Genomic DNA, 70,457 nt, shown 5'->3' with positions numbered 1-70,457 from the left:
GTTTGGCTGTATTTTAATGACGAAAAACATAAATTTTAGTATCAATGAATTTCATTTGACAAGACAAGTTTTATAGAGGTTTTTTAAACATTCAATTTTCCTGAAAATATAGATTAGGGTGAAAAGAGTTTTTTGGTTTGATTTTGTGTTTTTTATCTATTCAGGGGTGTTTAAGTAGGGAGATTAGTTTATTGAGATGCTAAAAATGTTTACTAAGTACTTTTAAATTAAAATATGTTGTACTTGATTTTTAAGACTCAAAACCCCCAATTATAATTTTCTAGCCACTTTTACGGTGGTTGAAATCTTGTCAATCAGATGATGCGTCATCTACTTCTATTTCTTTAAAAAAAAAAAAGATGTTGCCCTACTCTTATAAAAGAATAAAAAAAAGGTCATCTATATAGAGCTAGCCTTACAAACCCACGCATGTCCGATCTTTTGTCTATTAAGTTGAGAGCTAGGCTTTGCCCCTTTTTTTTTCATTTTTTTAATTTTTTTTTTGGGGGTGGGGGTTAGATGTAAATGCACTATAAAAAAAATTAACATTGTATTTCAATTATTATTCAATTTTTTTATATGTTCCAAATAATATTATAGGTTTTTATAGGAATGTTAACATTTATTTTTCAATTATTATGTGTCTAATATGAAAAAAAAAACTCATGAATATTCAATTAATATAAAACTAATGTTTTTTGAGATGTTTTATGAATTCTTATATAATTTTATCACATTTATCAATTTTTTATCTTTAATCATACACAAAATCTTGAGACTTTGTTTTAATGTTAATTATAATTTTTTTTAATACTATAAAGGATCTTTGTTTAGAAAACAATGCTTGAAATTTACAAAACAACCCAAAATTGGGTGGGTACTTGTTTTTATAAATGTATTTTTTTATCATATTATTAAATACAACTATACAAGATTATTTTAAAAAAAACATATAGTTATTAAAGCTAGTTAAGTCTATAACCCTGGTTCAAAATTTGGTGAGTTAACCGGAGTTTTTATTTATTTATTTCTTAAACCTCAAACATAAGATTGATTATGAATTAAATTTCATAATTTGTTTTAGTTCGTTTATTATAGAGTTATCATGACTACAAACAAGCATCTTGATATTGGGTTGATACTTGATTTTAAGAGCATCTATTTCTATCATATAATTAAATAAAAATAGTTTAAAAAAATAATATGTTAATTTTTTTGGGTTAAGCTAAATCGACCTGAGTTGATCCAATATATAAACTCCAGCCAAAGAACTAAAGTTAGGAAGATCTTGAAATTTTAAAATGGTGGGATTGAACATAGATATAATATCCCAAATCGGCGGGTGAGGACTTAGGAAAAAACCTTATATGAGCATACTCACCTTGACTAGTAAGATGTATTTGGGAGCCATGTGTGGCTGCTAAGAACAAATTCATGAGACCCGAGAGCCAACGCCAATAATATCTTGCTAGTGGAATGAGGTTTTATATTTTGGTATCAAAACCCGGCTCACTAGCTGTTCGATGGTACCGACAGGGTCGTTAGGCTCCTTAAATGAGGTGGATTGTGATATCTCATATCGATAGGTGAGGACCTGGGGGAGAATCTATATAAGCATGTTGACCTTGACTAGTAAGATGTATTTTGGAGCCATGCATGGCTGCCAAGAATAAATTCGTGAGGCCTGTGGGCCAAAACGGACAATATCTTGCTAGTGAGGTGAGATGTTACAATAGGTAAAAGATTGAATTGATATTACATGATTTAGAAGAAAAACATTATGGGGACTAAGTAAGAAACCGATTGACCAATTCATTTAACAACCTAAATGGATGACCAGTTCATCCTAAATAAATGAGGGGTCAAATTTTAAATAGTTGAAAATTGATTGTAAATGTCTTATTAGGCAATGAAACTAATAGAATAGTCTTAGAAAAAAAAAAAGGAGTTATGGTTTTTTTCTCTTCCTTTTACTTTCTTGAGAATTTGTTTTTTAAAAAAAAAGTAATTAAAAAAATAGTAAAGATAAAAGGGGTTAGAGGGATTGTAAAGTGAGTAATGAAGGTATTTTGATGAATTTAAAGGGTTTTTTTAGAAATTCAAAAAGTTAAAGAGATTGTTAAAGTGGGGAGAGAAAGGTGAGAGAGGAGAGGTAAATAGAACCTTGACTTCTTTTGCATCTTTCTTTTGTTTCAATATCCATTTGAGGTAAGAAACCCAATTTAAATGATTAAAGTGAATGGTTTTGAATTATATTAATTGTTAAATGTATTAGTGTTGATTTGAATATGAAATTATGAATAATTAATTGTTGTTGTGTTGATTTATGATGGGGAAATGATTATTGTCATGAGAAATAATTGGGTAAGGGTTAGATATCGAGAAATTGGAAGGAACTATACCTCACCCTTAATAATAGAATTGGTCAAGATAGGAAAAGAAAAACAAAAATTTAATTTGGATGAGTAATTGACATGTAATGGATTTGAGATTATGTTGAATTAACCTTTCGAATGATAAGAAATATATTAGATTTAACATAATTAAGAGAAAACATATTCTTCCTCTTAACACTACAATTAGTTAAAAACTTGAAAATGATATAATTGCCTTTATTGTTATGGTTGTGGAAGAATGTATTTAATGAGTGTTATTGGATATTTATTTATTGATGATTGAACTGTCATTAAGGATTGAATAAGAAAGATATGATGTTTAATAGCATAAGAGATTAGTTCGAATATACATACATACATACATACATACATATATACATACATAGAATAAAAATGAATCTAAATAAAATGAGAATATAATTGATAATGATGGTGCATGTGAGGCTGAGGGGCTATATGAACAATACGGATTATTGTTCATCAATATACTTTAGGTAGGTGTTTTATACCCTAATCTCTTTATTTATATATTGATTCATTATTAACTATAATTTATTTAAATATACAATTGCATGATGATAATTGAGAGAATAAGTATGTTTGTACGATATGCGAATAAATGAAATATTTGTTAGTTCTCAAATGGGAATGCCAAGTTAATTGGTATCTAGTTGGGATTATTGAATTATTGGCTTTTGAATGGGAATATCAAATTGATAGCATCCAATTAGGATTGCCATATTAATTGATATCTAATTTGATTACCAGATTATTGGCTTCTGAATTAGAATGATGGATTGATAGGCATCTAAATAGAGTTGCTAGAATGATTGGTATCCTATATGAATTATTGAATTATTGGCTTTCAAATGGAAACCCATATTGATAGACATTCAAATGGGATTTTTAGGTTGATTGGTATCCTGTTTTCATTACCGGATTTTAATAGCACGTAATGGTGAAAGATTGGTGTTTTGTCATCGGTGGTTATTTTTTCCACTACTTTTCTCTCTTTTATTCGAAAAGTACACATAGGGATAAGCAAAAAAACTATAAAACTGATTAAACCAAGAAAATCAAACTGTAAAAAAAAAATGATTAGAAATTTTTTAAAAAATTTGGTTCAATTCGGTATCGGTTTCAAAGGTTGAAACCGAATCAAATGAATAAGTTGAAACCAAACTAAAAAAAAGTTTTTTTAAAAAATGAATAAGTTGAAACCAAACTAAAAAACGTTTTTTTTTTAAAATAGGGTTATAAATACTAAAGTTTCTTTTTTTCTCACCCTAATATCTTCCTCACTCTCCCAATCTCTTTGTATCTCAATCTTTATCTTTCAATCTCCCAATCTTATTTTTTTTCTCTTTTGTTTCCTTATCTTTATCAAGCATGCATCTCAAAGACAAAACATCTCATATTCTTCTTCCATTACTTTTAGCCAATATTATCATTTCATGTTTCTAAAAAACACTTTTAACTTATCAAACTAATCAATCATACTATGAGTGTGAAGAGTTTTATTAAATAAAATATTGCATCAATAATTGTTGAGTGCTCCACTCACTTTTTGAATATAATCAAGATCTATATACAACTTTAAAGCAAGAGAAGCACCTAACAATAATAATATGTGTTTTTGGATTTATCAACAATAACCAATAATATTATTGATAGATCCAACCCATATGCTCACAATCTTCACCCTAGATCTATTAATAATATGTGTTTTTTTTTTTTTTTTTGCTTGTCTTAAAGGTTAGAGATTGGATTTTTATGCTTCGTTTATATGGCTTTTGTGAAAATCAAGAAAAAAGATGATGATGCTATCAACTACAAGATTATTTCCAATGCAAGATCATATTTGTGTTATTTTGATTTTTTTTTTTGAACAACATACATCAAACTAGACCAAATCAAAATTGGTTGATTTGAACCTATTTCAATTCGATTTTGGTTTGAATTAAAAACAATAACTTTGGTTTGGTTATTGTTTTTTATTCAAAATCAAACCAAACCGAAAATGTTCACCCATAAGTACATGCTTGTCCTCTTTGTTTTTTGTGTTTCAATCCTTATTCTTTTGATTTCTCATTTTTGTTCTTGATTCTTTTATAAAAGTTTTGTTTGTTTTCAATTACAATTTGTTATATTTTTTTTTATTGGGTTCTTATTATTTTGATTTTTATTTTTTTTTTATTCTTTTTGTTAAAGTTTATTAGTTTTCAATTTCATCATTCAATAAAAGTTTATGTTATGTTATTTGTTTCAATTTGGCCCTCATTTTTTTTTGTTAAAGTTATTTTTCTTTTAAATTTAACTCTCTAATTGAAAATTTATTGTTACTCTCTAATTTATTTTTTCTTTTAATTATCACCCTCATTCTCTTAATTATAATTTTTTGTTTTATATCCTTTTGTGCTAATGATTTTTTTTTCCAGTTTCATCTTTTGGTGTTTGATTTGTTGGAGATTGAGCTTCGTGATTTCTCTATTTACGATGCTTCTGATTTAATGACTTAAGTCATGAATTTGAAAAGCTAATGTGATTTGTCATTATTTTTTTTATTTTTTTATTTAATCATTCTACATTATTTAAAAATAATAATATTGATTTTGTAGTTATCTTCAGTTTCTTTACTATCGGTTTATCATGATCCCATGACCAAAACTAGTTTTGCAGACTTTTTTGAATAGAGGCTTTCTTAAAAATTGTTTTATTTTTATTTAATTTTGAAGATATTATTTTAATTCATTTATATTTTTTTATACAGATGAATTTTATTTTTTAAAATAAAAAAATATTTAATTTTAGATAATATTTCTAATATGTTTGGTCCTGTATAATTTTTTTTTCTTTTATTTTATTCAAAAAGTTTTATATGTTTTTTATTTATAATATATTTTATTGATTTTAATAAAAAAAAATACTCAATAAAAACAATAGGATAAATGTCAGGATAAAATGTTTTGATTTATATTTATCTCTCATTTTTTCTAGTTTCTCTTTTAATTATTGTTAATAATTTATTTATTTATTTATATAAATAATTATTTATTTATTTAATGATATATTTTTATAAACTTGTTAATTTATTTCTTGAATTTTCTCATGTAAAAAAACACATCAAAATAACCCTTGACACACACACACACACACACACACACACACACACACACACACACACACACACACACACACACACACACACACACACACACACACACACACACAACGCACACAACATGCGGCTGAGCACGGAAGAAATAACTAGGACAAGAGTATAGAAGGAAGCGACAAGCGAGAGCTGGAAAGCACCTAAAACAGTATTATTGAATTTTATACCGTTGAAGGGACAACTGTTTTTCAAATTGATTATGTTTATATTTTAATATTCTAGAGTGACTTGACTGGGTGACCCATGTTTTAACCCCATACTTTGATTAAATGAAAATTATATATCAAAACCCACCTCTTAATATTTTATCTTCTTCATCTATGTAAATGGCACCTGGATACTAGTTTCCTTAAAATAGGTTAATTAATTAATTAATTAATGTTTTTGCATAGAAAGAGAACTTATGACATGCACTTGATTTATGGGAACAATAATTAGTGGATGTCTATTGAGATTCTTATTGTTGCATAAAAGAATTACACACCAAAGATTCAAATTTTAAGTTGTAAATTGTAGAATTTTTATAATTTTTTTGTATGAACATTGATAAAATATCTTTGATCATAAACATGTTATGTTTTATTTTTCTAATGATTAAAGAAAAAGTTTCACGTTGAGAGATTTATTTAGAAACATAATTGAAATAATATTTTTAAAAATTTTAAATTTTTTATTTAAATTTAATTTTTTATGTTTTTTTATTTTTTAATAATTTTGAAAAAAAATTTAAAAAAAGTATTTCAATATATTTTAAAATAAAAAAAATATTTTAAAAAATACTTTAACCTAGACATTCCTTGATGTAAAGTAGACGGTAGTTGTTTCTCGAGTCTCATTGAGCTAGAGAACATCTCAAAACAGCAAAGGTATGAATTGAATGTATTTCTGCAAATAGATTATAAACCAAGGGCCATAAAGAAACCAAAATCCTCTTTCCACTACACAACCTCTCACTTTTCACTTACAAACAACCGTACACGCTTTCTTACATGGCGGGCACACCCTCAACAAAGCTCCCTTCACTTTCTCTGTCCCTCCCCAAAATGTCACCACCTCCACCACCCCTCCTCCTTCCTCTCCTCCTCCTCTTCCTCATCTCCGCCACCACCACTGAAGCTGCCTCTGCCTCTCCCATTGCCCCAAAACTCCCTCCCCCACCTCCTCTCCTGCTGCACCCACCACCAAAACTCCCTCCCCCACCTCCTCTCCTCCACCGACCACCAAAACCCCCTTTCCCTCCACTAACTCCACTTTAAACCCCAAACAACTTAGAGCCCTCCAATCTCTAGACATTCCTACAGCTAAAGATCCTTGCATACAACCTTCTCCTCACAACGCCACCATTTGTGACTCTTCTTCCCCCTTTCGCCAGTTAGTCTCGCTTCACCTGTCCAACTGCTCCTCTGACCTCTCTCTTTCTTACACTGCCCTTAAATCCCTCTCCACTCTTCAATCTCTCTCTTTCACCAACTGCCCTGTTACCCCTATTAGATTCCCTTTAGATCTTGCCATCTCTCTTCATTCTTTCACTTGCATTCACTCTCTTAAACACCTCACTGGTATCGGGCTCTCTCGCTTTGTCAATCTCACTGATCTCACTGTAAGTAATGTGCCAGTCAATACTAGTGGTCTTTATGCGGTTCTTGGTAATATGCGTAAGCTTAGGTCTGTTACCATCTCAAATGCTAATGTCACTGGCTACATACCAAAACATCTGCTTTTCAATCTTACCCATGTTGATTTTTCAGGTAATAGGCTTAAAGGAAAGATACCCAGTTCCATTACACTTCTTGAAAATCTTGAAAGTCTCAATCTTTACTCAAATGCACTTACTGGGGAAATCCCTGATAATCTTGGTGACTTGATTTCACTAAAGAATGTGTCTTTAGGGTCTAACTCTTTATCTGGGGGGATCCCGGATTCAATGTCAGCAATTCCTGATTTAGCTTATGTTGATCTGAGTTCAAATCAGTTGAATGGGACAGTACCAAAGTTTTTTGCGGAAATGAAGAAATTGAGGTACTTGAATCTTGAGGACAATGAGTTTCATGGTGTTTTGCCTTTCAATCTTACTTTTATGAAGAGCTTAGCTGTGTTTAAAGTTGGTGGAAACAGCAATTTGTGTTACAATCATACAATTTTGTCATCAAAATTGAAGCTTGGAATTGCTCCTTGTGATAAGCATGGATTGCCATTGTCACCACCACCTGCAAAGGATAATTCATCAGGAGGTGATAGTGAGAGTGATTCATCAGATTATAATGATGAAGGTGATGATTCTAACAGCAATAAAGAGGGTCATCAAGGACCTAATAAGGTTGTTCTTGGTGTGGCAATTGCGCTTTCCTCTATAGTCTTCCTAATTGTCTTCCTTATTCTTCTCTCCAAAAGATGTGGTTAATTAGAAGGTAATGTTATTTGTTCAGAATTCAGAGTAGGGAAAAACTGGTTACTAGAAATCATTTGATTGTTTAATTGGTTATACACTTGAGTATGAAGAAGAGTAGTCGTAGAAGGGGAAAAGGAAAAAGGCGAGGGTGGAAATCATTATTTAGGTGTGTTATTTATTTGCTGCTTTGATAATTGGATGGAGAAAAGAGCAGTGATTTATATTTTATATATGTATATATATAATTTATTATGAATTCGGTTACCGTGGATGCATTATTTGGATTCTGTAGAGGGGAAAAAGTGGTTGATATCAATGTTGTATTATGAAATATGTATCTTGAACCCCAGGAATTATTTGATCACACTTTCATTTATTCGGCCTCTATGTTTGATCCTGTGTGTTTCCATTATGTTATGTGAATTTGGCCTTTCTGCTCGTCCTTTATGATTTGGTTGAGTTTGGTTTGCAATTCGGTTCAGATTATTTATTGCATTAAGAAGGAGCCACACTGGAGACCTGTCTTTGCTGTATGATAACACAGCAAAATTCAAGCCCACAATGTTCTTTCTTCGGTGTGTTAAAGTGATTAATACAATATACGTTGATATTTCCAGTGAATGACGAGAGTGAAAATAAATGGGACAAGTGCACGGACCTTCTTGCCACTTGCTATCTAGCAGTTCACAGTACAACTTTGAAGTTGTGAGGTCCCATATTGTTTTGCGTGCAATGTCATGTGGATGAGTTGCAATGGCAGTGTAATATACTCAAGTAGATTTAAGCAAGCCTTTTCTTCTACAGACAAGAATTTTAGGACCAAGCACCTTTTAGGACCAAGCACCTGCTGCTTGGGACACTTACCATTCCTAGTATAGAAAATCTTAGCAAATATACAAGGTGGCATAATTTCTTAACCTAGGAAGCAGCCTTTGTTTAGAAAAAAGATGTCATAATAGAGAACTGATAAACTAACTAGGACTGGTGCTTGAACTAAACTACAGTGGACACAGATCAGCTCGAAGAAGAAATGAAAATTCTACCTTTAGAACCGTGATCTTAAAGGAAAATAAAAGGAGGAGGCCTAAGGTAATACTGGTAAAAAAAGTGTAGATAAATGATTGTCATCTCCATGTCTCTCTGAGTGCCTCGGTGGACTCATTCCTATTCCCTACCACAACAATGATAACTATCATAGCTCCATATGACTCCAGAGATGGTTTGTTCATCATGAGTCATGACAGAGGAAAACAAATGAGAAATTCACACATAAAAGACTCTGAATTGGATTACTGCAAATGGCATTCTTCATTTCTGCATAATATTTTTTTGGAAATGGCCTCAGTTGGAACACAGACAAGATTTCCCTTTTAGCATTGTGATCTAAATGTATTCTTGAAATTTTTTTATCTTCAAGTTATTTTTTTGTGTTTTTTAATTATTTTAATGCACTAATATCAAAAATATTATTTTTGTATGTTTTCAAGTTAAAATACTTTTAAAATTATTGTTCTTAAACATATTTGTAATTTAGGCATGTAAGAACTTAAATTTTAGGTCCAAGGAAGGTACCTAAATTCTATAATTTAGACATGTAAAAACTTAAATTTTAGGTCCAAGAAAGGTACTTAAACTATAGAGTTTCTTGAAGCATATAAACACAAGAAAAACATGTTAAAAAAAAATTAGGGGTGTTAACCATTTTTATATACAATTTAGGAACCTTTAAGTTTAAAGCAAAAATAACATGAAGATCTATTTTTTTTTTTTTGTGTTCATTGTTAGGTTATTATAAGTCACGTGTCATCATCACATCGGAAATATTCTAAAACCTTTTTATATTAAAGTAACTGTTATGCCTTAAGTGATGTGTCTTTCATGTCTTAGTGTTGCTTATTCTTTTCTTTATTTTTATCTACTAGATTCAAATGGATATAAAAAAATATATGACATAACATTTTATTTATAGAAAAAACATGACAACTCTATTAATGAAAAAATATCATTTTATCTCCTGAAAAAGTTACATGTATTATTTCATGATAATTTTGAATAATTATGCAATCATATCCCAACTAGGTTTTTCTAAATTTAGAATTGTAACTCCTAATATAAATTACATTCTTGCCTTTAATTTTTTAAACTTTTTTACAATCAAGTCTCATTTAATTAATCATCTCAGTTTAACTTATTACTACTTGTTCTTATTGTTTGTAATCCATTAGATTCCTAATATATTGGTCTAAATATAAATCATAATTCTAAAATAAAAAAGAATTAAACAATTTAATAATTTAATTTATTATCAATTCAACAATTAATTTATTTATATTTGAAGATCAAGTGTATTGTCTAGTAATATATCATTATCTTTCGAATATTAAGAAAGTCATATTTTATCTAAATTAACTTTTCAGTAACTATGTTCTTTGTATAATTATTATTTATTCATCAAGAATGTTTTGCTTTAAATATTAGAGCATGGACTATGTTCTATCAAATCATATTTATTTTTAACATCACAATCATTGATTATTTGAATAAGATTTAAAATATTTTTCAAATCACATTCCATCTTATACAGGGATTTCATAATCAATGCTATATGAGAACAGGTTAATTTTTTTTTAATTCACTTAGAATAAAAAAATCATCTCTTGATCAATCAAATATCTTTATACAGTTCATGTTTATTTGTTACCCTTAATTAAAACGTGTAATTAGACCAAAGCATAGGATTTCATTTATAAAACAACTTAGTGATCTCAAGTTTAAGAATCACTTATACAACTATCTTGTGAGTTTTTCTGTAAACACAAGTGCTCTCCATATAAAATTCACATGTAGGTCAATTTAGCATAAATATTATTAGACAAATATGTAGTTATATATATTTCATATACCTCAAGTTATAAGAACTATTATCTTCTTTCACAAAAGAAATAACATAATATGTATTTATTTTAACAGCTTCAATTAATGTCATGTATTAATAGAACATTGAACAATAACATTTAAAAATAATACTTTAATGCAATTGAAATACTTATAATTATAACCATTTTATATAGTATTTTTGTTTCAATGACTATATCTTTACTATTAATCAAATATAAAAAAATTATTTTTTAATAATAAATATAAATTTACATGAATAAAGTTTGTGCACTTGTAACTAACTAATTTGCTATATAGAATACTAGATAAGTGACCTGCACCACATCATAGGTCTATTTGTTTTTTTCATCATTGAAAAGATATTAATGTGGTCAAACATTTTCAAAAAAAAAGAAAAAATTTAAGATTTTGGTCATTGACCCAAATAAGTTTAATAAACTTGAAAAAAAATTAAGAAAAAAAATGTAGATTTGAAAAAAATAAGAATCAAATTTGATACAAAAGGAAAATCAAATCAAATCTTAAGGATGAAATAAAAAAAAATTTAATTAAGAAAAGAATAAGAAAATAACAATTAAAAGAATAAAGATCAAATTTAATATAAAAATCAAATGTCAAGAGATGAAATTAAGAAAATCAATAAAAAAATTACCAAATACATTGCAATTAAAAGAATGAGAACCAAGTCAGATATAAAAACTAATATAAAAATCAAATGTTAAAGGATGAAATTGAAAAAAAATTAACTCAATAAATAATTAAAGATCAAATATATTGCAATCAAAAGAATAATGACTTAATTTGACTAAACAAACAAATAACAAAACTTTTTTTTTTCATTGGCCAACATGTTGTTTTTCTATAAAAGGAGAGAGAAAAGAGAAAAGGAAGAAAAAACATGTGGCCAAAGTATAATCATCCATATTTTAATAGCACATATCTCATTATTATGATGGGGATGGTGAGGTGCATTAAATGTTATCTCGGATGATGGCATTTTGAGTTGTTTTTATGTTGTACGTGTTACTTGAAAGGTACTAATAATGCTCAGCACGAGCTAACCACTTTTAAATTTAAATTATAGCTAAAGTTTCTTCATTCAAACCTAAGAAAAATTGTTTTTTTTTTAAGTACTCTCGGATGATGGCATTTTGAGTTGTTTTTGTATTGTACGTGTTACTTGAAGGGTACTAATAATGCTCAGCACGAGTTAACCATTTTTAAATTTAAATTATAACTAAAGTTTCTTCATCCAAACCTAAGAAAAATTGTTTTTTTTTAAGTATATTATACAAAAAAAATTTGAAAAAACTCTTAAGGAAAAAGTTTTTAAAACTTTTAAGTGTAGTTTAGTTATTACATTGTATATTAAAGATGTAAAAATACCGATTAACCCTTTATTTTCTGTAATGCCTAAAGGGTCATATGAAAAAGATTTTCTTATCCCTTCCAAGCTTAATGAATTTGCCCTCTAATGATAAAATAATAATTTTATTGTGTGAATCGATGATGAGACATGAGTGTACACAGAGAACCTTTGAGCTCTCTTAGGTTTTTGTATAACATATTAGCACAAACATCTCTCAATGCTAGGAGGATAGCTGTGTAATTCCGAACTCCTTCCCGTGGCCATCTCCAAAATGTCTGAAAGATATAGTAGTAACTGGATTCCAAACCTGTTCTTCGTATTGTAATAGAAGAGGGAAATGTCATTGTTTCCTCAATTCTAATATGTTCAAAAATGGTCACAATACTCATTAGTACAGTTTAAGTTTTTGCTTCAGCCAAATCATTGGTGCATTCTGACATGAAATCTGCATGCCATCTCAGAAAGAGTTCAGAAACTAACGTCTGGTTTCCATCATTTTAGCTTTTAAGGAAAGCCAGCTCTTACTTTCTTGGAGGACCCTTTTCTTTGATACTCCAGCCGTGAATAATAAGCAAATACAAGGGATAGAGCTTCCGAGGGAGACAACCAATTAACCATAATACAAGTAAGACAGAAGTAGAAATGGAAGATGGCCCCTTAATAAGGAACAAATCTAACACAATCAAACTGGCATGAGACGTAGTTTCCTTCATGTATTAGATTTATCGCAATGATTCATAATCTGTCTTGAATAATATATAAATGAGATTAAATGAAATGCCTACCAGCCTCTAAGTGATTTGCTGCAAAAAAATAAACTGAGAATTACTAGTATCTATGCCCCTCGTTTGACCTAATATATGACAGAAACCCTACTTGAACTCCTCTCCTAAGATACATTTCTCTTGGACCACTATTTACAACAATTTACTAACTCATAATTGAGAATCAACCTACAAAGGGACGAGATGAGCTCTGATACATTCAAACCCCTTCTCTGCACTTAATTCACCAGAAACCTCTGCAACAACAAACGCCATCCTTGAAATGGTGAAACCGATTAGAATCTCTCAAGACAATCTCCCTTCCTAATGTCTTGGAAATGAACTTTGCCATCTCATGACAGTCACCACACACTCTCAGGTTCTTTGATACCCGTATTGTTCTCCCAGGTGGCAAGTTCAATATTCCAAAAGCCATGGCTAATTTCTCACTATGCCCACACAGAGCCGTTTCCTTCTGCAGGCTATCTGCATTGATCAAAGCATATCTTGTTTTAGGAAAGTAACCTTCTTCCTTCATCTTTGATCTCAACCTTTTCAACAAAACCTCTATCTTTTTGGCTTGTGGGTGTGAACTATTTCCAGAAAGAAAGATGTGAATTTTGCTCTTGACTTCTATCCAACTGCAGCCTGGGTTCTTCTTTAAACCCCGCTGACCAATCTTTTGTCTCAGCTTTTTCACCTCTTCCCATTTCTCTGCCTCGGCATAGGTATTTGCTAAAAGTACATAGTATCCCGTGTTCTCTGGTTCAAGTTCGAAGACGTGTTCTGCTACTTTCTCAGCTAATTTGACATCATGGTGAATCCTACACCCGGAGAGCAGTGCTCCCCAGATTGTGGCATCAGGTTCAATTGGCATTGATTTTATGAATTTGTATGCCATGGCTAGTTTCCCACTGCGAGCTAAAAGATCCACTATACAAGCATAATGCTCCAGCTTTGGCTTGATATTGCATTCATCTTTCATAACGTTAAAGAATCTCCATCCTTCTTCAAGCAATCCAGAATGACTGCAAGCATACAGTATTGAAATGAAGGACACTTCATCAGGCTCAATACCTGCTAGCCTCATCTCATTAAAGGTAGTGATAGCATTGTTCCCAAATCCATGCATGCCATATCCAGCAATCATAACTGTCCATGTGATCAAATCCTTTGTAGGAATCATATCAAAGAGCAACCGTGCAAGAACTGGTACCCCACACTTCACATACATGTCAACAAGTGCATTGGCAACCTGTTGATCAGAAAAAAATCCATTTCTCAATATATGACCATGAACCTCTTTGCCTTTATCTAGAGAAGCTAGGCTGGCACAAGCAGGAAGAATACATGCCAATGTCGTGCCATCAGGTTTCATTTCTAACACCATAGCACCAAACAGACTAAGAGCTTCATTGGGTAGACTATTTTTTGAGTAACCTCCTATCATCGTGTTCCATGAGATGATATCTTTTACAGGTATTTCTAAAAAAACTGAGTTAGCATCTTCCATGCTTCCACATTTCGCATACATATCCATGAGAGCATTGCACACAAATATATTTGATTGCATATCATTCTCCCTAATGTAATTGTGCACATCCTTGCCATTTTCCAGTGACCCATTACAAGCACAAGCATGAAGAACCGTTGTGATAGTAAAAATATCTGGGCTAACACCTTCCCTGTCCATTTCATGGAACAATCGAATAGCTTCATCAGAGAGACCTTCTCGAGCATAAGCTGCAATCAATGAAGTCCAAGTCACAACAGTTCTTACACTCATCAAGTCAAAAACTCGAATAGCACCATCCAAAACACCACATTTGGCATACATATCCAGTAATGTATTGCAGAAGGTAGTTTTCCCGTGAACACAGGCCTTCACTGCAGAACCATGAACTGCTCTACCCAATGAAACATAACCACAATTTGCACAAGCTTGAAGAATACTGACCATTGTAGCCAAATCCATATCAACTCCCGAATATAGCATCTTTTTGAAAAGTTCAACTCCTTTCTCAGAAAAACCATTAGCCACATACCCGCTAATCATTGAATTCCATGAAATAACATCTCTGTCAGTCAATTCATCGAACAACTTACGGGCAACATCAACTCTCCTCATTTTCAAGTAAAAAGCAATGAGCGAATTAACAACAGCATTACAAGAACCCAAACCCAATTTTAACAAAAACCCGTGAACCCATTTACCTTCCTTTACACTGCCTAAAGCTGCAAAACACTTCAATATACAAGAAACTGTATGAGAGTTAACTTCAACACCCAAATCCAACATCTGCCTAAATAAAGAGACACTCTCTTTAAAATCACCAATCTTTGTATACCCATTCATCATTAGATTCCAAAGAAAAACCTTCTCATTTCTTATCTTATCAAAAATCGGTCTCCCTTCTCTTAAATCCCCACAAGTTACATACATAAATACAAGTTTTGATCCTAAAACACTGTCAATTGAAATCCCACTAGAACATATAAATGAATGAACTTTCTTGCCATCTTGTAAGGATTTAAGTTCTGCAGAAAGTTGCAATATTGAGCAACAAGTTCTTGACTCAATTTCAGCTTTTGGAGACATGTAAAGCAGTTCTATTGCTTTATCAATATTTCCCATTTCACAGACCTCATAGATTTTTTTGTTCCAATCAGTGATTTTGTAATCTTTGGATTGGGCTGGTGAGGAGAAGACGGATACTTTGTCATAAGAAAAGTGTAGATTTGGTGGTAAAGGAGCAAACTTTGGATATGGTTTATTGGAAAAGAACACATATTTAGACTGAAAAAGGTGTTTTCCTCTGCTTTTTTTGTTATTTAGAGGGAGAGGAAGTTTTGGTGGAAGGACTGTGGCCATAAAAATCATCATTTGAAGCAGAAGAAGGCGGGAAAGTTCTAGCTAGAAATAAACTGAAAAATGGGATTTGAAGTTTGAAGCTTTTAATGCAAAACAAAAAAAACACTGCTTTTTCTAATCCATTTGGGCATGTGGAATACACGCGCCAAAGAGACATGTGATCTAGCTAATTTTAGCCATCGAAAACAGCTACTCTACTCCCACGGGTCTTGTATAAAGAACCTGTGAATCTAATCCACTTCACATATTCAGAGTCTCAAAGTTTGCCTGGAAAGGATGGTTTCTGCTGTTGTTTTTTATCCTCAGAACACTTTCTTTAACAAACCCTCATGTGTTTCTTTCAGCAAGCAGCTCAAGTTGGGGTACCCCATTTACTCTCTCAATGGTATTATCTCCTGAGCACTAATTGTTTTTGGAAGTTTGGCTCTTTATTTTTAATGCACATTATTTAAGTTTTTGTCTGACAAAGTAGTAGATTTTATAAATAGATTAGATCTGCTGCATGCTAAATTGCCTTCTAAATTACTGTATTTTGTTTGTTTTTCTTTGTCTTTTGTTATTGATGTGTGTGTTCATCATGTCATGAATTGAAAATGTTTAGATTCACTCACCATGAGCCAATATGTGATTGAGTTGTTGAGATCTATGTTAATAGGTGCAAAAGGTGTCGCTTGTATCCATCTCTTGTGTCCGGGAGAATAAATCATTTTGTGTTGGTGAGCTTGTATTGTGTTTAAGCATATGAGTTTCCCTCGTGAATTTGATGGCCCATCAAACTATTCATGGAATTCGAATGAAGGTGTCCGGCATTAGACTAGGTAGAGTGGAAACTTTAGCTTAATATTTAATTAATACACCTCTATGGTTATAACAGTTGTCATCACTAGATGCCATCAAGTCAAGGTTTGCATCTTCCAAACCTTGACAATTTGGTACTTGTATGCTGCTTTCAGTGGTTGTTGGTAATCCACGAGTCCCCTCCGTGTTGAGACTGTCAACAGCACAAACCGCATCATCTTTGATATTCCAGAAACATTTCATTGTCAGACAATGCTTAACTTCTTTGCTAGACTTTATTCCCTTGTCATTTCATTGACTTGTCAAGAACTGGCTTTCGATGCATGTGTTGGTACTGGGCCAAATCATTTTGTGAGCTTCAAACTAAGAGCTCATTTTTTGATGCAGCTTGTTAAATTTGGCTGAGATTGCAGATGGGTCCTTGGCTTTTGCTTCACAGAATGGTGTGCTTCAATCTTCTGATAGAAAACTTCCCTTGTCATCTAACCAGGAGGAGATAATGGCCCTTTTCAGACGGATACAGTATTCAATTTCGAAGGGAGAGTCTACCGCCACTGGGAAGAAGAATGCTGGCAGGTCTGAGAAGTCCCCTACCGATTCAATTCTGGAAGTCATTCTCCGTTCAAGGAAGCAAGTAAAAGGTAATCTAGATGGATATGCTTCTTTCAGTTTCAGACCAATGTTTGTTACGAGATAAAATCATTTTACATGCGTTTCTAGGAGGAATGTTCTTTAGGTTATAAGGTTTTTTCTTGCACAAGAGAATACTATCTATCATATTAAAAAGAAAACCAGTTCTCTTAACACACATTTGTTTTTTGTTTATATTGGAAACCCTTGTAGACATAACACAAATTTCCTTTCGTTGTGTTCGTTCCCTTGTGGTGGTGAAGAAAATTTCGTTATTGTCTCCTTAACCACTTATCCCCTGGATGATTAGTATCGTTACCAAATTTGCTCGATCACTCCTACCACAATGCATGTGGTTTGTTGACTCACTAAACATGTCTGATTTTTAGTTTCATGATTTATCGTAGACACAAATACAGTTACGGAAGGAAAGAAGGTCCCAACACACAAACGAAGTGTACCCAAGGTCCAGAAGATGCAAGCACGAAACGCCTTGGTGGATTTTAAGTTAACCAGACCACATTCTAATTTCACAAAGAAGTTTTCGATACCATCTCCATCAACGCCAGGAGAAAAGAATGCTGAGCTGAATAGTGAAGCATCAGAGGCCAAAGCCAGCGGCAGCATATCAGAGTTGCCAAGAGTAGAGGAAATGAAACTGGCCGAGCTGAAGGAACTAGCAAAGTCCAGGGGAATAAAAGGTTACTCGAAGTTGAAGAAAGGTGAGCTTCTGGAATTTCTGAGGCCCTAAAAAATGAGGAGTGCTTCAGCGAGAAGATAGGCAATCTAGCTGCTGGAAACCAACTTACGTGGCAGCAAGAAACTTAAATTCCGAGAACATAGTGTTTTCTAAATGCAGTTCCTGTGTTATTCTTGGCCCAGATTTCTTGACATTGTTTTACTTTTCCTCCATTAAGGTTGTCTGGTTCTATACTTCATTTGAGTTCAGTGGTTTTACATATGAAGCATATGAAGCATGGAAAGTCTCCAAGGGACGTAGTGTGATGGTAGTAAAGGATTTGAGATTTGTACAGCAGTAGGTCTTGAATTCAAGTTAGGATATGCATTTATTGTAAGGACTTGGAATAGTCAGTGTTTTACTCTAATTAAAAAAAGCATGGATGGATAAAAATTTTGCTTGCATCCATTGTCAATAGTCACCAGATTGCCTCCAAGAATACCACTGTCCCTTTTGGATCAAGAAAGCCCAACGTCCCAGATTTCCCTACTATAGGATACGCACACAGACGAACAGTAGTACATTATAATTCAAGCAAGCAACACCCAGCTGGCTGCTAGCACAAATCAATTCTTTTGAAGAGACTGGCGACAGAATGTGCAGTCCAACCAGGTTGACACCAAAATTATTGGCATAAACTAAGGTCAGACACGCCACAAAGCCGTGGAAGGGGAATACTGGACGCATGATATCTGCATAGCCCAACTCCAATATATTAATAGCACAAACAGCTGAAACTAGAACACAAAAAATCATTGAACTTAAGATTCCACCAGTTCAATTATCTCTAGATGAAAATTATAAGTTCAGGTACACATACTCCTGGGACATGTTAAGTTTTTAAACTTAAGTGGTGGAGAAAAGAACTGAGATCCACTATTCTGGGACATGTTAAGGATGATTCCTTCATGTTTGATCTGGAACCATTTCATTGCATCCTCCTTTGTATTCACCAGCAATTGGCTTGCACCCGCGACGGCGAGCCACACAAAACCCACGGCGTTCCAAAAAAAATGCAAGCCTGTTCATACCTGAGAAGGGATGATAAAGCATTATGGTCAGCATACAATACCAGGTCAAGTCATTAAAAAAAAACCCATCGAGCGAACAAAATTATCTTGGTTTTCCTGTGATTTGATTTTAATAATACTTAACATCTCCATATTTTATTTATTATCCTTTTACATTTTTCATTGAACGAAATGAGTGGTTTTGTTATCTTAAAAGTTAAAAAAAAAAAAACACTAAAATAACTATATATGATTACATCTCCCACTTTTACAAGTTAAATACTCTATCACAATTCTCGAATAGATCACAATTCTCTCTTTTTTTGAAAGAAATTAAGTGAGTCTCGTTCTCTCTCCTTGAAATTAGAGAAAATGAAAGTATGACCTTAAATTCATTCAAAGTTTCTTTTTTTTTTTGGGTGGTTGGTAAGTAAGTACAATTATAATTAGGGATGGATTAATCAACTACTAGTATAGTAATAGCAGTGTAATTATAACCATACAAAACAAACAATAAAATAAATATTATTTTGAATAACCATGTTCAATTACATTTTTAAAAAATTATTATTTATTGTTGCAGTTGAATTTAAAAAAAAACTTAAAATTAATAATTTTTAATCATTTTAATATATTAATATCAAAAATTAATATATGTATATATATATATAAACAAAAAAAATAAAAAGATAACTTCCACAGCGCCTATAAAAGTCTAATAAACTAAAAACACTGTAACAATGGTTAAAAAAACGAATAATAGTGTTTTTTAATTAAGAAACTTGTATTTCTCTATGTCTTAGATCTACCATCGTAGAGTGCTCTTATGTAAAGTAAATTTGCCAAGCAATTGCACTTGAGTTTTTGAACTTATTATAGTACTACTAGGAGGAGGAGGAGGAGGAAAGCTGACGTAGAAGATCTATGAATAAAAAAAAAAAAACAAGAACAACAAACCGGAGCTCAGATGCATCGGAATGCTAACTTGATAAGCAAAAAGATTCATGAATGAGACAGTATATAATTCACACGTGTTCTACTCAAACACTAGCCCGAGACCTAAGACTAAAAGATGGCAGCATACCTGACAGATGGGAAAAATGATATCCTTTTGCCTTTTGAGCTCAGGGTATTAAAAAACTCTTTATAGCGACTGCTGAGGAGAACGGAGGGGGAGGGGGGGTATTGACAGGAGAAAAAGCAGAACACGTGAGTTGCACGCTTGTCCTCTGAAAAGAGACATCACACGCAAGCCCTTTTTCTATATTAGAGTTTTGTCTGCCGCAAGCCCTTTTTCTATATTAGAGTTTTGTTTGTCTTTTTTAACTATTTGGCCAAGTGATAAGTATTTGGGATTAAAAAATTTATTTTCCTTTATTTATTTATTTAAAAAAAAAAAAGTAAAGGATGATGTATTTTTTTTTTTTATTTACGTGAGGTGTCCGGGCCAGCTTGCGCGCACCACGATTAATCCCCACGGCCCACTGAATACCCTGCAAACCCAATAGGTATATAAAGCACCGCGAGGGTGACAGGCGTACGTGGTACACGCAAGCTGGCCCGAACACCCACGTTAATCTAAAAAAAAAGTTTTATTTGCCCTTTATTTATTTATTTTAAAAAAAAAAAAGTAAAGGACGATGTATTTTCTAAAACAGCAGCAAGCCCCTTCCACCGCTAAGTCAAGCCCTAGTTTGTGGACGATGTATTTTCTAAAACAACAAATGATGTGTCTTCTAAATCAACGAATGATGCACCATTTACTCCCCTAGAATTTGGTGACCGGAGAATTTCTGAAAAGTTAAGGTATAAGTATTTTATATCAAAAGTTTATTTTTAATCTATTTTTCAGTTTAAAACATTCTAAATATTTAAATAAATTTATTTATGGTTTTAAGTTACACGAAAACTTTAGAGACTAAAATAAAAAATTCATTCATACATAAAAAAAAACTCAAATTCAATCCTTGATGTTTCAATTAGTTTAAATCAATAAAATTATCAACTCAATGTTTTAATTTATTTTTGATATCACTAAAATCCTATATCAAATCAGTAAAAATAAATTATCAAATTTAATTTTAAATCAATTTAATATAAAAAGATTAGATTGAGAAAAAATTCAAGTAACTAAAACAAATTAAAAAATCAAAAAAATAAAAATAAAATATTATTGGTAACTATTGCAACCCACATTGGATTATATATTTTTCTTATGTTGTATTTTCATTATTTTTTTAATATTTCTTCATGATATTTGGAGAGTCGGTGAGGAATCGTCACACGTTGTTAAGTAAGAAAACATAATCTACGATGTTTCCAATGGTACCAAGAAAGTTCACTTTCAAAACTCAATGGTCGCTATACGCACAACCACAATATGACAGCGTTCCTCACATGTTAGCATAGCATGTGTATTCCACTTGTTAGCCACCTTTTCCTTCTTTGTTTTTTGTCTTAGTTTCAGATTCTAATTATTTTAAATCAATAAAATTATATTTTATTTTGTGAAATTAAATATTAAACTAGTAATTTTTTTTCTTGACACTGTGAAAACCTCATATTAAGCTAACTATATAAATCATCAAGTTTAAATTCAAATCAACTCAACGTAAAAAAAATTAAATTAAAAATAAATATTAAGTGATTAAAAAAATCAAAGGATAAAAAATAAAAGAAAAAACAATGAGCTATTATAATCTATGGTGAATGGTGTTTTACTCCACAATAAAACTCTTTCTTTTTAATTAATTTATTTTAATGTCGTTCTAGCTATTCGTTTTGTCCATCGTGTTGACTATCGAGAACTAGGAATTTTTTTCTGAGATTTTGGGCAAGAATCTTGTCTCATATGTTGTTGTTTCAGCTTCACCACGTATTGCATCTGGCTGTATGGTTTGTGCGTTTTTCCTTTCTTTTTGGTTCTTCCGTTACATTCTCTGGTAAAGGGGGATTGAAAAGTAGTGGATTCTAGAGTACACGATCCCTGCTAATGCTCCATTTGACGAGGCAAAACTCCAAGATCGCGGGAGAATGGAAGATTGCAAGGGATGCAATGGCAATATTGTGGCCCCTTTTCGAAGCTTTCTACACTAGTAGCTCAGTGATGTGTGGCTGGAAGAGCCTCCCATTTTCGAAGCTTTCTACACTACTAGCTTAGTGATGTCCCATTTTCGAAGCTTTCTACACTAGTCAGCTTAGTGATGTATAGCTGGAAGAGTCTCAAGGGTTTACCCCAACAACTGGAGCATCTGGCATAAGAATCCCCAGCTATTCAGTGTCATTCGAAGGATCAAATGTACAAGTCCAATAACCCATGCAGAATCCGCCAAATCAAAGCTCATGGGTGAAATCAAGGCATCGCTATGGCTTGGCACAAAAATAAGCTAAAGACACAAGCGACAGTTACCCAGCTAATGACCAAAACGTCATGTTGTGAAGCGAGGTTCAAGGAAGAAGTAAAAGACAAGGAACACGCAACCTGACTTTCCATTAATAAACAAATGTGTATGAGAGCACTCAGTAATAGTCTCCACAACATAGAACTTTGCTGTCTATGTAGCGACTTGGGAGATCTGGAACCTGAAATTTTCAGGCTAAATTATGAAGACCTAAAGAGTCTCCACAAGATCGTTCAATGAATATTCACATGGAGCAACTCCTAAGAGAAGGCATAAGAATGGCAATGGAATAAATTCTAAAACATTTTCACCCTAAAAAACCATGGAAGCACAAAAGCTATTACCAAGCAAGCCAACAGGAAGTTACAGAAGGGCTGTCCCCGCCAACACCCTCCACTGCTCTCTGATGAGAAACCAGTGCTCCTGATAAATCTCCTTTCCAGAAAAGGGTTCTCCCCAGCACCCTTGATATTCATTGCTGCCTCTCCACATATTTCACAGATTCTGCATAAAGACAATATGGAAGACATCTCAATGAATTATGAAAAATAGAAGAAGAAAATATTCTCTGCTAGAAAATCCTGAGAAACAGTGTAACACGGCAAATTAAAATAAAGATTGAATGGCAAACTAGGATAGCCCTTACGAATAGTAAACACAAGAAGATAAAATAGGCCTGATCCAATCTCAACATCAATAACATTTATACATATATAAGCATAATGGTCATACTAAACCTTGACTTTCCATGCTCCAAACATTTACCTGTTTCCTTTTAGCTTAAACCATGTTTCAGCACAATACACATGTGCAATGCCAAGATCATCTTTACATCCACAACCAATCTGAATTAGATCCATGGAATTGGTTGTGGCAGTAGCAGTTGCGTCAGTAGCTTCCAGCAACCCCTCGGAACTCAAGTGACATATCCTACAAACCCTTTCTCCGTCACGGTTATCCCTAAAACGTCCTCCTCCTGTTCCACCGCCGTCACTCGTCATAACAACCACACACGATGACTTCCCCACTTTGCTCACTTCCTTCTCTGACTCGTCCATTGTTCCCTTGCTTAACCTCATCTCATTGCCCCTGAGTTCCAATCTTTGGTTTCCTCCATTAATTCCCGCATTCTCTTCAGGACCTATCGCGATCAGAGTCTCAAGCACAGCCCTAGAATTACTCGAATACCAACCTCTTCCTCGCTCAACTTGATTTAATACCTCACCATCTCCAAGCCCATGACGTGTTTCTTCATTTATCATTCCACCTCTGAGCCCCAACTCCTCATCTTTTGCCCCCAACTCCTTATTTTCTCCATCAACACTTGAAGTCGCCCCTGAATTCATCACAATAACAGTCTCAAGTACAGCTCCATTAACCATGTTAATTGTATTTGCGACCGTTCCTTCATTCATTGACTCTTCAATTCTTTTCCTATCACTTGTTACCTGACTTGCCACTCTCTCACTGGATCCCAACCCCTCAATATTGGCATTCAAAACCCCAGTTTCCACCACAGCAGCCACCTTCTCTCCTGAATTCATTACCTTTAAAGTCTCTCTGGCAACCCCATTATCCAAGGTGCTTGAATTTCCACTCAAATCACTGACACTGACAATCCTTCCCCGATGCACTTGGTCCAAATTCCCAATAATTCCTTTGTTTCCTTGTGTGTCTTGATCCATTACTCATAACAAAATAATCTCCACCTCTCTAAATGACTTCCAACGAAAGAAAAAATTCCTCAATTATGAACAGCCAAACTCAGATATCAACAAGAAGACAACAGCACCTCTATTGGTAGCGAACAACAAACAAAAGAAAAAAACCTCACGACTCCAAAACCTCCAAAGAAACCAAAAACCTTCAAAAAAAATATAAAGATAACCCAAGAATTGAACAAGCTTAATAATGGTAAATATAACTGAAAGATAATAACTTCGTAAAGAAAACAGTGCCTAGATAGTTTACCTACTCCTTTCGATAACTTGGAATTTAATAAAACCTGCCGCCATGTCTCAACAAAAAAACGTTTACTTCCAGGTTCAACTGTAATTAAGTTCACAAAAGAGAGATCTATCTATCTTTAAAGCAAAGTTGTCTCGTCAATTTAACTTAATCCGAATGTTGTATCTATGGACACAGATTTCTATGTGTACAGTGTGGGGCAGGTGTTGTTGAGAGAACGTGAAGAGCTTTGGTGGAAGAAAATAAATGGAAAGTGCATAGAAGCCGTTAATAAGGGTTAATTAAATGGAAATAATAATTAGTGATCACTTAATTAGGAATATAATTATTGGTATTAGGATTATTAGGATTTATTCATAAGCCGGGAGTGAATGCTGATAAGATCTCCTATTTGTTTTCTATCGATGGTAAGTTTTAATTCATGGCTTGTTAGGGATTTTTCACAAAATTTGGTTAATTCAATAGTACTATAGTAATTAATTGAGCATTTAACAGAGAGTTCTTGTTTTTTTTTTTTGTTTAATTTCTTCTCTTTCGAATAAAATAATAATCTTGTACTTCTGACTCAGTTTTAACAATCCTCACACTAAGAGGGCATGAGGAGGTAAGATTTCCATTGACTGGATCATACGTAGTTTGCCTAAATCAAAGTTGAAATACAAGTCACCTTTAAAACCAAAATAATAATAATAATAGTTGTCAATTCATAGATAACTTAATTAAAAAGAATTTATTTTATATCTTAATCATACCGTCTAGTCAACTTTCTATATCAAGATTAATCCTTTAATTAAACCCTTTTGTGTATCCGAGATATACACACACACATATGTCAGTAATTACTCTCCTTCAATTACTAAAATTTATTTGATTCTGTTTAATTTTATATTTTAAAAAATAAAAATATATTTTTATAATATATTTTTAAATAAAAAATAATCACAACCATAATAACATAATAGCACAGACATACAGAAAATGGTAAAATCTTATAACATACTTGTGACAAGAGAAAGAGACAAATGGTGGAGTGGGGTTGAATTTGAGGAAGGAAGGAAGGAGACGACACGCAAGGAATTATGTATGTTTCAAGCTTATCTGAGTTTATAACCAACGTACGTAACGTCTTGAAGAAGAAAAGGAGAGGGGAGATGTTGTCTCTGTCTAATGCTTCTTCTTCTTCTTCTTTTTCAATTTTTTTTTTTTTTATCTTGACTTGCTTGCAGGAGGTGGTATCAGAGCATCACCCTCACACCCACGGGTTTCTTCCACGGAGAGCATGGAAAAAATTCCTTACGTCCCGTTTGCCGGCCTCTCTCTTGGTCTTTTCGTTTATTTATTTATTGTTAAATAAAGCTCTGAAATGCAGAAAAGAATCGAAAGTAAAAGGTCTCTCTCATTTACTAGTTTTATATATATATCATGTCATGTCCTATCCCAGATGCATGCTTCACCCCAGGTAAAAAGTAGGTATCTTTTATCATATTTTTTTAATGTATTAAAATAATATTTTTGATTTTTAAAAAAATTATTTTCGATATTAATATATTAAAATAATACAAAATTATATTTAATTATTTTTTAACAAGTAAAAATCGAATTTTTTGGGCCGCCATCCTACATGGGCGAAATGGTTAATAAATGAAAAGAATGGGTACTCGTGCTAGGGTTCGTGCACCTGAATCAAGCCCCGCTTCTTGTCTAAAGTGATAATGTATTGTAGGGTTTTTTTTTTTATATATATATATATATATAAACTGTTCATTTGTCAGTATTTTTGCTATGGAAATATGTTACCCCTTGGGGAGTGGTTCGGCCAGCAGATCGACTTCATCTCAAGTTGCTCACTAGTGTGTGTTTCTTTTCTCAAATCCAAAACGGTACTAAATTTACGCTATTTTTTGCTACTCTGCAGTCGTCACATGGAAACCGGCCCTCTTTCTTGAAATTTGGATCCCCTCGTCAAAAGCAGGCGCAATTGAAGGACCGACCATTGCTTGAAAGTCCAGAGGCGGTGAGACCATAGAGGCAGAGGAGGGTGCTAACAGAACAAAAATGGAGATAGAGATTATTATCTATTTTTGCATTTTCACTTCAGTACGTGAATCCGAACTGAACCCCAGCTTGAGCATAAACCACGCACAGATAATGATCAGACTCCCTTCTTCTCCACAAGTAAAGGACAGTAGGCCGCCCCTACTGATTGGTGTCAGCCAGGTTGCAGAAGTAACAGTCTTCAATTATGAGGAAAAGCAATGCGGCTAACAACAGAATATAGAGGTGGCATGTGCAATGACAGCCACCCATTAATCAAGCTGTATGGTAGGATTTAAGAGGAGGGAAGCAGGTTCTTGGTAACGATGGTCAATTATATGTTGCATTTGAATGCCATGTGCGTTGATCCTATAAGTACAAGCGGTGGATGAAAAGCATGTTAGCTGGGGGCTGGGGTGCTCTAAATGAATATTAGAAGGCCCAGAAGACGAGTATCTTGTCTGGAGTTTCTCTCAGTGATGATCAAGAAAGCAGTTTTTCCACCACATGCAAGATTTAAGAACATTTTAGCATCCTTCTAAAGCAAACCAATTCCCACTGCAAAATGCAAAGTATAAAAGAGTTTTTTGTGTGTAAAATGCTGTTCTACAAAATGCAAAAATCATTTACGGTTGAATTTAGAAAGGGAAAATTATACTATTTTCATACTCAATGAAAAATCATTTTACAGTTGATTTCAGAAAAGGCAAACTATACCAGGTTATCGAGGTCCGGAAAGCTCCATTGCTTCAATGATGAAAGAAGATTCCTCATGAACATCGCTACAATGCCTTGAGCAATTGCATGCCCTTGCCTCACCAATACTAGTTGCAACATGTGATTCCTCAATTGCAGGCTGCCCAACAATACCTTGTAGGACCTTCAAGACTTCCGACATTTTTGGCCGAAGGTTAGGATGTGACTGAGTACACTGCAGAGCCAAATCCACAGCTTTTTCCAGCTCGGACACATCAAAACATCCCTTCAGATCCCTATCCACTAGCACTTCCAACCTCTTCTCCTCATGCAAAGTTCTAACCTGTAAAATTCAGCCACCATTTACAATTTTGTATTTGGTGCAGCACATTAGGAGAACATATGGTGGATTATAATTCAGTACAGAGGTTCCCTTTAAATAAATAATGTCTGGTTTCCAGTCACCAGAAAGCAATCATAAAACTAGAAGATACATGTTATGGTACTTCATAAGTAACCAGCATCAGTTCATAGCCGCTGTAATCCTCCATACTTGAGAATTCATTAAGCAGGCATTAAAAACCCATTCCTGAACATGGCACTGACAATTATGGGCAATGCAGCTCAAGAATGAGTTGGCATAATTTCCTATAAATGCCACGAGAACAAGACATGCAAGTTATCTCTACACAATTTGTAGAAAGGAGTTTGGAATATTCAGATTTTGGCCATCATTTTTCAATTTCAAGTTAAGAGGGCTTCTCCAGATAGATGCTAAATACCAGAGAAATTATTCATTTGAGTCTTGATTATGGTTAATCATGGATTAACAGGAATATAAACATCCATTACCCCCATATAAATTTGTAAGGGTGAGATTTTGTAAATTGTAAACTCAGTGGTAGAGGACAATATAGAGAAATAACTTACCCAGTCAAGAATCATTCCCTTCTGAACCTGGCCATTTCCAGCATCTAATGCCTTTTGCCCTGTTATAAGTTCCAAAAGTAGTATGCCAAATCCAAAAACATCAGTTTTATCGGATGATTGCCCTGTTGAAAGATACTCAGGTGCAATGTGTCCTACAGTCCCCCGCACCGCAGTTGTCACATGTGATTCTCTAAGATCCAACAACTTAGCAAGACCAAAGTCCCCAACTACAGCTTCAAAACCTTCATCAAGTAAAATGTTTGCAGCTTTAACATCCCTGTGAATTATCTTTGGATTGCATTGTTCATGCAAGTATAGAAGTCCACGGGCAGCCCCAAGTGCAATGAGTAGCCGTCTGTTCCAATCCAAAGAAGGTTTTTCTCGACAGGTCTCTGCAAAGGAGAATGGAACAAATAATGATGTAGCAGAACCAAATTCTTCACCTATAATTGGTTTTGTTTCGATTGAAGAAACAAAGAGAAATAGAAAAACAATTTATTAAAGCAACAACCATGAATAAGATGTTCGTTCATCAACCAATTACCAATACTATTCAACAAATACTATTAAGAAACAGACAGAAAATTCATTAAAGCAGATATCTTGTAAAAAGGATTAAAGAAAAATAAATGGCTTCAAATATAACTAAAGAAAAGATTCAGCACGATTTTCTACTTGAAGTACTAAAAAGTTGATATTGGAGAGGGATAAGAAAGAGTATGTTGAGCGGGAAAAACAAAAACAGTTTCTTCAGAGAACCAATAAGGACTTTAATGCTCAAATATTCCAACTGTTTAGTGCTGTAGATTTTAATGAGAAACAGCCTCCATTTGCAATAGACCAGAGAATAATAAGAATCCTACTCTCCCAAATGAACTAATAGTAAGAGTTTGAACGAGAAAAATGAGGCAAACCTCTCAGGCGGTCAGCAACACTGCCATTTGGCATGTAAGGATAAACAAGCAACCTCTCATCAGGTGTCATGCAGAAGCCATACAAACATAAGAGGTTTCGATGTAAAGCCAACCCAATCATTTCCACTTCAGTTTGAAACTGCACTTCTCCAGTAAAATTTGGATCCTTCAGCCTTTTAACTGCAATGAAAGTTTTATTTGGGAGACATCCTTTGTAAACCACACCATATCCACCTTGCCCTAAGATATTTTTTGGACTAAAGTTGTTTGTAGCAATTTGTAGTTCACGGAAAGAAAATCTCTTCAAATGACCAATATCAAATTCATAATCTTGTTGCACTGCAAAATGCAATTATCACAATTAATCATATTGCTTTGAGTGATTTATTTCAATGGCAAAAATTAGAGAAGCACTCAGTTTGGAAGTACCATATGATATGAAGAGTAGACGAGATCTATACCAATGCACCCAACAGACAAGCAGCATGACAGAAATTACAAAAGTGCAGCTGACGCCTATGGCAACAGAGAGCACCCACCGATGATGACTTCTGGCTTGCTCAGATGAAAGTGTCTCTGCAAGTAGGACATCAAGCATTTGTGGTCACATTGTTAAAGTGCATCTCTTTAAAAGAACTTTTAACCAGCTAAAAGTACATTTACCATTCACTGGATTTGAGATACCCGTGCAATTTTGTGCATGTGAGGAAGTGCAAAGATATCCATTCCCAGCAATACTGCAATAAAAACATGCACACCATCAAATGGCTGCGAACAGAAATGATGGACACCACTGGTGAACATTAATGGGACTAGAAGTTATCAACTCCCATCCAACCATTTCTACAGATATTGATTTTTTTTCCCTTCCACGAGAGATTTTCTAACATTTTGATGAAAAGGGAACTGCAGTAGAAACTGAAACCTGCAATCTGCGTCTCATTCTATTTAAAAACAACTTTTCTTGACAATTGCAAGCATTTTGCATGCTCAACGACATCAGATAACTCTTTAGTGTTTTTGCGAAGATCCAATAGATTGGATCAACGCTAGCCCAGAATAACCTGAGGTTCCTAAAAGCAAAGTAAATTATACTGGCCAAATATGAGGCATTTAAGAATCAAGGAGATAATTTTTTTTAAATAATCACGGTTCTATTAAAGATCTCACCTGTAACCTTTTGCGAATATTTTTGGTGTTGGACCACTAAGATTGTTAAATGATAAATCCCTGCCAAGCATAATGAAGTAAAGTTAACATTTAAAAAACACTATTTGAGGTAATATTGTTGACATGTATGGACCACATACAAGAATGAAAGTCCAGTAAGATTGGCCACCAGTCTTGGAATCTGCCCAGTTAACTTGTTTTTACTGAGTCGCCTGGAAAAGTTTGCATATTAAACTTTTACAGAACACACACAAATTATCAAAAGAAACATTAAAATAAAAAATCAACAGGAATTGAAATGCCATGTGTTGAGGTCAAGCAACTTACAAGTAACTTAGATGGGTCAGAAATCCCAAAGAGCTCGGAATACCACCAACGAACTGGTTACCTGAGAGGTCAAGAGTTTGAAGATCTGAGAGCTTTCCGATCTCTTCTGGAATGGGACCAGATAAATGATTGTTCTGCAATAACCTGCAAGCATAGCTCATGAAGATTAGCTAGGTAATGCAAGATACGATATCAAAACTTGAATCTGTTGCATTTAATTATGTCAAGCAACTGGAACAAAAAAGAACATCATCCTCGATAGAGCATCAGCAAATTCAAAAGAATAGCATGGTTTTACAATACCAAGGCTCATAAGTTATTACAAACAGAAACGGTTTTCAAATTTCCTACGTGGACTTCTTAACTGGAAAATTAAGTTAGTCCAGTTTGTCATAATAATCATAACAGCAACATTTCATTAGCCATGAGACTACCACTAATTAGCTTATACTCCAAGAAAAGAACAAAAAAAACACACGCACACGCACACGCACTTACAGAAACAAACAAGTGAAGAACTCAGAGAAAGAAAGTAATAGGGGCTCACATTGTTCTTAGGTGACTCAAATTCCCGATACTAGGCGAAAGAGTTCCTGATAATCTTGCACTTCCCATTTCCCTAGCAACAACAATATCCAGAATAAAAGATTTAAAAATATGAAGATTTTATTACTAAACAAAAAGAAGTTCCTCACTTACAGGGAGAAGACGAAGCCTTCAAAAGAGCAACCGACCATATTCCAAGTGCACGGATCAACAGAGTTCAAATCCCAACCGTTCATAACACCGGACTCATCTCTCATTTCTTTCTTCACAGCCATCAATGCTGCCACTGAATCCACAAACCAACCAAGTAAACAAAAAGAAAGAAACGAAACACAAACCAACAGTAACAAATCACATGGTAGTGTAATGCAAGAGCATTTTGAATATAGAGTTTGAAAGTCATACCTTCATAGTTAACACCCTTTGGAGAAAGAAGACTACCAGTTGCTTGAGCAAAATGCACCCAAAAGACTGCAAAAAAGATGTGGAACAAAATGGCCGCCATTACTTCCTGTCCCGATGAGAAAGCCAACTTTTTTTCTGACAGGAGTATAGCAAAAGAGCAGATAATAGGACTAATTGGATTTGGATGTTGTCTTCATGTCCTCAAGACAAACGCCCCACCTGCTACCTTACTACGACTATATTGAATCTTTCTAATTGCCTAGAAAATACGTAAAAATAAATTCACTTGCAAACTAAACCATGAAAAAATAAAAATACTGCTACAATAACATGGAAACGCGTTTTTTTGTTTTTTTATTCAGTTTGATGGAAGATCGAGAGAGAGAGAGAGTAGAAGAATGGCTCTGATAGCGTTTGGCGTCCTCGAGATTCGGGCATAACATGCATGGTCCCCTTGTCTCCATTTTCCTAATATACATGCTAGTAGTTGAGTCATGGCCGTAGTAGACATTTACTTTGACCCTTTAAATTGAATCAGCTGCTCAGATTAAGCTACTTCAAATTCTTTATGAGTTTATGATCTCGGAGCAAACCCTCCTAGCGCGAAAATACGTGTAATTGGAGTTGTGTCGGCGGCAAGTTTGAATGCCGTATAGCAGCAAAGATGAGCAGAAACAATTTTGTGTGGTTCAATGATTTTTATATTCTGATATAAAAATAAAAAATCTAAGAAAAGATCATTTGTATATATTTTATATTTTTAATTAAAAATATTTTTGCACCTTGAAAGAATCCCAAGTTCCATAATTCCATCTCTACCACATTGCCCGGATATATTTTTACCGTAAACACTATCCTGCGTCTTCAGGTGACAACACAATTTATCAGAAAGGTTAGACACCTTTGAACTCCAACAAATCATCATCAGGGGACAGGGAGACCAGTGAGTTCACTGAATGAGACCGGTAGAGTTACTCATAAACCATACAGGCACTGAAATGCTTGTGCATGATTTGGAACTGCTATCGGCTACAGGGCTACAGCCATTATTTGGTGGTTGATGACCAGTAACTCACCTCTCCAAGTCTAAACCATCTTAAGCAATCTTCACATGCTATCAAACCCATAATTTTCTTGTGCGTCTCAGGTTCTTGCAGCTGGGACATCAAAAGCTAGAACATGCTGAGGATTAGATTTGCAAAACTAATAAACTAAACTTGGGCTCAAACAAAGAGAAGCATTTGATGCACACAAACATTGCAAATATTAAACAGATGGTGAATGAAAACCCAGTAACTGAAGTCGAAATACAAGGAAGGAACAAGTACGGTTACTACAAGAGAACGCAATAGCATTACTTTTGCACATAAAGCGAGTGATGACAATTGTCTGCAATTAATTCAAGTCAGCCACCACAAATCAACAAAAACTAATAGGAAACAACACGGGCAAGTAAAAACAAACCCCCCACATCCAACACCAGGGCCCACCCCTTTTCTTTGGGCCGTTATATTAGGGGCCTTCTTCCTAGCTATACGGCTGAACACTTCTCCACCTTTAACCTCTTGCTAGCAGCTATCTGATAAGTGCACCTCAGGCTATCTTACTATCAAACATGTACATAAACAAAAAGGGTTTGACAAAAGGGGGATGGGATTTGGGAGAAAAACGTGGGAGAAGAAAACATGAAGAAAGCACAGCTATCCAGCCGCCTGATCCATATGTATCCTGGTAGAGGGAATTGTTGCCGGTCAGACCTCACGATGAAATAACTGCCAGGTGTACCACAGAAATAACTGCTAGATATCAATCCCATACCACTTAACTTGCTTATGTCCCGGCCAGGTGCATAAAATTTAGACCCATTTGTCGTTTCACATGATCCGGTATCAACTTATTAACAAGCTCAGGAGAAGCCCCATTTAACTGTAAAGAAATAAACAATAACACAGAGTGAACAAATAGAATTACCTTGGCCAGTTGCATACCAAATAATTGGATAACCGAATTGCAATAAAACAACATGAGCAACAAAGAAATTGCCCAACTAAAAACAGTCCATCTTATGTTTGAATGTTTGCATTTGGTTTTTCTAAAAGGTCAAACATGAAAAAACAATCAGAAACAGAAAGTTGACATACTTCCTGTTTAAAGTTGAAGAGAGATGGTAAAGGGCGGCCATTTGGCAGGCGAGCATTGGGTTCTCGGAGTTCATCAAAGAAAGGGTGTGCACATGCTTCCAACTGTGATAAAAAAGTAAATTGTCAGATTTCAATGGGCAAACATGCAACCCAAGGAGCAAAAAAGAAGGTAACATCAAGATTTGTTTTTCTTCAAAAAACAAATAATGATGGCCATTTACTGCAGTTGAATATGAACAAGGTCATGGAGTTGCCACTTGACATGAATCTTGCACATCAACACACAAGGGAGAGAGTAAGGTTGAAACTACGTAAAGACAGAAAAAAGAATAAGAGAACTTGCACTCACCGCCGTGCAGCGAAGACTTGGTGAGTATTGCAGCAGTCGTGATGCAAGATCAATTGCCTCTGGAGGCATCCTCTTGTGGAAAACCTAAATAGATGAACAACTAAATGAAACTCTAATATAAATCAAATTGTTCCAAGGCATAAGATTATGGTACTTGAATGATCAACATTTTTTTCTTTGTGGATATCAACATGCACAAACAACAAAATATAATAATTCATAATATTTTAGCTGCAGGAAAAAGAAAGGCACCTCAAAGTCTTTCATGAAAAGGAACTAAATGCATACCTTGTGCCATGGGTGTGCCTTTATCTGTGGAAACCTAAAATCAGTATAATTTGGGTTCATACATCGAATTTCTTCTCTTGTTGGAGTGCCAAGAACCTGCAAAACAGTGTGTAAGATGCTGGCTCATGGCCATGTGAATTGCATTATTAAAAGCATCAATAAGCAACACGTACCTTAATAATATCTACAAGCTGGTCCACTGCATTTTCTCCTGGAAATAGTGGCTGGAAAAATATTCAAATTGCCAGCAGTCAACTACAAGTTACCATTTGGAAAAATGTCAAAAGAGCCGTCTTAAAATGCAATAAAAAGAACTGCTAACCTGGCCAAGGAGCAGCTCAGCAAGGACACAACCAGCAGACCATATGTCGATTGATGTTGTATATTCTGTGGCACCGAATATAAGTTCTGGAGCCCGATAGAATCGGGAACATATGTATGATATGTTAGCTTCACCTTTGACCTATTCACAGGGAACCATGCTTGTCAATGTATGGAACATTGTATAGAAAGAATGAGAAGCAATAAAATCAGATCATATCACACTGGCACTGAAAGCTTTCAAGTAAACAAGGGCTTCAACTTTAGTAGTCATTCAATTATTATTAGCAACTATAACCAGTACTTGCAGAACTAGATGAGCAGATAAAGTGGAGCTTAAATTTGGTCCACCAAACCAAACAAGTTCCTCAACCCGGCCATGAAAGATGCAAGTCACATGATAAATTTTTTCATTTGATAAAACAATTTACAGGTTTGAAATTCTGAGAGAGAGATATGAAGACATTTAGAATAAGGCTTTGCACAGCAATACCAAGACCTCCTTGACATGATACTCTGAATACTCAAGACACTCGTATGCAACAACTATTACTTGCATACAGAAATACTGAATTATTTGAATTGGTAGCCCTAAAATTGAAAGGAACCATATGATAAGAATACATTGAAAATCTGACACTCGATCAGATCAACTGTATGATATTACACACTGATTACCAAAAAAAACTAATCAAACAAGGATGCATAAAGCATTACATCAATGTTGCAGGAAACATTCATTTTCAAAGTTGTATAAATTTCATGGAAACAGAAGGCAAGTGAATTAACTGCAATGATATCCCTTTTGGTTAAGAACCAGGATAATATCCAAAAGACAGACTACAAACTATCTTGCCACTAAAAGAGTTGTAGTCACACAAAACAAACATGAGGAATCACAAACTAAAAGAAAGTCAGCATACCAGCACTTTTGCACTTCCAAAATCGCAAAGCTTAACCTGGTGAGTGAGTGGATCAACCTGCAGACAGCCAAGAATGACTTCAGATAACAGCTGCCATTTTTAAACATGCATTTAGAGTAAGGAAGCATACCAAAAGATTTTGTGGCTTTAAATCCCGATGGCAAACTCCAGGAACAGCATGGATATAAGCCAGTCCCCTGAAAATCTGGAAAACAAGAAAGCTATGTAATTAATACCACAAGGTTTATAATAAGGCAACAAATCAACTTCAGATGCAAGTGGCATGCAATACCTGGTACATGTAAAGTTTCACATAAATAAGCGGCATTGTTTGTTTTGCATTGCTGTAATGCTTCAACACACGATACATGCTCTCGGGAACATACTCCATGACCAAGTTAAGAAAGAGTTCATTGTTATTTGTCGTGGAAAAGAAACAGTGCTTCAGGGAAATCACATTAGGATGATCCATCACCCGCATTAGCTGCAATTCTCGATTCTTATATCTTCTGTCCTGCAAAACCTTCTTTATCGCTACAGTCTCCCCGGTTTCCAAACATTTTGCCTACAAAAAAGAGAGAGATCAAATGACCCTGTTCACAAAACTCTTTCTTAATCGTCAATTCCTTCACCAGAGAACACATTTGCATACCTGGAAGACTACACCAAATGACCCTGTTCCCACAACTCGCTCTGCCATGTAACTGATGGTCTACAAAAACCAACACATCAACGAAATTAATCGGACCATCAGCAAACTAAATCTCCAAAAATTTGCTTGAAAATCAGATATTGATTCTCAACAACCTATGATAACTACAGGAAAAGAGAGAACCCTTTGACAAAACAGAAACAAAGAGGTATTCAACAAGAAAAAAGTTACCTGCTTGGGCTCTCCATTTTTACCCCCAATTGTAGTCGAAATTATATGCCCGGTGACCGGATCATTCCCATCAGCAACACGGGTGGTCATTTCCTACAAAACACACGGACATCAGTGATCTTAGATCTATATAATAACTGTAATCACGCTTTATAAAAGAAAAAAAATTGCTCAGCTAGAGGAAACAAAAAAAAAAGAGAGATCTTAGATCATGATGATGAAGGAATATAAATCAAAATTACAAATTTCATGGTATGAACTCACCATCTAGATCTATTCTAGCAGAACTATTTCTACCAATCAAAGAAGCTAAAAGCTAATTTCCAAAAAAATGCAGGGAATTAAAGAAAGCCCAGATCTTAAAAATACACCCTAATGCAAAAGAAGATTTGCTTGGATGCTGAGAATAATAAAGAAAAAAATAAACTTTTTTTAAAAAAAAAAGCATCTAATCTTCTTGCAATTAGTTACTTCTTACCTTCTAAGACCCAAAATTAGAAAAACAAAAACAGAAGACAAAGCCAACTCTCTCATGTCTGATTTTCCCGAGGAAAATGCAACGATTTCAACATAAATTTAAAAGAGAGAGAGAAAGAGAGAAATTACCTTATCTTCAGCCATGTGTAAGAGAAAAGGAAAGAAAGCTGATGCTGATTAAATTTGTATTTGCCTCAGAAATTAGTAGAGAAAGATCATGTTAAGGCAATAATAGAGATGGCCAAAAAAAGAAGAAGAAGACGACCCAACAAAACAAAACACAGAGGATGAGAGAGAGGGGGTGTCAAATTAGACAGAGAGAGAGAAAGACAACATCAACAACGATTACAACAACAACAACAACAAGCCCATGTGATTCCAGCCCCTCTCTCTCTCTCTCTTCCTCTCTCCCTCTTTCTTTTTCTTTTTGTCAATTCTTTTCTTTTCTTTTTTCTTTTCTTTTGGTGTCCTCTCTCTCTCTCTGTCTATCTATCTACTTTCCGTTCTCTTCGCTTTTCTTTTAACCTCTGGTTTTGAGAGAATTACGATAATGGGATTTGATCCTTGATTTGTTGACAACGTCACAATTATTGGACGGCTGCTTGGACCTCAGTGTCCACCCCTGTTCCTTCCTTCCCGTTACCGTTAAATCCTAAAAAGAAAAGAGAGCGGTCTCTCTGTTTCTTTTCTTCTGCCCGTTGAAAAGGAAATATTCCTATCAGATCAAATTTTACTTGTGCTTTTACATAGTGAGATTCAACTTTTATTTGTTCAGTATTAATATATATTGAGTTTTTAAATTAATATTTCAATTTATATTTATTTACTTTTTTATGAATTTGAGATTACTCCCTATTAGAAGAAATAATTAAATTATCTTTAAACTCATGTTTGATATTACATTTCAAATATAAGTTGGGTAAAATTTAAAACATTTTATTTAAAATTATTTTTTTATATTTCTAAATTATTTTAATATATTAATATTAAAAATAATTTTAATTTCGATTGATTTTCAATTGAAAAACTTATAAAAAAATCATTATAGTATTTTTAGACACACTCTAATCTTATATCCTTTCCATTTTTCAAATCATAAAAGATTAGTTTCTCACTTCATCAATTCAGTTGGAGATTGGAATGAGCAAACTCCCAACTATGAGTGGACCAATTTTATGCTAGGATAATTTGTTTAAAACTTAATTAGTTTGATAATGTCTTGATGTTAAGACAAATAATAAAGTAAAACATGGGGCAAATCTTTATGTATACATCTAATTTACAAGAAGTTGTATGTTTAATTTATTTCCGCATATTGTAAATCAACTTATATGTTGAAAATTAGTTTATTGTATATTTAATGACTTCATAATTGTTTTTTTAGACTAGTTGAAAAATATATTTATTATGCAAGCATTTTGAGTATTTTGAGTAATGATTTGATAGTTGGATTTGAAAATAAGAAATTCATTGAGTTTATAACTGTGATGTGATGAATATTATTTTTTAAAGTATTTTTTATTTGAAAATATATTAAAATAATATTTTTATTTATTTATTTTTTAATTTTTTATATCAGCACACTAAAATAATAAAAAATAATTTAAAAAAATATAATTTAAAATTTTCAAAAAACATGATTAAATTGCAAAAACAAGCAATTTAAGCTATTAACATTGGTGTTTTGTCAAAAAGGAAACCATGTTTAGTATCCTGGAAAAAAAAATCCTATAATTTTTCCTCTTAAAAAGCAAAATACGTTTTCTTGAGATGACTTGATGGCTTTACTTAGATATTATTTGATAATATAGATGCGTATGAGGTTTAAAGTGACTCATAGAAAGATGTGCTATGTTTGGTTAAAATTAGATTTTATTTTAGTGGGATCCATTAAAAATTAAAGATACACTCGGGGTTGAACAAAAGCAAGATAGTTGAGCTTTGCAAATAGTAGCTCACATCATTTTTCAATATTCACCGATAAAACACACATCCTAAAAGGAAAAAGAAAAGGCATTGGAATATCAAACTTCTCAAAACCTCAACAATTCATCTAAAAAATTAGAGCAAAAATATCTTGCAATCTTTTCTTAATTGGTCAGATTCCTTATCTCTCTCACAAAAAATTTAAGATATTTGTTTTCTCTTACTATCTTTTCTTTTTTGTTGTGAAAAATATATTTTTTTTTAACTCAATATGCTTCTACAATATAATAATTTTGTAGATATGTTTTAAAAGGTAATTTTTTTTATTTTTTATTACTTTCACTTTGACCTATTTTTTTTTTATCTTATGGACTTGTTTTCTTCAAAATGAATACATGATCTGGCATCTCCTCATTTTGTCGTTCCAACAACAAAAAGAAAGTAAGTCTTTTTTTATTATTATTGTTTTTATATTTTTTTATTTATTGTTGATGAATTTATTTACAGATCTGTGTTAGTTTTGAAGGAAACTTGCATAGGAACAAAAAAAAGTGTTATAAAAGTGATTATGTGTTTATTTTTTACAAATATTTAACTAATTACATGTTTTAATAATACATGGATTAAAATTTGGGTGTTGCGTATTGTTTTTGTTTACAATATTATGAACGTTTGGTGTTGTGAGGTAGATTAATTAACCATTTGCATTAATGGGTTTGCTGCCAACATGAGAAAAAAATTGAGTGTTGTGAAGTAGATTAATTAACCATTTACATTTCTAGGTCATCTGTATTTATGAGTCTATAATATTGTAACCTTTATTGATTGTTCTTATTTACAGGATATTTTGATGGACCTTTTTTGATTTCATCATGTACTTTATTTTAAAGGATTTCGATTAAGTCTTTTGTTCATATGGGAAAAACTGAGAAAGATTATACAATGAGAGAGAGAGAGAGAGAGAGAGAGAGAGATGAGATGATATTTCAAGATCTGTAAATGGGATAATCAAAAAGATTTAAAGAGGAGTTCATGTTGGACAGCAGACCTGTTATGTAATTAGAAAAGCAAAGAAATAACTATTTGAATGAAAAATTTTACTTAGATAAATAAATACTCAATTATGATTTTGTGAATGTGAATTGGCTGAAATTAATATATAAGAAGAAATTAATTTTTTAAATTTGTACATTGATCAAATTAATAGACAAAAATATGTAATCCATAAGGTTCTTTTATTTTATTAATCATTGTATACTAACCAAATTGTTTTGTCTAATGACCTGTTACTTTGCAACGGTACAATTTTCTTTTAAGTTTTCACCCTTACATTATCGTGGCTCCCTCTAGCAATTGACTTTTGATAGAATGTTAATTAATTTAAGCTAATGTCATTATATATTACATTACATGTTTGATCTAACGACCATATCTATATTTGATGGTCTAAGTTTATTTTTGGGATTGGAAGTCATTTTCTTTTCATTTCTATTTTCTCAACTTCATTAATTTTTTGAGTACTTGTATGTTAAACATACTTGCATCAAAGATTAGTCAAATTCTAAGCATGTTATAATTCACTATGTTTGCTTTCAGATATATTATCCAACTAGGAATGAGAGGTTCTCAAATTATAGATAAAGTTGCTTGGACAAAAAAAATATTACATGTCTTTTGTGACCTTTTGCACCAAGGCTATTGATATGAAAATAAGATGAAATATTTATTTTGACAAAATTAGTTGGAAATATTTATTGATATCCTTTAAAGAATAAACTGGTCATATATTCACCAAGGCACAACTGAATAATAAATGGGATGGCTACAAAAATAATTAGAGGATATAAAAAAAGATCATTTCTGAAACTGATGTAAATTAGGGTAATGAATTAAAAACAATTTCTACTAGTAATAAGTGGTGGAAAGTAAAGATTCATGTTATTTGTCATGATCCTTAATCTTTAATTTGTATAAATCTTAGTTCAATAATTAATAAATTATTTAAATTTGGATGCAATAATTGTATTTGTTTTATGTAGAAAATAAAAGGAGCAAAAATGTTTAGGCAAGCTCGTATTGAATTGTCCTTACTTATGAAGTTTGACAGAATATTCTCAAACATTGTTGCTACTGGAGATTATGCATGGACACCATGATCTATAGTCTTGTGTGATGATAATGTTGGCGTTGATGGTAATTAAAATGTCAATGTTAATCAGCCTGATTTGGAAGAAGAAAACGGTGATTTAGAAGAAAATAAAATTTCAAATTTTCCTGATGATGTTCGTAACATGATTAGAGGAATTAATATGTCTATTGGTAGCAACACATGCAACAATGATAAGAGAAAAGAAAGAGAACGTTATAAGGTTTAAGTTAGGGAAAAAAAGAATTCTAAAATTGGGTTACAACTATTATCATATTGGGATCAATTAATTGACAACATGTTAAACAATAGTGATTCAACATCTACTTGCAAGATAGGAAAAGATATAATATTCTTGAGATTATAAGCAAGTTTCGCTCAATTAAAGGATGAATTCCTGTTTGTTGTTGTGGAAACCTTTTTGGTAGCGTCACCAAATATAGCTCGGCTTTGTGGGTCAACTTGGAGATCTCATGACTCAGTTCCTTGCCTAGTTGTGTTTTCAAGTCAAAATGGGTAAGAGCTGACTAGATGCAATCTAATTAACTTAAAGGGTCCAAATATCACTCGATCACAATCTAATTTGACTTCAAAAAAATTTTTCAAGACCATGTTATTATAACCCTTATATAGATTGAGATGATAACATATTTGATCAACTTGGGCTAACCAAGATTAGCCAATCAAACTTGCACCCAAGTCATGGATCTAATAGGGTCCAATAACTTTTTTTTTTAGAATCTATATTTTATTTGATCAAATAATAATAAAAATAGATATGTATAGGAAAGCCATTAAATAAGTTTTTTAAAATAGTATTATGAAGGATTATATAAAAAGAATACTCATTAATGTAATAAAAAGAAGGTCATTATTTTATTAAAAAATAAAGTAAAATTTGAAAAATATTTAATAACATAATATACAAAATAATTTTTTAATGAATTACAATTAAAATTAAAAGAAAAAAAAACAGGTTAAAAGGAGGGTAAATGCATGGCTCAAGGTGGTGCAATTAAAAAAAAGTTAGACTTGCATGCTTGATCCCCCCCCTCCCAATTGGATGGCTGACACATTGTCCATCCATTTTTTTTTTTTAAAAAAAGAAGCAAATAATGTTATGTCTAATGTTGCAAATGATATGTTATCTATTTAACCAGATTTTAACTACAGGAAAGGTGGTTGAAAAATCAGGTAGGGTTTTTTGGACCTAATAAACTATTTTCAACTATTTCCACAAAAAGTACCTAATAAATACTCTTAGTACTTTAATAAACCGAGCTCTTAACTTAAATCACCTTTAAATTGGTTCAAAAATACAAAATGAAATCGTTTTTTTATCAACCCCAAAATACTTTTTCTAGCAAGATAGAGACTGAAAAATACCTAAATGGAACTCATCTTGTAAAAAAGAATCTATTCACACCAAGATCAACTTTTTTGTTATCGGATTATGGTCAATCAATAACTTTTTCTATTTTTTTTTTAAATTCAAGAACTGAAATATGAAAAAAAATAAAATTTTAAACTAAAAATAAAAATATTAAAATGAAAGGGATAAAAAAACACTTGCTTAATGTACAAAAATAAAATAAAATGAGACTAATTTTTATTTTAGCATTCAATTTAGTCTCCAAAGTTTTAATTACCACTAAACAATAAAATTAAATTTTATTTTGCTAGATTGAGCATTAACTTTAGATATAAATGTTTATTCGAGATTATGAGAACCTCGTAGCATATTAATTATCAATTTCAAATTCAAATAAATATAATATTTAATGATAAAATTAAAAAAAAATTAATAATCAAAACAAAAAACACCTTAAGAAATGAAAAAATAGCAAACACCATTTTAATCTACATTAAATTCTCTGCAAATAAAACACTAAGCAATTTTAGTTTTTTTTTTAATTTTTAATTTTTCCACAGTTAAAAATGAAAAAAAAAAGTACATATAGAATTTCTACATTTTGATAAAATTTGTTTTGTTTTGCACTATAAACATAGACATCAAACTATATAAAACGCTACTGAGAATTATAAAAATACTATAGCTACCCCAAGGCGCAGTTGATCGCTTTGCTGTTGAGGCAACACTTCAAACAGGTCCTAATGTTTTGGCTAAAATTACGTTGTTACAGTCTTGTTTGTGTGGATTCAGCAGATTTTTTCGTAAATTGATCGAGTGTTAAGACTGCTTTCTATTGCTGTCATTGCTTGTTTACTGTAGCTATTCCTGCTTGGAAAAATGTCTCAAAATTAAGATAAGTAGCTTTTCCTGCTGGTAAAATTGTCTCAAAATGAAGATAAAAGGCGACACATAACGGATAAAGGGCACCAGCTTGGTGGTCCAACGGCGAATACATGCCAGCTTTCCTCTTATGGAGAGGAGACTTGATCATCCATTCAAGTCATGGGACCTAGCTTGCTAGCTACTAATATACCAATTATATTCTAAAAAAAAAACAAAACAAATTCCCATTGGATTTTCCTTGGGAGATGAATCCAACTTTTCAGCTGAAAACCCCATTTTGTTTATTATTATTGGTAACAAAGAACTCATCATTAGTGTAAAATAATTAAAAAAAAACCCTCTCAAACCTTTTGTAAAGCAAATAACACTATTCTGCCACTACATTCAAAGAAGGTTGACCATGACCAAACTTTCCTCTTATTCAATATAATTTCCCATCACTTTAGCACTATTTTAGGATTACTATATAGTTGCAATCTTGGACTTAACTGTTGTTTAGCTGAGACGAGGAGAGAGGGAGACGGGGATGACGACGATCATATATATATATTCAAGGTTTTCATGCTAGAAGAATTGACCGTATTGATGCAGCAAATGCTTTCCCATCTCATGCATGTGGACAACATTATTTCTCGCACATATCATTTGCATGATGGAAAGATCGAGCCATTATTCGTCAGTCGGCACTAACCACAAACCCAATTCTTCAAACTTCACCATTCTCACATCATCATCATGCTGCACATTCAAATATATTTATGAGAAACTGAAAATTGCTGGTGCTGGGATTTTTTGTTTGGGATGCCTTGTTATCGTGCCCTGAAAACAATAAAGGATTAACAAATTTATGGGTTTATTGTATTTTTTTTCTTGTTAAATGGTTCATCGAAAAACAAAACAAGATTTTATATATAGAAAAAAAGTGATTTTTCTATTTCAATCTCTTAAGCAAACACTGTTATGGCCATCATGATCGCCATCACCGACCATCATCTTATTGCTAACATTATCACAACCATTATTATGATTATTAATTTGACGAACATTAACAATTGCTGTCCCTATTGCCATGGCTATGACTACATGCCATTGATGTTGTTGTAATAACCAGAATCAGCGTGGAGTTAAGACAGGGAAGAGCCAATGCTCCATGGTAAATTCATGATCATCAGCTGCATAATTACTTTTAAATATTGTATAGTATTTAGATCATCGACTTTAATTATAGCTTCGGGAAGGCAACTTTTGGAACTTTTAAACATAGATTTGTGGCATATTGGAAAGACACGATGGTTGTTTAGAAAAGCTCAACCCATCCTTAACCCATTAATGGTGCTGTCCTCTATTTGGGCGGTTTGTTGTTATATTTAAAAAATATTTATAATTTTTTTATTTTAAAATAATATTTTCTAAAATCATTTTAATATATTTTTTATATAAAATACTTTAGAAAATAACTTCAATTATTATCATCCAACTCCAATAACTTGCGTGGGTGTGTGTGTACACACACACACACACACACACATATATACAACTCCCTCCCTCCAAAAAAAGGTGTGCAAGAAAAGGCTTTTTAACCATATTTTCTCTAAAATGAATTTGGGGGCCGGATTTACCCCTAGCTTTCGGTCACTTTCTTTTCTGATGTTTGGTGAAGCGCGTTTGTATTCGCGGTAAAACATGGTTTTGATATCAACGAGAACAGTCTAAAGATAAAATAAAAATAAAATAAAAAATAAAACAAAAATAAAATAAAATTCAACAAAACGGTGCACCGCTGCCACAGGAAACCGAAAACATGGAGAAGGGTCCAGCTCCAGCCTAGTTTTGTGTTTTTCTCTTCTTTTTCACTATTGCAGTTTTGACCGCAATAAGAGCAATTTGTGGCATATGGGTTATTGCGTCGGTGTTTGGTCAGGCTTTTGTTATCATCAGGGTCAAAGTCAAATCTGGCTAGTGTGGTGACAGCTCTTACTGAACCTCTGATTACTTGATAAGCTCTCCTGTCAGGCCCTCCATTGTGATGCTCGTACAGTGGTTTACCATCACCGTCAAGATTCAGACACTTGTCTAGATCAGGGGTAATTTTCATTTCTACCACGTTTGGCCACAAGTTTTCTAACAAGAAGAAAAGATATTTGAAAAATAAAATAATTTTAACGAAAACACTATTAAAAATAGTAATTTTAATAAAAATATAATTAGAAATAGTGATTTTATGAAAGATGCAATTGAGAATAGTGATTTTGAAAAAATAATAATAAACTGCAAACCATCCCTAACTCTAACTCTGACATTAAATATAAACTCTAAACAATATTCTATTCTCAAATTATAACTCTAGGTCTAAAAAGGATACTCTAAATCCTAAAATTAATCATTAATTTTAAAAACAAATATTAATTAAAATCTTTTGATTTTTTTAGCCTCTTATTATCTTATATTTTATATTTTATATGGAATTTTTATTGAATTTCATCGTTAAATATTAAGCTAATAATAAATCTTAAATAAATAAAAATAAAAATAAAAAATCAAGATATTTTATTATATTTAATTAGAATTTCTTTATAGAGTTATTGAATAGTATTTATTTTTAGAATTTATATTAGAGATTTTAAAATATAGTTAGAGATTAATGTATTATTTAGAATCTGTATTTAGGATTTTAGAGTTAGTTTGTAATTATTTTTTTTTATCAAAGTTGTATTTCTAATCAAGGTTTTTGTTAAACTCACTATTATCAATCATGTTTTTATTAAAATTATGTTATTTTATAAATATATGTTTTCAACTTATGCTGTCTTGCCAAAAAAAAAAAAAAGCTTTTTTGTGGAAGTGTGCCACTTTTGAAAAACAAATCCAAGGTAGGGTACGGTTATTGCATGTTTTTCTTTTACATTAACTTATCCTTCAATCTTGATCCTTTGATGATTGCAGTCACTCAGGAAAGTTTGTGGCTTATGAGAATTATTTAAGTAGAAGTCTCTTATTTTAGACATTTTCCTTAATTTAAGGTTTATCTTTAATTATTTTAATTGTTTTAATCTTGCTTTTCCAGTCCATCTAGTTTTTTCATCAAATTCTACTCTTTCATGGATCATATGTTGCAATCAAAGTTATAAGCAATTTCTAATCATGTTTTTAGATTTTGACTAAAAACCGAATGTCAAATGAAAAATTAAGATGATATAATTAAAGTGGATTAATATAGAAATATGCAATATTTCAAAAACCAATTAGTATGGAAATATAGCTTCTAAGTTGGACAAATCAATTAATCAACTGGTTGTAATAATTTTTTTATTCTTTATTCTTTCTAGTTAAGATAGTTAATATCTTATATTTAGTTATTGATTAGCTAAAGTATTAGTACTTGCAAGAAATTCCTTTAATGTATTTAAGGATTCTTTGATATTTAAATAAATATATTTTTTAAAAAATATAATAATATTTTTAAAAGAGATATCCTAAAAATATAAATATGGTATAAAATTAAAGATTGTGAACTTTTTTTATAAAACTTTTATATATATTTATAACTCATAAATTTTATCCATATATATATATGTGTATATAATTGAATATTCTTGAGAGGTGCTTTTATAATTTAATCTGGTTTTACTAGTTGATTTTTAGATTTGAAATAAAATTACATGATAAGTTTCTTGAATTAAACATGCTATAAATTACTTGGGCTAAGCAGACCTGCTCTAAGACAAGGCTTTCAACTTTGCTCCCCATTGTCTGGGCCGAAAGGAAGATGTGTAGTTTTTTTTTTTTCGTGGTTTGGCTTATGACCCCGATATTAAAAGCATAGTAGAATTTACTAGAAGAATCTTATACTAGTATTCATTCTCATAAAAAGATTTTTAAAAAAGAAAATTACATTAAAGCATTTTGTATAGTTTAGTTATTTCTTCATGCACTTCTACTTTCACCCAAAAAAATTAATAAAAAAATTAAAATTATTTACAAAATTATCATTTTACTTCAATTAATGATTAAAAAACCTCCTAGCTATGTTAAAATAACAAAATTGTCACTCTTCCTCACTACGTCGAGCATAAAACTCTATCCGTCAGCCTGCCGGAATCTGGCAAATTAAACCCAAAAAGTTTGGATCATCAGCGTCCATTTACAGACCCATAGTTGCTATGTACAGCGAAAAAATAGTCGCAGTTGGCTATATAGAATGCTCTCCTTGTTACCTATGATGATTCTCTGTAGTTTCTAAAATCATGAAAAATAATGCAGTTGCGGAAGAGGGTCAAAACTGGAGTCTAGGGCAAAGATAAGTCATCATGAAAACTACAGTGGCCTATTGCCATGGAAAGAAAAGTAGTGTTTATCACCAGTACTCAGACAGTATTCGCAAAACAAATGAAAAAGAAGGCGGGGGGGCCTGGGAGTGGGGGGGGACAAATATGGAGTAATGGATTTGCCACTTGAGAAGAACAAGAATTAAAAAACTGTTATTTTATATTGTTTTTTTAGAGCTCAACATGATTTTGTTCTCCATCAAGATCTTCTTCTACACATTCTTCCACTTTTAATTCTGATGCTTCCTTGTCTTTTTGATTTCTGGTGAATTTTTTCCTGCTGGGTCTTGGTAATACCGTTCTCTACAGGTCCTCTTGTTAGATTTATTTGTCAACTAAAAAAAACATTAAAAATCAGAGATTCTATGTAGCAGGACCAAAATCAAGATAAATAACTGAAGCTTAAAAAAAAAAGATAATCATTAAAGCTTATAAAAAAAGCTTGAGATATGTGCATTGTTGCTGCAGTTTTTTATATACTTTCGTTAATAATTTTTTTTCAAAATTCTAACATATTGATATATTAAAAAAATTAAATCAACACCCGAGTTTACTAATTGTACACCGAAATATATTGTAAAAAATGAATACGCGATTTAGCTAATTGAATATATTTTATAACGACCAATTTGTATTATAAAAGAATTATTTTGATATCAAAAGCTCTGTATAACGATAATACTTGAGATATATATATATTCTCAACACCCCGTCGAAAACCTCAACCATGATATTTTAATAAATCATTGCTACCAGTTAAGCATGAAAAAAAAAAACCGAATAAATTAAAAAGAAGAAGCTGATCAGGTCACCCTTTCTTCAATTGAATTCCCTAACGGTTTCCTGTACCAGGAAAGAAAGGTTCGTTATATGGATAACAAAGGAACCGCCACATTGACGAAACCTTACAACTTCCATTTTGCACCCTTTTCTTTTTAAGCTCTCTTTCTCATCAGCATCATCTTCTTCTTCTTCTTCTTCTTTGTATCTGCACCAAAACAGAAGACCAAAAGCTCGAAAGAATGTTCAGCTGTTGCTGTTGCTGTTGTTGTTGGGTTAGGTGGCAAGTAGCTGTTGCGGATATGAATCTTTCTTTACAAGGTAATCAGTTTGGAAAGTGTTGCTGAGTTTTCAACTCTTATATCTCACTCATCTATGGATATATATAAAATATATTATAAATCACTATCACCTTCTCCTTGGCTTCACTCTTAATTTATTTTTGGATGTTCTTGCTTCATCGATCACAAATTTCCTAATTCACGGTTTCCATGTGTGACCGAACTTGAACTTTTTTTTTTCATTTGATCGAATGCGTTGGTGGGTCGTTGTTTGAAGAAAGAGACGCAGGCGTTTGAAAGTAATCTATATTTTTGCAGTTTCTTGAAATTATCAACGTTGATATTGACGTTAAAATAGGTTGCTCGAGTTTCTTGTGATGATGGTTAATGTTTGAGAAGTGATTTTCTTTTAATTATTAGGCAAATTAGATTTCTTAGTCGTGCTGTATTAGAGAGATTGTGGTGGACTACTTAATTAAGCTTTATTGAGATTTGAGAGAGGTAATGCCATACTGGGGAAGCAAGGATCCCCTAGAAGTCCTCGTCCTGATGTTGTGAAAATGAAAGATTATCAGACCAGAAGTTCAGAATGTTTGCCTGGTATTGATCCTATCCTTGGGAGGAGATTGTCGGGAGGGGATAATAATTGGAAAACTAAAGTTGCATTGCTTCATGAATTGAAAAACGAGCATGGAAATCTTGGTTCTTGTAAGGCGGTTTATGTTGGGAAAAGGCACTTGTGGTTCCGTAAGCATGTTAAGTCAATTGCTCTTATGTTTGCATTGACGGGGTCTCTTTTCTTGCTTGACTCTTTCATGGTGTCACTTTTTGATTCGATAAGTCTGCAAAATAGTTCACCCCCAATGACATCAAGCGGTGTTAAGGTACGATGCTGCTTGTTTATGGCACTGATATAACTTACACATTGCATTTTCGATAACTTTCGGATTTGCATCGTGACAGTGTTGGAAACTGTTCTTAGGAGTTGTGTTCATCATCTACAGCAGTAGATGACACCAACAACAACAACAACTGCGTTTTCGAATCAACTATTCACTTCTCTTTCTGTGGTCTATACAATTTACTAATCATTCACATTCTACAGCATACAATTATTCATTGCATTGACATTCCAATTCTGCTATTCAGCTAACGAAGTTGAGACTAGTGGATAATGTTTTAGTTCTAAGTTTGCAAATGAACTTCAGTAACATGCGACTTGTTTTCACATTTTGTCATGCAATTTTTATTTGTTCTTTTTTTTTTTTATGATTATATGTATCATATAATGGACCATGAACCCTTTTTTTTTCTTTTTCCCTTTCCGCACATTGCTTAGAAGAAAACATTTGCTAGCCTATCATTAAATCTGAAAGACTTATGAATTTTTAGTTTTTCTTTTTTGTAGATCAAGTTCTCTATGTATCATATAGGATCCAGCCGAATAATTTCTCTCTCTCTTTTTTTAATAGCAAAAAATATGCAAATTTCAATAAGTTAATAGGTTGGGTGTTCGAGACAGTTACTTAGTTAATTGGTAATTATTGTACCTAAAGGGGGATAGAACTGCATATGCTACTGAAGAGGAACGTCCAGTCCAGATGTATGGTCGGCTCCAAAAAGTGGCTTACAGTGCTCTTACAGAGGTTTGCTTCAAAAATTTTACATTTAACACATTCATGTTAGATGGGTTTTTGGTATCTAATATCATGAATCTGAAACCCCTTCTATGCTTTAGAAAGAGTTTAAGCAAGATACGTCGAATTTTTGGGAGGAACCACGGAAGGCATCTTTATGGAAACATTGTGGAGATAGAAAAGAGCAGAAAAATAAGGTAATTTAACATCTTCTGTTTTTTGTGTGTAAAAGTAATGTCTAGTGTATAATGAACGGTGATGAAAGTATAAAATCTGGGAAATTAAATGACCAGAAATATCGTGATTAAGAAAACTATTTTGTTGAGACAGGGCAACTGACAAAAACAATTGGTACATAATGGTCAGTGCATATGGAGGTCTCAATCAACAAAGAGTAGCTGTAAGTGTCTAAACCTTTCAGCTACTGCTATGGAATTAATTGGCAATTTACCACAAACAACTGAAACAATTTGTATATCTATCAGGGAGAAAGATTTCTAGTAGAAAAATAGGATAGAACAATAAATACCATGTTTTCTTACATCTTCGTAGGTATGGTCTTAGCATTAATGAGAGCACGGAGAAGTAAAGTGAATGTTAAAAAGTTAGCAGATGTCTTGTATATGAGCCAAAGATGAAGATACAGTCTCTTGTATATTTCATGTACTTAGTTGTTGGTAAAGAATAATATAAATTATATTCTGGAATCTTACCTAATAGCTTAAGTTTTTTGGTTAAAATGGTTCTTTGAAATAGTATTAAAGCTTTGATAACCAAGCAGTTACGAGTTCGAATCTCATTATCCCTATTTATTTGATAAAAATTAAGCACAAGATAGTTTCAAGCCCAAAGAAGAGAATAATATAAATCATATCCTAAAACTTCATGTAAAAGCTTAAGTTATTAGATTGAAATGGCTCTTTGACCGTTGCGACCTTTTCTTTCAGCAATTTCTAAAGAAATCATAACTCATTTAATAAGCAATCTCATTTTCAGATGGCTAACTCGCATTAGTTTCATATCCACATGAAGTTAGGTTAATATATCCAATGGATAGCTCACACTCGATCTGCATCCACATGAAGTTTGGTTCAATGAATATGATTTATGAGGATAAATAAAACGAATCTACTCAAGTATGAAAAATAAATTTGGAAGTTCCAGGAAATAGATAATACAACAAATAGCTTGGCTTTTTTATGTCTCCATTTTTTAAACAAATAAAGGTCTTTTGAATTGCAACAGCGTGGATAGGTCTTGGATTTCAGTACTCGAAAATGGAGTTATAAGTTCCTCCATAGAATTTAAATTTTTTCTTTTAGCCTTACACATATTAGAAGAGTGGACTTGTTTTTTTTCCTCTCTCTCTACAAAGGGGATGTTAGAAATTGAGAAAAGAGGACGGTAATACCAGTTAAACTCTAGCTCATTGGTAGAAGAATGGAGTTTATAGATAGTTAAAGCTTGGCATGTGTTCATGGTAGAACCGGAAAAATGACTTTGAAATTATATAAAACCTATCTTTGTGTGTGACTATAGTTTGATAAAGTACAATGTGGGACTTGCCTTTGAATTCTCTTGTGGTTAAAAGGGAACTGATGAATTATAACAATTGTTGGAGTCATCATTAAAGAGGAAATATGTCAACAAATAATCCGTAATGATCAATTATTAATATGTTGCTTTAAATCTGAGGCATTCCTTGCCATAGCTTTTGTTTTTTCCCTTCTAAATCAAATTTTGTTCTTTTCTTCTAAATCAAATTTTGAAGTCTAGATAATCCATATAGGCTTTTTACCAAATTGATTACAAGATGTAATAGCATTGAGGTTTTCCTAAAGGAATTTTTTATATTTGAAATTTGATAATCTCATTTTAATATAGTTATTATCTTACTAATGAATGCCTCATGCATCTTTCTATGTCTTCCCATGTTATCAGAATTGCCATTGTACATTTTAGTGACACAATTGTTGCTCGTGGCAGATATGCAATGCCATTGCCTTAGCATCTTCACTTAACGCAACCTTAGTCCTTGACAATTTAAAGTCTTTTGAATAAACTTATGTGTCTTCTCATTGAGAATTGTCCATCGTATAGGTAAAATTTACAAGCTAAAAAAAAATAATACAATAGAAAATAATATAGGCTGATACAAGAAATAATATAGGCTTATTTTTAGCCCTTAGAAATAGCTAACCAACAACTAGTATATCCAAATAAAGGAAAGAATAAATATGCAAAGAATATGCTAGTATTAAATGTGTAGGTATAGGTATTTCTTTTGACATCCCCCCTCAAATTAATGTTGGTAAATGGACAAGCATCAATTTGCTAATAAGAAAATGATGGCGCTGACGGGGCATGAATTTGATGACGGGGCATGAATTTGATAAAGATATCTATAATCTGCAGAGTAGTGGAGATATATGGAAAGGTGATAATCTGATTGAGTGACAGTTAACCTCAATGTACTTGGTGTGTTCATGTGCAAGAAGATGAATATAACAGACATAACCAAAGGTAAAAAGGTTGGAATAAGTTGGAGAATGACCAAATAACCTGATGAAAAGAGTGTCGCAGTTCAATGTGGGGGAAGACAATTTGTTGATGAGGTGGATAGCAGTGAAGAGAGCTTCACATAAAAAACGAGAAGTGTAAATGACTCTAATAGAAGAGTACAAACAACATCAAGAAGATGATGATTCTTTCTTTCAACCACCCTATTTTGTTAAGATGTTGAAGTGCAAGACCGTTGAGAAATGATGTCATGATACTGTAAGAAGTCCTGAAACAAATGAGACATATACTTACCCCTATTGTCAGAACGAAGGATTTTGATTTGGGCTGAAAATTAGGTCTAGATATGTATACGAGAAATCTTAAAAACAGAAAATATTGTCTTTAAAATGAAGGAAATAAATCCATATGAAATGGCTATGTATCAAATCGAAAAGTTGGATTATGTGTGGTGTGTGAATAGAAAATAGCAGAGTTTTACTTTTGCCAAGCTTGCAAGAATTGAAATCAAACTAAACAGTACTAAGAGATGGTGAATCTTTATTTCTAAAGAAACCAAATTTCAATAAATCATGAAGAACATTAGAGTTTGGATGTCTGCGATATTTATGCCATGCTCGGTAATCAACATAAGCAGAATTACAAGTGACAAAGGGCAAAGAAAAAGGTGACAAAAGAAATTGAAGAGGACAAAGATGTCCCACTTTAGGCCCCCTCGCGATCATCCTCCTTAACTGTTGACCCTACATAACATAACCAATTTTGAAAAATTCTAGTTTATAATCATTTTCAACCAATTGGCCGATAGATACAAGATTGGTAGTAAGACCATGTGATATAAAAACATCAGTGAAAGAGGGAAAAAATCACTAGTGGCCGTGATAAGTAAATGACTGCCATCAGTAGTATGAATTTTGAGATTTCCAAAATTTTCATTAACATTAGTAAGAGAAGCATCATTGTTTGTCACATGATTTGAAGTCGTTGAATCAAAATACCAAGAAGATGATGTAGAAAGATTTTTTCCTGAGAGTCCCAAAGCTGAAAATGCAGAAATGATCATTTGTTGAATCATGGTAGGAGTCACGGATTGGATAGGAGGAGGAGCACGTTGTGCTAGAGGTGAAGAGCCAACTGAGACAATATATGTTGTCTCTGTTTTCTTAGAAGGTCAAGTAAGGCATTCTTTGATGATATGACCATCTTTTTTGCAGTAGTTGCAGAATTCTCGAGGATAATTTATAGCATAATGGCCAAATCTCTTACAATAAAAACATTGAATAGTGCTCATATCCCTGCCTTTTGGTTTACTTTACGCTGCATAGGCCATAAAAATAAATGTAGATTGTCATTATTCCATGGTAGTTTGAGTGAGAAGGTATTGTTCTTCGTGAAGGAAGTCACTGAGGCATGCATCCAAGGAGGGAACAAATTCTTGGTTCATTAGGGTGGATCTAGTGCCTTCAAATTTAGATCTCAGTTTCATTATAAAATAATCCCGTTGAGTAGTTTCATGAACAGATTGAATAGAGCTAAGACTTTTAGATGATAAGCCAGCATAAACTATATCAGTATATTTAGTCCAAAGATTAGTGAATCTAGAGTAAAAATTAGAGATGGAAAGATTATCTTATTAAAGAGTGCTTAATTCATGTTCAAGCTGAAACCGACGAGCAGTGTTTTGTTGGCTATAGATTTTCTTCAGGTAAGTCCACATTTAAGCTGCAATATGAGAGGATCGAAGATTCAAGATGATGTTAGGTTAGACAAATTCTAAGATCCAAGCCATAACTTGAGCGTCCTTGACTTTCCACTTGACGTATTGGTTTATATCTTTGATTTTGTTAGGAGCTGGGTTACTTTCATCAACATGTCCCCACAGCTCCTTACATTTGAAAAAAATCCTGAAATGAAAAGCTCAAGCAGAGTAGTTCTTGCCATAGAAATGAATTATAGAAACATCAAACTTATCTGAAGACATAAGGTCAATAGAACTTTGATCAAGAATAACCAAGACTAAAAAACTTGATAGCAAAAAATAATTTAGAGTTATAGCTCTAATACCATGACAGTTTAAAGTCTTTTGAATAAAATTATGTGTCTTCTCATTGAGAATTGCCTATTATATAAGTAGAATTTACAAGCTAAAGAAAGAAATAATACAACAGAAAATAATACAGGTTGATATAGAAAATAATATAGGTTGTTCTTAAACCCTTAGAAACAGTTAACCTACCACTAGTATATCCCAATAAAGGAAAGAATAAATAGTCAAAGAATTTGCTGGAATTAAATATGTAGTTATAGGTATTTCCTTTGATAGTTCTTCCCAAATTTATTTACAGCAATGTATGGAAGGATCCAAGGTATGATATTATATATACAAATTGCTTCCTCTAATCTATATTCTTGTCTACTTTCCATATCTGAATTTGGTCATTGCTCATATAACCTGGTTACAAAATAATTTTTAGAGTGTGTTTGGTATTGTGGTAGTTTTTGTGATTGTGGTTTGAAAAAAATTATTTTATAAAAAATGCTTTTAGTTGAAGTTGATTTGGTATTTATGTATGTTTGGTTAAAAATGTAGTTAAAATTGAGGTTAAATAAAAAATAGAACTGCGATCAAATTCTGCAAATACTATGTTATCAAGCGATCTCTGTCTAATTTATGTAGTGTCATTAAATAATGTTAAACACTAGTTTTTCAAATAAAATACAATAAAAAATAATATTTATTTTTTATTTTATTGGGTCGGACCTGATTCAATATATGTTGAGCTTTGAACTAGATCCGATCCAGCTGGAACTGGTCCGACTGGAACAGTAAAGCCGACTACATTGTTCATTGCATAACATGTTATACTGTCTATGCTAATTACACTATTTATTACTTACTTTTATTTCCCTTGTATTTCATATACAAAATGGGATCCATGAATAATAATAAAAAAAAAATTACTATACAAGTTACATCTATATTTTAAATAAAATATAAACACAACCTTTTATCGCTGCGTTAGTCTATTGGTTGTTTCCTGTTTTCTTCATGAACCGCTGGCTTATGTTATTTTTGAATGGGGGGAGTGAAGCTGTTGTTCAATGGTATTTAAATAAATCTATAGCACTATCTTTTTCATGAGATGATCATGGGAATTCAGTATTACTCCGCAGAAAACTCACCTCTTTCATTTTATGGAAATGCAGCCAATTCGGTGACATCTATCAAGAGGAGTATTTTATGAATATCATGAAGGATGAAGTGAATATCGTAAAGGAGCTTCCTTCTCATTTGAAATCATTAGTTATTGAAGCAATCGGTAGCCTAGTGTGTGGTCTTCTTGGTTTCTACGTGCTTAATATAAGGGCAGTGCTATTTCACAGCATTACATTATCTCCTTTCATCTTGCTTTTGTTAGATTACTGATGCGGACATTGTGAAGGAGGCAACGCCCATCGATTACCTTACAAAAACAAAACTCTTCCTCTTCTGCCGCAAAATGGAGTTGTTCACTTTCTTGGATTTGGTAAGTGGCTTGGATTTGATCCGTTGCCTTCGAAACTTCAGGTAAAGGACATTGCTTGGAGGTTCAAATATTACATATACAGTTACTGGACAGATATTAAACGCGGAGAAGCTCAACGTTAACAAGAATCTCTTCGCAATGTCTTCGATGCTATTGTAAGTGTTCCAAGATACCTTTCCCCTTCTAGGCAAGGGTTTCTCCGAAGTGTGACAATTGAACTTGACTGAAGCAACTATCCCTTCGCACCCCAAAACCAGAAATAACTATGTAATATAAACAGTGATTTCTTTATGAAGTATCCAACTAATACTGAATTAACGAAAGAATGTCCAAACAAAGCATGGCACTTCGTAGTGAATCGAAATCCTCTGTCCTTTTGCCATTGGCAAAAATATGAAAAGAAAAATAATTGTTGGATATAACTGGGCTTTTCTTCTGAAGCATGTTGCATAGTTATCACCTATCCATAGCCATCGAAAATACATTACATTAACAACTGAAGGAAGCCTGAGGCATTTTATGGTACAAAACATCATGAATGAGAATGATATCTGGAGTTCACAGATAAATTCTGCAATCACTCAAAACATGACAGATAGTTATCAGTATCTTAACTAACTTTCTATGAGAGCATTCATTTATTCAATTTTTGTGAAAGCAATCATAACTTAGTTTATTTGAAAGCAACATCATTTATAGTTTTATAATTGCATTCATATGAAAGAAGCATCATTTATAGGTTTATTTGTGCCTTCGTGATATGAAATATTCTCCAGAAATTAAGGTGCAAATGTAACTTCCATGCATCGAAGTTCGTGCCAAAAAATCCAAGAAGCTGGTTCATTGTTGATCAGTAGGATAAGGAAGTATGACACTGCACAGACTACATTGGACAAACAACTTGTCGGAGAGTTTCTGACTGGCAGTCCCTCAAATAAACATGATTCAGCTAGAGGCTCTTCTAAGTATCTTGCTTTGCACCTGAGGTTTGAAGTGGATATGATTGCCTACTTCTTGTATGATTTTGGAGGGAGGGAAAAGGAGAGAAGGGAACTCCAAGCCTACAGAGAAAGCCATTTCCCTATGCTTATGGAGCGCTTGAAACACTCCATGTACGTATGAATTGCTTCAACTTTATAATTTATATGCACTCTAAGAGATGATCTTAATATGGAATCTCTCTCTCTTTCATATCACTGATGTTTTCGGGCCTATCTCTTCATCGGAGTTGAGAAGCTTAGGGAGATGTCTGTTAACACCCGAAGAAGCTGCACCTATGCTTGCTGGTCTTGGATTCAAGAGTGGAACTTACATTTATCTTGCTAGTTCTCATATTTTTTGGGGGAAATTTAGGATGCATTCATTCACTAACCTCTATCCTAACTTAGTCACAAAGGAAACTCTGCTGACACGCAGTGAGCTTGCACCTTTTAGGAATTTCTCTTCGCGGGTAATCAACCATTCTTTGGGCATGTTCAACTTGAAAATAGTTGGCAAATTCCAGCATAAAGGTGCCCAGAATGCATGTGTAAAACATACTAGCATGTTCTCAGGTGCACAATTTTTTCTACCTTCTATTGTTTTGGAATTGATTTGCATCGGCCTAGAGTGACATCTGCAGGCATCACAATCAAGGCTTCGCTCTTCATTTGATGATCATGCCATCAGGAATGAAAATGGCAATGCTGATAGCCTGATGCATCATCCGTTTGTTTAATTGTTTATATAACAGTTGGTTGTATCTGTAAATTTTTTTCCTTTTGTTCTAATTCCTTTAATTCTTTCCATTTGTATATAAGACACATGCTCCATTCAATAATATCTTCCCACTAAATGTTCCTAATATTAATACTATGCAATGCTGATAGCCTGATGCATCATCCGTTCTTTCCTCCCTCCTTTTGCCACATGATTCAACCCCCCCCCCCCCACTGGTCCTCATGAGCCCAATACTTTTGAGAAAAAACGATCAACGCAAAGAACAAATGAAATGCCAGCAACTCTGCGAGCATGATCCCACGTGACTCGAACACTCTTTACTGTTCATGAATGCAGGTTTTCTAGCAACTGATAAGAGAAGGCAGTGGAGGAGTCCTTTCAAAACAAAATTTGGTTGATTGAATGTTAGAATAGAAATCCATCAGAGTGAAAAGTCTAGTTGTGAGATGTGAGAACATCGTGTGCTTGGGCTGGCGACTTTGTTTGACTTTTCTTGATCATTTTCTATATGGACTTGTGCTAGTCTCTACGATATACGTTGTGAGAGAAGCATGGTAAATGTTCCTCTTTTCAACTTAAACGCACCAGGAAGAGATTTTTTTTATTTAAACGCACCAGATTTTTTTTTACTTCTGGGGCAGAATATTGGAGTGGCAATTGAACTGGAATTCTTCAGAGATAAAAAGAGAGTTCTTCAGAGATTCGAATATTTAATTTCTCCAAAAATCACACCGTTAATTTGGTAATAAATTAGTTTTGTTGTAATAAACTGACCAACCCAAGTCATAACAAAATCAATGAAAATGAGAGAGGAGAAAGCAGGAAGGAGTCATTCCCTGCAAGCAAAACACATGGATCTTTTGTTTCACTCTTCTTAACTATAGTTGTAATACCCGGTCCCCACATATATTCCTGATCTGGAAATGATGTTTTTCCTCTATCATCTTTCTTTGGAATTGAAGTTAGTTCAAGATGGAGGGAAGAAACGATTAAGGTTGAAAGGAAGGGTGTAGAATTCTTCATTCCTGCTGTCCCCTTTGAATGTCCGAAACTTGACCCACCATGGCATTCCTCTATCTCTAGCACTGTCCTTGTAGTCAAGTGTGTTGTCTAAGAAAACAGCGACTATCAGTGCAACAGTTGGGGATGAGAAGAAGATAGTGTTGAGGAAATCGTTGAACTGCACATAAAAAAAAAACAAAATAATCAATTGCCCTGCGCAATTGTAAAGGAATGCAGCAATGAATAGACTGCGCACTATTAAGAACGCAGAATCATCAGCTTTAACTTGTCATGAAGAGTACACATTCCATATATTACTAGATCTGATGTGAGCCGTTTTCATAGTGGATGGTAGAAATTTACCCATCCAGCTCTGGTATGAGCAGGACCATGATAGGCCTTGGAAGTGTATTCTCTGAAGTATTCAGGGACAGACAAACCAAGAAAGAAGGCAACGCCAGTGATGAAAAGGTTTCTCATTGAGTTCATGTTTGTGAATTGCAAAAATGACAACCCCACGGAAGCTGCAAGCCAAAAATGTTGCAAATATCAGTTACAAGTGATAAGAACTTGGTAGAATCATGACGATCTCAAAAGAGAAGCAACCCATTACTCACCAACCAACCCAAACAACACGCAATAGACAGCACCAAAAATAGGGAAGGGTATTGATGCAAATAAAGCTCCAAATTTTCCTGCCAGAAGGTGGAAGATCAATTATACAGACGAGTTACTTTTTATAAATAAGCATATAATTGGCCGAATCTCTCACCTAAAATAGAGAAGAATATCATAAAACCAGCTGAGATTTGAATAACCCTGCGGCTTCCGACACGAGTGCTTCCAAGCAACCCGATGTTTTCTCTGTTGTTTTTCTTAAATATTAGTCCCGTTGCATAGAAATGAGAACTTCAAGAGAGACGAACCTATGCTACTTACACAGACACTGTCGAGCCAGTCAATGTTCCAAATAGTCCGTCCAATAAGATCCCAATGCCCTGCCAGCCAATACCACGGCTAAGAACATGAGCTGGAGGTGGGGTGGCACTTGCTAGGCGTGACGCAGCTTTGTATGCTCCAGTTGACTGTCAAAGAAGTCATTAGTCTTGCTTTCACTAACAGAGCAAGATTGACTAAGTTTGTACCATTACCTCAATCAATGATACAAAAACAGCAGCCATCATTCCGAAACAATGACCGGCATCAAAGGTGGGCGCACCCCATTGAAGAGGATATGGGATCTTTATCCTGAATTTGAAAAAAAAAAGAAAGACCTTTAGTATCAAAAACAGGTTGTAACAATAATCAGAATCACAGTAATCAGATTAATAATGTCAAGAAATTTTCTGAGTCTTTGAATAGTTTGTTCTCATATCAAATTGTTTTGAATCACATTTTGAAATTGGCATGCACTCGCATATGTTTTTTTTCCTATACATGCACATATCTAACTCTGTGGCAACAGGGATTCCAGACATGTAGAAACTTATTATATATCCTCCGGTGCAAATAAGAAATGTGAAAATATTTATAATCCAAACACAGAAAAAAGCGAGTTACCAACCATGGAGCAGAAGAAATGAGGTAGGCTTTATCAGTTCGACAGTTAATTTGGGTGATTTCTGGACGATGTTTGTATGCACCACTGGCTGTCAGGAGGTGTGCATATGCCCATATCACTGTGATTGATATAAGGAGAGCAAACCGCTCAAGTATTGGCAGTTGTTTTGTCTGGAAACCTTTCAAGTACTGCACCGTGTACAGCAAAATAAAACCACATAAAAATTAGAAAGACACCCTTTTTTTTCCAAATCATTGAACTAGTTCCTGGAAAAATGCAAAAGGTACTAAAATTTTCGTCTCTTTAATCTTAATATTGCATATACAGAACCAAGAGGGACTGAGTTTTAAATCCATATGATGTGTATTGTTCTGTGAAGTGAAAAAGTTCAAACTCTAACAGAAGTATTAAGGATTAGGTGTAAAACCTGGGAGCAGGTTATAAACAGTATAAGCATGGGGATGCCAATTTCTACACACCGTCCAGTCTGCAACAGATTCATCAAAAAAAGAAGCAACAGTCAGAAAAACGAAGATGTCGAACGGTGGCAATAAAATCCTGCAAAAAGAAAAAAATGCCAGTGAAATTGTCACTTTACCACAGGGAAGCCTCTATCAAACAGACCAAAACCTACTAATGCAATGACTGGAACCATTCCAATTGGACTGAAGAACCTGAAAGGAAAATAAGATCAATAAATCAGCAACATAACAAGTAATGCTAAAATTTGTTTTCATGATCAGTAATAGTACCTGGAACAAATGGCCCATAGCTGACTGTATCCTAGAATTATCTGTATACTTGATGACACTATCAGAGCACCTTGGACTGCTCTCATTGTGCTAAGAAATCTCTAGACAAATACAAAATACAATTCTTCCATTAGTTTTTGATCTGATTATAACATGACAAATCATCAAAACGAGTATTTGGAATAACTCAATTGTCAATCCAACACTTTGTTCATTTTTTCCCCTCCAAACTATTGTCAACACACACCAACACTTCATGGATTCCATTCATTCGCTCTATAATTACTAGTACTATCACATTAACAATTATATCACTTATTATTATTATTATTATTATTACATTTTGGATACAGAATTGAAGTCACCCGTTTTATTTGATTTGACTTGGATTCGGAGAATTTAGATACAGCACAGCCTTGTAAATAGTGAAGCCAATTAATGAGTGGGTCACACAAAGTTGACGAAAGGGACCTCTTGATCCTTCTGGGTTCTCACGATGGACTTTTAACTGTAAAGTGAAAGATTTTCTGCTATATTCAGAACTGTAAAAGAAGAAAAGAAAAACGAGACTAACCAAATGGTCATCAGGAATGCTTGTCAAAGATGGGTCATGAATTATTGACACAATGGGGACCATGAAGGCATAAGACCCTCCAATTACGGTCGGTAAACGCGTCCCAAACAGTGTTTGTAGAAGTGTGTTGATCCCTTCAACAAAAAGCAGAGTCTGCACCACCCTCACTTTATCACCCTGAAACACACCGTATCAGCCCAAAACGAAAACAAATAAATAGATAAATAAAGATCCTCTTTCACAGGTCTAATTGATCTACTTGAAGTTAAAAACAAATGGTAGGTTCTTTCAGGTCATATGCCCAATGTACCAATTTTTAAAGCAATGGATAAATAGAAATCGGAAGAAGGTGATAGTAAAAATCGACTCACATGATTACCACCCATCAAAGGAACAAGAAATGAAGGGATCATAACAGCAGTTCCTAAAGCCAAGATATAATGCTGAAAACCCAAAGCTATAGACTCTCCTGCTTCCACAAACACCAAGTTAGAAAAGAAGAGACTAAAACAAGCTAAAAAGACTTGATATTCAAAAAAAAAAACATACCCCAAGATGGGTTAGAATCGATACAGTACTCTAAGCCTTGAAGTTGGTCCATTGGAGGGTGACTTATCTCTTCTGGCTTTGGATCAGCTGCCATTGTTTATAATCCCCTCAAAACCACCCTTGTTTTTACTCCTTAAGCTCAAAACTCAAAAAGAGTATCCACTAAATGAATCAAAGAATCGATAGATAAGCTAGGGAGAAAGAAAGGAACACCCTCAAGTACTGATGATCTCAAGAGAGTCCTAGCCAGTTAAGAGCACAGGGAAACAAAGGAATGCAGTTTGATTCACTGGATGAGAATGAAAAAAGAAAGAAAGAAAGACAAAAGCAAAAAAGGGTTAAAGAGAGAGAGAGATGGAAAGGCAAGCAAGAAAGAAAGAAATAGAGAGAGTACAAATTGAGAGAGAGAGCTTGCACTTGCCGCGCACTAAACTTGCATTTCTTTCTCTCTACAGGGTTTATGCCTATCTATATTTATGTGTCTTTTTTTTCTTTTTCAGCAAAACCAATAGTTAACGTTAACTTTTTCGACATTCCCTAAACTGCCCTTCAAGTAACTCTCTCAAACTGAATATGACCGTTGCCTGACTGCCTCCCTGTTCCTCCTCCATAATAAATTTATTCAACTTCTTTAATAGCAGAGTAGCTGTAGACTGTAGTGCCTGCACATTTACTTATTACCATGCAATGAAGACATAAACACAAGCACGCAGCCTCCTCTGCCCACGTGTAACTGTAACTCAGAATGTTTCTATTTTTATTTTTTTTTACTTTATTATGCATGTAACAATTTATATCTTATATCATATCGTATAGTTTAATCTATTTTATATCAATTAAATATATAAATAGTATTTTTTTCAATACATGAAAAGTAAAGTTAAGAAATTATTAATAATAATGACAGTTTTGAAATCCAGCTTGACCCGACGGGTTGATTCAAGATCTGGTCGACCAGGAATAAGAATTGGGCTGGATTGAATAAAAAATAAAAAATAAAATTTAGTATGATTAGACAAGATCCGGTTAAGAACCGGTTGCAAACCCGTTGATTTTTTATTTTTTTATTTTTTATTATAATAATATTGTTTTTATTTTTTTTTAAAAAAAAATTAACCCAACTGATCTAATGATCCGATCAAAACTTCAAATCTATATCTTAGATCAAACGGGTACCAGATTAAGTCTTAAACCTGTGATATAATTCTCAACATGGTTAGTGTTAAGATAGAGAGGTAAAAAGCCAAACCTTTTTTAATTTTTCCTTAATTTTTGTTTTGGATATGATTAATTAAATATTAACATGGTTATATGGGAAAAAAGCAGGCATGGCCAGTGCCCATCTTATGTTTACTGAAAAGATCAGGGACTGCATGTGTATGCATGGCTTTATAGCTATATTTATAATGGAATCTAAAAGACAGCTTTTTCATAAGAGCATTGCATGTTTTCCTGCTTTATAGAATTTGTTTTATTGGGGGAAATAAAATGTATTTCAAGAAACAGAAATTAACTAGTTATTCCTCTACAGATACGAACAACAGCAGCAGTAATTTCAGCAAATGTCAATAGAAAGCAGATGCTTTGACGACCACATGTTTGACGGTTGTTGGGTGTTCTTATTTATGTGTTTTTGTCTAAAAATATTACAAAATTGGGGAAATTCTCTAGTAATGTCATTTTCTTTTCTTTTCCCAATTGCAGCGCCGAAATTCATGCTCTAACACCTCAAACGTTGCACCGTACAATTTGTAGAGCTGGTGTGCTTGTGAGGTTTTACCCTTTCTTTTTAATGTATTGTTATTAAAATTAAAAAAAAAATATTGTATTTTTAAATATTTTTTTATATAATAACTATCATAATCGCAAAGAAACATACTCATAATTATTTAAGAGTTGTTTTTTCATTTGGTTTTTTTCATAAATAGAGAATTGTTTTTTTCCATGCTGGTTTCTCTTTGGTTTTTTGCCACTAGCATCTATTAATAAATTCCTTGATTATTATTAATAAGTAAATAAATAAATATCACTCTCCACCCATTTTCATCATCTCCGTAATGTCAATTATAGGCAAAATCACACTAATCTAAACTGAATAATTTAATTCCAAATTTAGAAGGTTAATTAGTTGTATTAGTGAGATTCCACGTTTTTCTACAAGTATATGTTACTTATATTATTTTATGTTAACATAATGAGATTTTCTCATGTTAAAAAAAAAAAGATTGTTGGTACGTTGTTGAATTCTTTTTTTTTTTTCAGTGAGAATAAAAATAAAAATTCATAACTTAATCCTTGTTGTTTATGAAAACTAATTAATTGATTTCTATAGTATAAAAAACAATTAGATAGTCCCTTGACTAGTTTTAATCAGTTTCTTTTCTTTTCCTTTTCCTTTTAATTTTTATTAAAAAAATAAATAGCATAATATTTATTAATGAACTTAAGATATATTAAAGAATTTAAAAGTATAAAAATTGAACATGCAATTTTGAAGCCACGAGGACTAAATAATCCATTTTTCTAAACTATAGGGATGAAGTTGCAATAGCAAGAAAAATATCAAACAGTGGCCGCTAAAGGAGACTATTTCTGTCCACTTTTACCCGTGAGATAAAATATGAGAAAATCATTATTTATTTTTTCTCAAGATTTGTTTTCTTGTGGGGAATTCTTTCACATGAAACGGTTAAAAGTAGCGGTTTATAATAATAATAATAATAATAATAATAATAAATAGGGGCTGAGCAGGAGGACCCAACGTGCGAAGGAACAGAAACAGTGTACGAATCTCTAACGTCTCTATTTCCATGCAAAGACAAACAAATAGCTTAGATATCAGAGCTCGCCTTTATAGCTTCATTTTCACTTTTTCACTGCTCTCTGCCATTTCGCTTCAGCATGATATGATATGTTTGTCCAACTTACAAACAAAGAAATGTTTCCCTTTGCTTATAAAAAAAAATATTTATAAAATTTTTTAATTTTTAATTTTTTTAATTTTATATAGTTTCTACACTAATATTAAAAATAAATCTTAAAATATTTAAAAATAATTTAAAAAATAATTATTTAGTAAAAATTTATCTTTTCCATTGTCTAGCCTAACTTGAAGATAGCCCGATTACCAAAAATATTTTAAAAAAAATTTAAATTTTTTTATTTTTTTTACTTTAATTTAATATGTTATTGATGTTTTTAAATTATTTTGATGCACTAATATCAAAAATAATTTTTTAAAAATAAAAAATATTATTTAATATATTTATAAATAAAAAATATTTTAAAAAATAACCACAACTATACTCCTAAATAGTCTTAAAAAAATACAACGAAAGAAACAAAATCCATATTTGCATAACCAACAACTCTTTAACTAACTTAAAAAAAATTATTTATCCAATATTAACCTAGCTGTAAGTTTGGACTGATTTAGGTCAAACAAATATATTAACTAAATTTTTTTAATTATTTAAAAAAAAATTAGCTTAAAACTCAAACTAATTTAATTAATTTAGGTTAAAGATCATATATTTTTTATATCAATTCATTAACTCAGGTTTAATAAATCAAGGAAAATATATTTACAGGAGTCTCCTTCAAGTCTTTTGTAATTTTTATTAGAAGAGCATTATTATTTTAGAAGTGATTGAAAGAATATTTGTTATTGTTTTTTATTTAGAAATATATTAAAATAATTTTTTTATTTTTTAAATTTATTTTTAACATTAATAAATTAAAATAATTAAAAAATATCAAGGAAAAATTAATATAAAAAAATTAAAAAATATATTTTTTTTAAATTTAAACACAAAAACAAATAAAATATTCATTTTAATTAATCACTTCAGCAGCTAGTTTGCAGACTTTGTGTACGTTTTTGACAGTTTGAGCTCCATGTTTCACGCTAGACAATTGCAAGTAATGTTAGATTATTATTATTATTATAAATTGCTTGGTCGCAATTCTCGTCTCTGCAATGTGGTGTTTTGTTTTTTCACTGACATTTCCTTAATTGCCCCGCATCTTACATGGTCATCATTAGTCAAATAAAATTTGTACTATTTACCAATATGTTTCGAATTTGAATGGGAATGGACCGCCAATAACGAAAATTTCGTGTTACCAAATACCTACAACTTTTTTTTTTTTTTTGTATGAAGAAGAACATTGTGAAAAAGAAAAAAAAAAGATTTCACATTGATTGGATTGCTTACTTAGGAGTTTAAGATTACTTATATAATCTTTAATTCACGTCCATGTAAAAGGTAAGATAACCAATGTGTTTTTATCTATTAGTTTTGGATAACCAAGAAAAAAGATTTAGAATCAATTAATTACTACAAAAACTACTAGATTCTCTTAATTTTATGGGTTATGTATTTACTATGATGATAATATAATCAATTTCTAAAAAAATGTGACTATAAGGTATATTATCATTTAGTATATATATATATTGTTATAATTATTGATGGTGAGTAGTTCAGATTTGACAAGGAGATAAATATGTATGCATTTAAAAACTTAATTTGATACTCAATTTATATTCAACAAGTTATAATGAAATTGTCATTATTAAAGAAAAAGCAAAAGAAATATAAGAAAGATTTGTTGGAAATTTATTTTAAATAAATAAATTATAAGTGAATGAGAAATTAATCTAAAAGAAACATCAATTTTCTAAAAAACAAATCTCAGTATTTTTTAGATTTAATTCTAGATTTATGATGGCTAATTAATAATTGATAATGGTGAGAATTAATTCTTAACAATTCTTCAACCTTTTAACTTTTACAAAGAGAGAGTGAAGAAACTTGAATTTTTTAGTTTCTTTCACTCTTTTTTACCTCATTTTCAATGTTTTTTATTGTTTTTTATGTTTTGGTTTTCTTCTCAAATCTAGAGTTTAAATTCATATTGTCATGAGATATTTGAGTTTCGTATTCTATAATTCAAAAATATTATTTAAAAGTGCATCTAAATCAAGGTAGTGTTATTAAAATATTAAGAGACATATTGCAAACATCATAGTTTTCACAGGTGACAAGCTTTAAAGATAAATAATTTATCATTAACAACAATAAAAGTTTTATTACTTTAAAGTACTTTAACAAATAAACATTCTTTTTTATTTTAATTTAAACATATATATTTTTATTATTAATATGTATGCTAGTACTTTAAATTAATATCAATTATAAGTTTGGATATATGTTTAGTATGCATACTAAATTTATATTTATTGCCATAATACGTTTGTCGTGAATTATTATTTTGCTTATTTATAAATTTAAACTTTTTTGAACTCTAAGTTTTCCTTGAAAATATTATTATATTCAGTATATTTTATTATAATAAACTAAATATCTCTACTCACTAGTCTAATATATACATATTTAAAATTTCATATTAGCTATGGCTAGCATGCCCATTTATATGAGTTTTTTTAATTAAGAAAAACACATGGATCTCACTAGCATGCCCATTTGTATAGGGTTTTTTTAGAGGGCTAGTTTTGATGGGCTACTCATGCCTACATGTTTGGTATATTATTATTTTTTTATTTTTTTATTTAAATATTTTTTAAATAATTAATTTAAAATATTATAAATATATTAAGTTCTTAAATTGATTAAGAATATATTTTATATATTATTTTATTAAATACTATTTATTTTTTTCAAATAAAATTATAGCTATGTTTTTGTAATATTAGCAAGCTTTTTTCTTATAGCCCGTCATTATTATTTTAAAATGTTATCTAGTTGCTTTTCTAATATCTTATATTTTATTAACATATAATTAAATAAAAATTATTTCAAAAAAATAATGTTATTAAGGCAATTGAATCCTTGATCTGAATTATAAAATTAACAAGCTAGCTCTAGTTACTTTGAATCGAATTTATCACCTTGATATTTGAAAAAACATTGACGCATCAAATTCTAGATTCATAATCAATTTTTTTTTCTTGCAAATAAAAAAGATATTAACAATACCTACAAATTATTATTTTTTTATATTAAAAAAATTAGTTCAACTTATAATGAAACACGAGTGATTTAGTTAATGTAACACTAGATATTTCCCTATGTTGTGTTGCAATGAAACCAAAATAAATTTTAAATGTAAAAAAATAATGCCAGGATCAAGGAAAATTCTTTGACAATATTATTAAATTCAACTCAACGAATTAAACCTAAAACCTTCTTGCTATAATCTTTGCCTAACTTAAATTTCAAATTAAATTATATAGAAGTTGTTCGGACGTTACCTGGTCAACTTAATGGGTTAAAAAACATCATATAACTATTAAAAACATAGTTCAACTTTAAAAATACTTTTAAGATGATATTATTTTTAAAAAAAATATTGAGACGATGACATGTTGAATTAACTCAAATTAACTTAGATTAATCTATCATATATGGATCATGAACTTTATAGAGTTTAATAACTTTATTTTTTAAAACTATTTTTATTTAATTATATTATAAAAATAAATAAATATTTGCAAAATTGAGCACCTTCTCAATATCATGATGTTTTTCTAAAATCACAATAACCTCATAAAAAGTGAATCGAAATAAGCCATGAAGATTAATTCTTAATAATTATGTTTATTTTTGAATAATTATTTATTTAATAATATGATTAAAAAATAGGTGCTTAAAAAACCAAGCATCAACCCAATATGGGTGTGTATTTCTAAGTTCATAATAATTTCATTGAAAGCAAATTGAAATAAATCATGAAACCCGATTCATGATAATTATGTTTTTTAACCAATTTTTATTTAAAAATATGATAGATTGTTTTTTATTTAATAATATGATAGAAAAAAACAAAAAATTATAAAATTAAACATCAACCTAATGCCAAGATGTTTTTTCGAGCCATGATAACCTCGCATAAAGAAAAGTGAAATAAATAACAAAATTCAATTTTCAATAAATTTAATGTTGAAATATAAAATAAAAAAATAAAAAAATCACAAAGAAAAGAGAAAAAAAATATTATTATTCCAATGAATAATAACGTGTGAGGAAGGGAATAGATTGATTTTCCCTTCTCAATTAGTTCTTGTTAATGATGTTATATGTAAGTTGAATCAATTTTTTTAATTCAAGAAAAAAATATTTAAGCGTTGCTAATATTTTTTCTAGTTGAAAAAAAAATTAAACCGTGTAGAGATTAACTTGATATAACTCGGTTGATTTGGTGGGTTTAGAGGCAACAATGATGACCAATAAAAGGCATAATTTGACTCAAAATAAATATTTAAGATGAGACTTTTAATAAATATTAAGATAAAAATATATTGGTTCGATTCGTATCAATCTGAATTAACCTCTTAATTTTTATGCGAGGTTCTAAGACTATAATATTCTGATAGAAAGTAAGTCAAAACAAATTATAAAATTTAATTTATAATAAATCTAATGTTGAAGAATAAATTAAAAAATTAATTAAAAAACAAAAAATAACTCGAGTTGACCAACTAAAAAAATTTAAAATTTAATTTTTAATAATCATAATGTTTAAGAAAATAACTAAAATTAAAAACAAAAGATAAATAAAGAAAAAAAAGTAAAAGAAGGGGGAAAAAATTACAATATGTGTATAGTGTTTTGTAAAGAGAGGTGTAATCGCCCTTTTTAGTTTTTGTATTAAATAATAATATTCATATATGGATTCATCCAAGGAATTCCAGAAATGTATCGTATGCAATGATAAAAATTCTGTTTATTTTTGTATTTTAAAAATATTTTTTTATTTTAAATTAATATTTTTAAATTATTTTAACATGTTTATATTAAAAATAATTTTTTTAAAATAAAAAAAAATATTATTTTAATATATTTTTAAATAAAAATTATTTTAAAAAATAACTATAACCACACTTTCAAGTAACTCTAAACAAATATTAACCAACTCTAAACAAATATTAACCAAAGAATGCTCGGCCGGTTAGCAAATGGACGTGGGAAAATTGCTAACATTAGATAACATGGACTAATCCTCCATAACCATTTTTGAAGTGAAAAATCTCCCTAGCAAGCTTGGCATAACTCCAGGAAAATA

General features: G+C 32.3%; 8 protein-coding genes and 1 pseudogene across 18 annotated transcripts; 4 read left to right on the top strand and 5 right to left on the bottom strand.

The window, feature by feature from the left end:
* The first annotated feature begins 6,457 nt into the window (after positions 1–6,457).
* LOC105107519 (receptor-like protein kinase) lies at positions 6,458–8,398 on the top strand. Its single transcript, XM_011001473.1, is given in 2 exon segments — positions 6,458–6,705; positions 6,708–8,398. Coding segments are annotated over 2 exon segments (1,410 nt in total). The 5' UTR covers positions 6,458–6,560; the 3' UTR covers positions 7,973–8,398.
* A 4,550-nt stretch (positions 8,399–12,948) lies between these two features.
* On the bottom strand, positions 12,949–15,982 carry DOT4 (Pentatricopeptide repeat (PPR) superfamily protein). Its single transcript, XM_011001472.1, has one exon. It carries the CDS (start codon positions 15,873–15,875, stop codon positions 13,236–13,238), a length of 2,640 nt encoding a protein of 879 aa, XP_010999774.1. The 5' UTR covers positions 15,876–15,982; the 3' UTR covers positions 12,949–13,235.
* Positions 15,983–16,065: 83 nt separating this feature from the next.
* Positions 16,066–18,256, top strand: LOC105107517 (uncharacterized). 2 transcript variants are annotated; one of them, XM_011001470.1, is made up of 3 exons: positions 16,066–16,248; positions 17,075–17,302; positions 17,699–18,256. In XM_011001470.1, exons 1-3 carry the CDS (start codon positions 16,140–16,142, stop codon positions 18,040–18,042), a joined length of 681 nt encoding a protein of 226 aa, XP_010999772.1. In that variant the 5' UTR covers positions 16,066–16,139; the 3' UTR covers positions 18,043–18,256. The 2 variants fall into 2 exon arrangements, with proteins under 2 accessions (XP_010999772.1, XP_010999773.1); XM_011001471.1 differs by having other exon boundaries at positions 16,096–16,248; positions 17,049–17,302.
* A 4,243-nt stretch (positions 18,257–22,499) lies between these two features.
* Positions 22,500–24,676, bottom strand: LOC105107515 (uncharacterized). 5 transcript variants are annotated; one of them, XM_011001466.1, is made up of 3 exons: positions 23,207–24,676; positions 22,724–22,945; positions 22,500–22,686 (listed from the first exon to the last, which is right to left on the bottom strand). In XM_011001466.1, the coding sequence occupies exons 1-2, from the start codon at positions 24,124–24,126 to the stop codon at positions 22,738–22,740; spliced, it is 1,128 nt and encodes a 375-aa protein (XP_010999768.1). In that variant the 5' UTR covers positions 24,127–24,676; the 3' UTR covers positions 22,500–22,686; positions 22,724–22,737. The 5 variants fall into 5 exon arrangements, with proteins under 5 accessions (XP_010999768.1, XP_010999769.1, XP_010999770.1 ...); XM_011001467.1 differs by having other exon boundaries at positions 22,500–22,945; positions 23,207–24,305; positions 24,413–24,676; XM_011001468.1 differs by having other exon boundaries at positions 22,500–22,945; positions 23,207–24,235; positions 24,413–24,676.
* Positions 24,677–26,180: 1,504 nt separating this feature from the next.
* Positions 26,181–32,585, bottom strand: LOC105107514 (probable LRR receptor-like serine/threonine-protein kinase At5g45780). 4 transcript variants are annotated; one of them, XM_011001464.1, is made up of 13 exons: positions 32,508–32,585; positions 31,432–31,497; positions 31,180–31,312; positions 31,028–31,099; positions 30,481–30,624; positions 30,294–30,365; positions 30,154–30,213; positions 29,647–29,720; positions 29,413–29,559; positions 28,984–29,322; positions 28,070–28,461; positions 27,161–27,482; positions 26,181–27,001 (listed from the first exon to the last, which is right to left on the bottom strand). In XM_011001464.1, the coding sequence occupies exons 3-12, from the start codon at positions 31,299–31,301 to the stop codon at positions 27,165–27,167; spliced, it is 1,740 nt and encodes a 579-aa protein (XP_010999766.1). In that variant the 5' UTR covers positions 31,302–31,312; positions 31,432–31,497; positions 32,508–32,585; the 3' UTR covers positions 26,181–27,001; positions 27,161–27,164. The 4 variants fall into 4 exon arrangements, with proteins under 4 accessions (XP_010999766.1, XP_010999765.1, XP_010999763.1 ...); XM_011001463.1 differs by lacking the exon at positions 32,508–32,585 and having other exon boundaries at positions 26,181–26,812; positions 31,432–32,030; XM_011001461.1 differs by lacking the exon at positions 32,508–32,585 and having other exon boundaries at positions 31,432–32,029.
* Positions 32,586–32,753: 168 nt separating this feature from the next.
* On the bottom strand, positions 32,754–37,276 carry LOC105107512 (shaggy-related protein kinase eta). Of its 3 annotated transcripts, none has more exons than XM_011001460.1 (13): positions 36,943–37,276; positions 36,337–36,429; positions 36,106–36,165; positions 35,746–36,018; positions 35,584–35,658; positions 35,454–35,510; positions 34,532–34,672; positions 34,383–34,433; positions 34,210–34,305; positions 33,922–34,005; positions 33,573–33,674; positions 33,258–33,357; positions 32,754–33,159 (listed from the first exon to the last, which is right to left on the bottom strand). In XM_011001460.1, exons 1-12 carry the CDS (start codon positions 36,955–36,957, stop codon positions 33,262–33,264), a joined length of 1,143 nt encoding a protein of 380 aa, XP_010999762.1. In that variant the 5' UTR covers positions 36,958–37,276; the 3' UTR covers positions 32,754–33,159; positions 33,258–33,261. The 3 variants fall into 3 exon arrangements, with proteins under 3 accessions (XP_010999762.1, XP_010999761.1, XP_010999759.1); XM_011001459.1 differs by having other exon boundaries at positions 32,762–33,159; positions 33,250–33,357; XM_011001457.1 differs by having other exon boundaries at positions 32,762–33,357.
* An 11,723-nt stretch (positions 37,277–48,999) lies between these two features.
* Positions 49,000–50,534, top strand: LOC105107511 (uncharacterized). The gene is made up of 4 exons (XM_011001456.1): positions 49,000–49,412; positions 50,085–50,174; positions 50,267–50,362; positions 50,496–50,534. Exons 1-4 carry the CDS (start codon positions 49,089–49,091, stop codon positions 50,502–50,504), a joined length of 519 nt encoding a protein of 172 aa, XP_010999758.1. The 5' UTR covers positions 49,000–49,088; the 3' UTR covers positions 50,505–50,534.
* A 3,224-nt stretch (positions 50,535–53,758) lies between these two features.
* On the top strand, positions 53,759–57,929 carry LOC105107535 (uncharacterized protein At1g04910-like; annotated as a pseudogene).
* Positions 57,930–58,629: 700 nt separating this feature from the next.
* On the bottom strand, positions 58,630–62,813 carry LOC105107510 (nucleobase-ascorbate transporter 2). Its single transcript, XM_011001455.1, has 13 exons — positions 62,370–62,813; positions 62,192–62,289; positions 61,821–61,997; positions 61,247–61,347; positions 61,093–61,168; positions 60,922–60,981; positions 60,498–60,682; positions 60,085–60,181; positions 59,873–60,018; positions 59,706–59,797; positions 59,551–59,628; positions 59,297–59,457; positions 58,630–59,111 (listed from the first exon to the last, which is right to left on the bottom strand). Exons 1-13 carry the CDS (start codon positions 62,461–62,463, stop codon positions 58,899–58,901), a joined length of 1,578 nt encoding a protein of 525 aa, XP_010999757.1. The 5' UTR covers positions 62,464–62,813; the 3' UTR covers positions 58,630–58,898.
* Between the last annotated feature and the right edge of the window lie 7,644 nt (positions 62,814–70,457).

Source organism: Populus euphratica, unplaced genomic scaffold (genome assembly GCF_000495115.2).
Source record: "Populus euphratica unplaced genomic scaffold, PopEup_1.0 scaffold162.1, whole genome shotgun sequence".
In the NCBI taxonomy this organism is placed as follows: domain Eukaryota; kingdom Viridiplantae; phylum Streptophyta; class Magnoliopsida; order Malpighiales; family Salicaceae; genus Populus; species Populus euphratica.
This window is presented reverse-complemented; position numbering and strand designations above follow the sequence as displayed.

Excerpts from the sequence above, each read along its gene's own strand:
- DOT4 (XM_011001472.1), bottom strand. The coding sequence starts at position 15,875 with ATGATGATTTTTATGGCCACAGTCCTTCCACCAAAACTTCCTCTCCCT.
- LOC105107517 (XM_011001470.1), top strand. The coding sequence starts at position 16,140 with ATGGTTTCTGCTGTTGTTTTTTATCCTCAGAACACTTTCTTTAACAAA. Across the intron at positions 16,249-17,074 it reads CCCCATTTACTCTCTCAATG|ATGGGTCCTTGGCTTTTGCT; the intron begins GTATTATCTCCT and ends CTGAGATTGCAG. Across the intron at positions 17,303-17,698 it reads TTCAAGGAAGCAAGTAAAAG|ACACAAATACAGTTACGGAA; the intron begins GTAATCTAGATG and ends GATTTATCGTAG.
- LOC105107515 (XM_011001465.1), bottom strand. The coding sequence starts at position 24,126 with ATGGATCAAGACACACAAGGAAACAAAGGAATTATTGGGAATTTGGAC. Across the intron at positions 22,946-23,206 it reads TTTAAGCTAAAAGGAAACAG|AATCTGTGAAATATGTGGAG; the intron begins GTAAATGTTTGG and ends GTCTTTATGCAG.
- LOC105107514 (XM_011001463.1), bottom strand. The coding sequence starts at position 31,531 with ATGGCGGCCATTTTGTTCCACATCTTTTTTGCAGTCTTTTGGGTGCAT. Across the intron at positions 30,625-31,027 it reads TTGAGTCACCTAAGAACAAT|GTTATTGCAGAACAATCATT; the intron begins GTGAGCCCCTAT and ends CTATGCTTGCAG. Across the intron at positions 27,483-28,069 it reads AGGGAATGATTCTTGACTGG|GTTAGAACTTTGCATGAGGA; the intron begins GTAAGTTATTTC and ends TGAATTTTACAG.
- LOC105107512 (XM_011001460.1), bottom strand. Across the intron at positions 36,166-36,336 it reads AAAATGGAGAGCCCAAGCAG|ACCATCAGTTACATGGCAGA; the intron begins GTAACTTTTTTC and ends TGGTTTTTGTAG. Across the intron at positions 35,511-35,583 it reads TAAAGCCACAAAATCTTTTG|GTTGATCCACTCACTCACCA; the intron begins GTATGCTTCCTT and ends GGCTGTCTGCAG.
- LOC105107511 (XM_011001456.1), top strand. The coding sequence starts at position 49,089 with ATGAAAGATTATCAGACCAGAAGTTCAGAATGTTTGCCTGGTATTGAT. Across the intron at positions 49,413-50,084 it reads TGACATCAAGCGGTGTTAAG|GGGGATAGAACTGCATATGC; the intron begins GTACGATGCTGC and ends TTGTACCTAAAG. Across the intron at positions 50,175-50,266 it reads CTTACAGTGCTCTTACAGAG|AAAGAGTTTAAGCAAGATAC; the intron begins GTTTGCTTCAAA and ends TCTATGCTTTAG.
- LOC105107510 (XM_011001455.1), bottom strand. The coding sequence starts at position 62,463 with ATGGCAGCTGATCCAAAGCCAGAAGAGATAAGTCACCCTCCAATGGAC. Across the intron at positions 61,348-61,820 it reads GCATTCCTGATGACCATTTG|AGATTTCTTAGCACAATGAG; the intron begins GTTAGTCTCGTT and ends GTATTTGTCTAG. Across the intron at positions 60,982-61,092 it reads TTGATAGAGGCTTCCCTGTG|ACTGGACGGTGTGTAGAAAT; the intron begins GTAAAGTGACAA and ends AATCTGTTGCAG.